This window comes from Fusarium coffeatum (genome assembly GCF_003316985.1).
Source record: "Fusarium coffeatum strain FIESC_28 chromosome Unknown BRIP53273_contig_8, whole genome shotgun sequence".
In the NCBI taxonomy this organism is placed as follows: Eukaryota; Fungi; Ascomycota; class Sordariomycetes; order Hypocreales; family Nectriaceae; genus Fusarium; species Fusarium coffeatum.
Genome location: NW_022157807.1, coordinates 571 through 62,001, shown reverse-complemented (window position 1 = coordinate 62,001; position 61,431 = coordinate 571). Strand labels below are relative to the sequence as shown.

The 61,431-nt window shown below is 49.1% G+C and overlaps 15 protein-coding genes across 15 annotated transcripts in view; 7 read left to right on the top strand and 8 right to left on the bottom strand.

Moving 5' to 3' along the window:
• Positions 1-817: 817 nt before the first annotated feature.
• On the bottom strand, positions 818-1,962 carry FIESC28_00342 (uncharacterized protein; the record flags this gene model as incomplete). The annotated part of the gene is made up of 2 exons (XM_031154493.1): positions 818-1,052; positions 1,106-1,962. 2 exons carry the CDS (start codon positions 1,960-1,962, stop codon positions 818-820), a joined length of 1,092 nt encoding a protein of 363 aa, XP_031021463.1.
• An 8,074-nt stretch (positions 1,963-10,036) lies between these two features.
• On the bottom strand, positions 10,037-11,865 carry FIESC28_00341 (uncharacterized protein; the record flags this gene model as incomplete). Its single annotated transcript, XM_031154492.1, has 3 exons — positions 10,037-10,152; positions 10,217-11,596; positions 11,703-11,865. The coding sequence occupies 3 exons, from the start codon at positions 11,863-11,865 to the stop codon at positions 10,037-10,039; spliced, it is 1,659 nt and encodes a 552-aa protein (XP_031021462.1).
• A 640-nt stretch (positions 11,866-12,505) lies between these two features.
• On the top strand, positions 12,506-13,831 carry FIESC28_00340 (uncharacterized protein; the record flags this gene model as incomplete). The annotated part of the gene is made up of 1 exon (XM_031154491.1): positions 12,506-13,831. The coding sequence occupies one exon, from the start codon at positions 12,506-12,508 to the stop codon at positions 13,829-13,831; it is 1,326 nt and encodes a 441-aa protein (XP_031021461.1).
• A 656-nt stretch (positions 13,832-14,487) lies between these two features.
• On the top strand, positions 14,488-17,628 carry FIESC28_00339 (uncharacterized protein; the record flags this gene model as incomplete). Its single annotated transcript, XM_031154490.1, has 2 exons — positions 14,488-14,821; positions 14,876-17,628. 2 exons carry the CDS (start codon positions 14,488-14,490, stop codon positions 17,626-17,628), a joined length of 3,087 nt encoding a protein of 1,028 aa, XP_031021460.1.
• A 798-nt stretch (positions 17,629-18,426) lies between these two features.
• On the top strand, positions 18,427-19,575 carry FIESC28_00338 (uncharacterized protein; the record flags this gene model as incomplete). The annotated part of the gene is made up of 3 exons (XM_031154489.1): positions 18,427-18,691; positions 18,741-19,326; positions 19,380-19,575. The coding sequence occupies 3 exons, from the start codon at positions 18,427-18,429 to the stop codon at positions 19,573-19,575; spliced, it is 1,047 nt and encodes a 348-aa protein (XP_031021459.1).
• A 753-nt stretch (positions 19,576-20,328) lies between these two features.
• Positions 20,329-21,726, top strand: FIESC28_00337 (uncharacterized protein; the record flags this gene model as incomplete). Its single annotated transcript, XM_031154488.1, has 2 exons — positions 20,329-20,643; positions 20,701-21,726. 2 exons carry the CDS (start codon positions 20,329-20,331, stop codon positions 21,724-21,726), a joined length of 1,341 nt encoding a protein of 446 aa, XP_031021458.1.
• A 638-nt stretch (positions 21,727-22,364) lies between these two features.
• Positions 22,365-24,403, bottom strand: FIESC28_00336 (uncharacterized protein; the record flags this gene model as incomplete). The annotated part of the gene is made up of 4 exons (XM_031154487.1): positions 22,365-22,418; positions 22,471-23,697; positions 23,906-23,933; positions 24,000-24,403. 4 exons carry the CDS (start codon positions 24,401-24,403, stop codon positions 22,365-22,367), a joined length of 1,713 nt encoding a protein of 570 aa, XP_031021457.1.
• Positions 24,404-27,129: 2,726 nt separating this feature from the next.
• On the bottom strand, positions 27,130-29,408 carry FIESC28_00335 (uncharacterized protein; the record flags this gene model as incomplete). Its single annotated transcript, XM_031154486.1, has 2 exons — positions 27,130-29,266; positions 29,317-29,408. The coding sequence occupies 2 exons, from the start codon at positions 29,406-29,408 to the stop codon at positions 27,130-27,132; spliced, it is 2,229 nt and encodes a 742-aa protein (XP_031021456.1).
• A 2,286-nt stretch (positions 29,409-31,694) lies between these two features.
• On the bottom strand, positions 31,695-32,957 carry FIESC28_00334 (uncharacterized protein; the record flags this gene model as incomplete). The annotated part of the gene is made up of 1 exon (XM_031154485.1): positions 31,695-32,957. One exon carries the CDS (start codon positions 32,955-32,957, stop codon positions 31,695-31,697), a length of 1,263 nt encoding a protein of 420 aa, XP_031021455.1.
• Positions 32,958-34,161: 1,204 nt separating this feature from the next.
• FIESC28_00333 (uncharacterized protein) lies at positions 34,162-37,129 on the bottom strand (the record flags this gene model as incomplete). The annotated part of the gene is made up of 4 exons (XM_031154484.1): positions 34,162-35,370; positions 35,423-35,738; positions 35,786-36,087; positions 36,134-37,129. The coding sequence occupies 4 exons, from the start codon at positions 37,127-37,129 to the stop codon at positions 34,162-34,164; spliced, it is 2,823 nt and encodes a 940-aa protein (XP_031021454.1).
• Positions 37,130-39,927: 2,798 nt separating this feature from the next.
• Positions 39,928-41,508, top strand: FIESC28_00332 (uncharacterized protein; the record flags this gene model as incomplete). Its single annotated transcript, XM_031154483.1, has 1 exon — positions 39,928-41,508. The coding sequence occupies one exon, from the start codon at positions 39,928-39,930 to the stop codon at positions 41,506-41,508; it is 1,581 nt and encodes a 526-aa protein (XP_031021453.1).
• Positions 41,509-42,537: 1,029 nt separating this feature from the next.
• On the top strand, positions 42,538-46,061 carry FIESC28_00331 (uncharacterized protein; the record flags this gene model as incomplete). The annotated part of the gene is made up of 6 exons (XM_031154482.1): positions 42,538-42,615; positions 42,693-43,354; positions 43,400-44,563; positions 44,610-44,702; positions 44,754-45,119; positions 45,170-46,061. The coding sequence occupies 6 exons, from the start codon at positions 42,538-42,540 to the stop codon at positions 46,059-46,061; spliced, it is 3,255 nt and encodes a 1,084-aa protein (XP_031021452.1).
• Positions 46,062-46,409: 348 nt separating this feature from the next.
• FIESC28_00330 (uncharacterized protein) lies at positions 46,410-47,471 on the bottom strand (the record flags this gene model as incomplete). The annotated part of the gene is made up of 1 exon (XM_031154481.1): positions 46,410-47,471. One exon carries the CDS (start codon positions 47,469-47,471, stop codon positions 46,410-46,412), a length of 1,062 nt encoding a protein of 353 aa, XP_031021451.1.
• An 8,027-nt stretch (positions 47,472-55,498) lies between these two features.
• Positions 55,499-57,925, top strand: FIESC28_00329 (uncharacterized protein; the record flags this gene model as incomplete). The annotated part of the gene is made up of 1 exon (XM_031154480.1): positions 55,499-57,925. The coding sequence occupies one exon, from the start codon at positions 55,499-55,501 to the stop codon at positions 57,923-57,925; it is 2,427 nt and encodes an 808-aa protein (XP_031021450.1).
• Positions 57,926-58,414: 489 nt separating this feature from the next.
• Positions 58,415-61,431, bottom strand: part of FIESC28_00328 (uncharacterized protein) — a gene marked incomplete at both ends in the record, with an annotated part of 3,163 nt that continues 146 nt past the window's right edge. Inside the window, 7 exons of the mRNA XM_031154479.1 lie at positions 58,415-58,633; positions 58,703-58,878; positions 58,931-59,375; positions 59,481-59,497; positions 59,542-60,103; positions 60,155-60,889; positions 60,936-61,431. The exon at positions 60,936-61,431 is cut by the window's right edge and continues 146 nt beyond it. Of these exons, the coding sequence (XP_031021449.1) occupies positions 58,415-58,633; positions 58,703-58,878; positions 58,931-59,375; positions 59,481-59,497; positions 59,542-60,103; positions 60,155-60,889; positions 60,936-61,431 (2,650 nt within the window). The remainder of the gene's footprint in view (positions 58,634-58,702; positions 58,879-58,930; positions 59,376-59,480; positions 59,498-59,541; positions 60,104-60,154; positions 60,890-60,935) is intronic.

The window sequence follows — 61,431 nt, the reverse complement described above, 5'->3', positions numbered from 1 at the left end:
GGGGGGGGTTTGACGTCTGTTAGTAACCTAAAGCACTCCGTTCTTCAACCACTTACAGAGCATCTGTATGCCTCTCTGATCAAATGACACCATGTAACCTAATCTCAAGGCGCTGTCTTGTTTCTCCACGATATGCATGGAAGTGTCATCCAAGAGCTCACATAGATAATCAAACACCATGTACAAGGGAAGATGAAAGTATTGTTTGTAACGTATTTCATTACTTGGTCTGGGCTATGACATCTCTAGCCATAGCCTGATCCTTAAAAATGTAGAAGATAGTAGAATCGAAAATAACCAGTGAATACAAGAGATAGCCTCAACACCAAAACAAATTTCAATAAGCCTCCAAGTAAACGCCCTAACACCATGGGTAATGCCGTGGTTGTGTGGTAACAACTCAATCATGCAGAAATGTCATCCCAGAAGTCTTTTCCCGCCCTGGCTCTCAATAATCATACAGACCATTACACCATCACACCTTCAGTAAACCTCTTTTTCCTGTATATTTTCCCGAAAAGGATCTCGTGCCTGAGTCCTTGATGCGGCGGCGTCGAGATGACGACTGGGCGCAGCTACTGGCTGCGGTTCCTTTCTTTTTCCCCCCAGCTCCGCTTTTTTGTATCGTAGATGCGAATGTGTGTGGACAGATATGTAAGTGGCTGCTATGTGTATGTCCCAAATGAACAAGAGGAAGCGGGTCGAGCGCCAAATGTCTCAAATGTGTAGCGTCCTCGACTCTTCTCTTTTCTCTCCAGTGGCAACTGGAGGTGTCCTCGAAGCAAGGTACCCGGCCGAGATGGGCCACAATACAAGCTCAATAGTCCGAGCCGTGCTTCTCGGCAGTCTTGGACTTGGAAGGTGCTCGTCGCTTCCTGCTTCGCTCCTCTTGCTCAATAATTGGGACCGCAGCAGGAATGAACTCAACGCCACGGTTGCGGCTGTTGGGTCGTGCGTGTAACTTGCGGTGGTTGTTGAGATTGTCTTGACGGTTGAACTGGTCCTTTCCACAGAACTCGCAGGAGAAACGATTGGGTCCTTCCCCGTGATAACTGCTACAAGTTAGCTACTGTAATAAGATATTGGTGGTTCCAATAAAACTTACGTTTGCTTGTGACGCTTAAGATGCTCATTTCGTCGGAAGGCCTTGTGGCAGCCAGGATAGTCGCACTTGCACATAGCTCTTCGGACAACGTCAACTTGTGAAGGATCAGGCTTGACAGATCGCTTCCTTGATGATCGAATCTGGGCTCGCTGCAGCTCATTGGTCTTTTGCTGAATGTCGTGTACCATCTTTCTCTGAGCTCGTATACGGTTGGGCGAGTTGATCTCATGCAGGGGGTATCCGAGAGGAGACTGGGAGTGTCGGTCAAAGTCAAAGGGCTCAGAGTCACTGAAAAGCTGTCGGCTGGGGAAAGAGAAGATTGGGCTGTCGTTGGCACATGACCAAGACGAGCCGGTCTCAGCAGCCTCGGATCCAGAGAGACTTTGGGTTGGTGTCATCATGAAAGATGTAGCTCCGATAGAGGCCTCGGGCGAGTAGCCATACACGCCAAAAGAGTTTGATGGTGTCAATGATCCCATTGATCCATGGTGAGCCATGTTCATATCAATCATCTGGTCATATTCGAAACCAAGTTGCTCCCGCTTCATGGGAGTGTTGGGGAGGGTGTCAGGGAATGACATGTGCTCAGGTTCAGACTTGATAGGACCAAACATGTACTTTCCCATTGCTGAAGAGGGAGGTGTCAACTCAGCTCGATGAGAGGCTGAGCTGTAAGGGCCGTCAAATTCCATGTTGCCGAATTCATGGGGAGTTGAGCGTCGTGATGTAGGAGTGAAAGGGTCGTAAGCTGATGAGGCGGAAGAGAAGCTTGTTGTGGTCGAGGGGCATGACATGGGCTGGCTGCACAGGCTAAAGCTGTCGTCCATGTCGAACCGAAACTCCGACTCGTACTGCATCTTGGTAACAAGAGGTTGTGGTGAAAAGAGTCAAAGAGGGGAATATTGTTTGAGGATGTATGTGAATATGTCTTGAGTTGAAGAAGGGTGAAGGTGTTCAACGTTCGTTTCAAGGGTTGAAGAGAACAATTAAGAATTCGAGTGAGCTCAATTGTCTGATGAATCTGAACGGGAATGTTTTTTCGAATTCGAGGACGGACGCCCTTGAAGATATAGACATGAGGTGGAAGATGGAATGGGGTACACTGCTTCGACTTACGGACCTGAGACATACAAGACTGCAAGCTCGACCATCCGTAGATCCCTGATCACAGCCGGTGCAGCTAGTAAGGGACCCGCGAGACAGTACTATGATCCAGTACTCCCAGGGCAAGAATGCTAGGCAGGGTCGACAGTCTTGGTTCAACTCCGATCGAGATCTTTGTTTGAACAGGTAGGGCGGGAGAGGCGTGATCCACCGTAGACGAGTGGGTTTATTGCTCGCATAGAGAGAAGCAATGTTTTGGATGAGGTTGTGTCAGTTGTGATAAACCGTCCCTGAGTTTGTTTCGCCGGGACCCTCAACGCCCTCGGCTGGACCAGACTAGCTATCAACTAGTTATACAACAAGAGAACTGGGAAAGGGACCTATGACAGGCTTGGCACTTGGTCCGAGCAAGCTTCTCTAGGCACTTGACCAACGCTCAAGCCAACCCTCGGCGTAGCATAGACTTGGAAAATAGGAACAAAGTACTTTGCAAGAACAAAGGTGTAGAGTGATGGTAGTCGACTTGACTAAGCGTTGAGGTATAGATCAGGGGGGGTGTGCCCAGACCACGTCCCTGACTTCGGGGTGGTTCCTCGCTTGGCTTGGAACCACCCCTCGATAATTAATTACCCCTGCTGCCCTGAAGGCCTGAACCATGCTGCGGATCTTGCCAGTAACAGAAGTAGCCTTTGATGCGTAGACCCCAGCACTGAAGGATAAAAAGACTCGCAGTAAAAAGAGGTGACAGGATCGGTCCCTGCATGAGTGAACGAACATAACCCCAGGGGTGAACGATTGGAACTGACGCCAGCCCTCCATTTCGTACATCCGCGCATCAGCCACTAGGCCTGTCAGGATGTTGAACACGCCCGTCCCATACTTAGAAAACTAAAGAGTCGAGTGTAAAGGACTGTGTGGGCGCCCCAGACTTGCTGTAAGTCTCCTCATTCACTAGCTTACTTGCCTCCAACTGCAATGGATAGGTCTTTGAGGAATGACCAAGGCCTGGAATGGGACGAGTGATATCCCCGCTCAGAAAGACCTCGAAGTGAGACAGGTCTATTCCTGCTGAGGGACTGCAAAGTTACATGTTCCTGAGTGTGCCTGGTTATGTAACTTTATGGGAGAAACATGACCCATCCAATGGTCTTTTGCTGCTCCATATTGGACTCCCTTGGACCGGAGGCAAGAGGCTGCGATAGTGCGGTGTCTCCCAACAGGTGAAGATGTGGAGTTTTGGAAGGTCGACCGGGCCAGAGAGTAATTTGGCTTTGCCCAAGAAAAGCAATACATGGTGCAGGTCTCACTCAAAACGAAAGGGACCTGCGGCTGTTCCTGGCGGCGCATTATCAATGAAGAGATAATGATCTGGTAGGTTCCCATCCGAACACATAAGAACAGTCTCCTGTTCCTCCGCAGATCGGCATGGACCCTGATCCGAAATGGCGTCTGACAGCGTTGGGAGCGAACTGCAGGTGAAAGTCTTTGAAGGGGCCATATCCTGATGTCATTGGATGACGAGCTGGCTACCCGCCCTTTGTCAGCGACGCAACCTTTGCGCTCGAAAACGCACTGGGGCGACCAGGTTCTCGTGCGCCTTGGACAAGGATGCTGTCGGCATTTGTATGTCAGGAAGCCGAAGGTTGAGTAGAGAGCAAGGAGGACAGTACAGTATGACACTAAACAGATACTAAATTCATGGATGTGATAGAAACGAGGTTTTTCCGATCGTGTTGCGGGACCAGATCAATGGGCAAGGTGGATAGAGAAAATAAAGATTAGGTTCACTGACAGTTGAAAGCGCCAGTCGACCCGGTTTAGACCGCTGCAGGCTTCGTCTATCGTAATAGGTTGCCTTGTCATATTGAAGGCCTATTGTAACTGCGCACGGTGCCCATTATGACAGCACAGTACAAAGCATCGGAACGCTTGACACTGGCTCGAGTCCGCATTGTGCTGTGCTGCAAGTACCATAAGAACTCATGAAATTGAACCCGCCCCGTGGGTCCAAACTACCAAAACGCACTATAGCTATTGGCTAGCTTGGGTTTAACACGGCTATAAAGCTTAAAAGTCGGTGTTCAATCTTTGAATCCAAAGGGAGCTGCAGTAGGCTTGTATAAGGTATCCATAGGGCGGGTTCAATTTCGTGAGTTCCTATGGTAGTAATATCAGAGGATGAGGACTCTGGGACCGACCGAAAGACAGATAGCGCTGTAATGGAGCCGCATTGTGTTGAGATCCGCACTCGGTGCTCTATGTTGAAGGAGTTGTGGTCAGGCCAATAGGGTCAATTACCCTCGAATTCATCATTTATTTTGTGCTCATGTTTGCCAATATCTCCAACTTTGTTCAGCATCCATATTGGAAATCCGAAGGAGGGGCTATCGTCTCGGATCTTGGCTCATTAAGCGATGTGCTCCCTGGGAACACGAACGCGGTCGCGTACTGTGATAAGGGTGACTGAAGTCATAACAAAGGGACAGCTGGGCACACTACGTTAGTGGATTGCGTGAGTGCCTGGTATAGACACTAACATGGAAGGGGCTCGGGACGGTAGTGCGGCCGCTAGATAAGAGTTCTGATAATGTCGTACATCTGCGAATGGCAGAACTGCATCATCTGATTTAGTTGTCAGTCTCGAATGACCCTGTACTGTCTTTCGTGTTTAGTGCCGGGCGATCTTCCGGGGAGCGACCCAGCGATCCTCAAGAAATCTAGGAACGGAGACAGGGGACAGGGGTCTAAAGCCAGGGAGAGGCGTTCGTAGATCTAAAGCTGGACGGAGTGCACTGTAGAATGCGCTATCGGACGGTATGGGTTTTCACGCCCCCGTCCTGGCCGCCGGTGATGGCTGGTAAGACAGCTGAAATGGGGCGGGCAGGGTTTTCTTGGTGATGTATCATTTTGCTTTTCGGACAGAGCAATGTGCCAGTACTGTAGCTGAAGCTGGAACAGGACTTGACTAACGTCAGATGGGTCTTGACGCGATACTGTACGTGATGCCTACGACTGGAGTTAGATGCCTGAGGACAACTTGCCTCCACTACTGTATCATGCCTGCCCTCACTTTCAGAGCTGTGGGCAGTCACAGGTGGAGGTTAACCGTAGGCCGCCATTTAATATCTTGGCCTTAGCAGGTAGATACTGAGTTTCATTTGAGACAATGTGTGTTCACCAGTATTATCCATCCACGCAGCTCAGATTATAACATCTTTTGGGGACAATTAGCACATGCAGCCCCTGTCCAAATTTGGCAATATCTCATTTACTTCATGGTATAGAGCCATATCAGCGCAATCCAACTGCATACTCAACATCTGCAGTTCCTCATAGTGGCATAAGCCGTGAACACCTCATCCAGCCCAGGGCTGAAATGGGTTCCTCTCTGCTGGGCCCAGATTGCTTCTCGTCATATCCACTTCCCGTGCCTAGCCTCCATCTCAACTCAGAGCTGTATAGTAAATTGATTACATACTATAACAGTAAATGTAGTAAGTACAGTACAGTACTCATACCAGGTCATGCCCTGCTCCTGCTCCTGCTCCTACTCAGTGACTCAAGGTTCCAGGTCCATGCCTTGCAACAGCTTTGTCCCGACCCAGGTCGGGTGAATGCTTTCTTCTGGCAGGACTGGCTGTGATGCGGCCTGCTTCTACAGCGCCGTTGATGCCGCTCACCTCAGTGCAGTTATTACACGCATACGAGTTACCCGATGGATGGAATAAGTGCACATGCCAAGGGCTTAGTATATGTGATATGCTGATCACACTTCAGCTGCGTAGGCTACTCTCTCCTGTCATTGTGACCCCCGGAACAGATCTCTTGCCGGATATCTCTCTCATATCTTGTGCTCTCATTATGACATCATAGACTTACAACCTCTCTATCTACAGTGTAGCACAGTCTCACCAGAGCTGCGGCCTCTCATTAACGGGGTTACTCGTCCAATCAGAGGCTGGGTCTCAAATCAAGCGCCCTTAATCCACAGCACCTATCTAATTCCTGTGCCGGATTTAGGAGACCCGGAATATGACCCGTCATATTCTGACAGGCCTGCCTACGAATACTGTACTCACAGCACCACTGCTCACTATGCAATGAATACTCGCTCACTCAATTCAACTCCACAGTGCCAAGGATGGTCTAATCAGACAAAAGTGACCTCCCCACAAGCGTTTTTGCTTTTTATTAACCTCCAATCTGCGGCGCACTTCCGTGGATTGACAGCAGGACTGTCTGCTTGGTAATTAATGCCCAGGCTAAATTGGGAGATTTTCCAAGCCCAATTGGTAGAGAACAGCCCCTAGGCTGTCCCCCAACCCAACGCTGTCAAACTGACTTTGGGCTATTATCATGGCTCAAACATACCTATCCCTTTACCCCATTTCGAGCAATCGGTGTCTCGTCTATTGCCAATTCAGTCTTTTCTCCCTCTATACAAAACTCGTACTATGCACTATTTCTCCCTCTCCCTTGGTATTACTCAGTTTATCTGGTTAGGTGTCGTACCATTGCAACAGCTCACCACTCACACTACTGTACCTCAAGCCAGAAGCAGGTTAAAGCTGACGACTTAGTGACAGTCGATAGAAATCACTAGTTGCGATTCCCGCTGTGGCTTCTCTTTGCCCAGCAGTAGACAGGTATGTCAGACAGACAAGATTGCGGCAAATCAATTGAAGTGGTGTCTGCAAGGCAGTCCCAGCGACTATCTTGCCGGAATTGAATTACAGTATGCATAGATCTAATCATCGATACTGTGCTATCTCCGTTGCCGGCGGCAGATTGAAGGATTTGGCAGCGGAACCCTTGTTTGTTTCTCTCCATAATGAAGGCTCTGGGCTCTGGGGCTCAGCCGGGGTCTACGGCTTCTGGCCCAGCTCCAGGGCTGAGATCCAGTGCTCTTAGCTCCCGCCTATATACCTAGATTAATGAATATTTTTGGTCTGCCTTGCTCTTCACACTGAGAACTAGGGATGTCGTTGGAGTCCACTTCAGTTACTGTATTAGTTCGTTCCATCATAACTTGGGTTCTATTCTTGCGGCCCACCTACCTCGGGCACAAGTCCATTCTGTGTCATACCAAGTCAGTTCCAGGCCCGCCGATGCAGACTCTCGACTCTGCTGTCATTGAAGCAACTTGAGATCGCCGATGTGCTCTTCTTTTGGAGATGGAAATGACATCTGGCAGTTTTGGGGTCCCCCAAAGATCGGGGTTACACTGCAGCCGCTGTTACATCCGTCGTGAATCTCCCGTCAGAGAGGATATGATCACCAACTGGGAATAGTCAGGGGTCCATGTCATGGAATTACTGTACTTGCACTTTCCGGAGGCTTGATTATGTGCGTGTTCGATCAAGCAGCCTTCCGAAACCTGGGCTCACGTCATTGTCGTGCAGTAATGTTTCTATCTGCTGCATGGTTAGGGAACACAAGGACTGAGACTGTACACCACGGCTTACGGAGGTTCTCGCCCGTGACACAAAACTTGACCGTTTGGGCAATATATCGCCTGTCATGAATTGTGTACATGCTGTAGTCGAAGTCGTCCGATATCCCACAGGGGTCCAAAGAGCCGCGCATTCTAGGGATACTAGCCACGCTGAGGCTATTCTCTTGGATCGACGATCGGCGATGACGATCGCCTCTCTATATATGTTAGAGTTTTTTTTTGTAAGGGCGCGAAACAACACTGTCACGTTTCCTCATTCGGACGATATAGCCGGACGGTGTGGAAACTGCTATATTGATGAACTTTTGCTTTGCATTGATCAAAGTTGCAGTGACATTTGCAGTTCAATAGCATCGGAATGATGGCTTAAAACGACCGTTTCAACCGTTGGTAGTGGCATTGCTTGACATGCGTCGGGCCGGCAGCTAATGGCTGATATAAACTGTAAAAGAAGGCCCTGACGATCTGCCCGCTACGTAGTAGGTTACCGGGCAATTAACCGCCCGTGAACTAACAGCCTAGGTGAGGGGACGGGTAAAGTATTTCCCACCCGACTTAGTGGCCCTTGAGATGAACATACAGCCCAGTATTCCAGGGTTTCGAAGAGTCAGAACCCATTGACACATCTCGGGCACCATCACTGAGCCCTGTGACCGAACGCTGGGATATTTGCCGCGGCATTACGGAAATCCCTCAGTATGAATTAAGGACAAGAGAAGAGCTATTTGAACTCTATTTCTTGGCATGTAATCTGTATACAATCAGCATTCTAGAACGCCGTGTCTTGCATTCCGTTACAAATACGAGCTTCCTAGCAGTGGCTGTAGGGTAAGTCCGATGAATTCGGTATACACGGATGTTATGATGAACTGTACCTAGGTTCCCCGATGTGAGTGAATATGTACCAGTAGAGAATATTAAACTCCTGTATATTGCAGGTAAAAACTCACGTGACTATTCAATTCTCATTCAAGTCACTATTCCAGTGCGTATATGCTACGTTGTCGTTGAGATGAAAGATGCTGGTGTGATTACCTAGAGTCAATCTAGAGCCGAATAAGTGTATACAAATTTGATGTTAGAGCTCGAACTAGAATAAGAGAACTTAGCCTGAGTATCAAGTCTTGGTATGAACCAACTAGCCACCCGCAAGACGGGCCGTACAACGATCATCTAGTCTTTTGTCAATGCATAATAATGCCCTTATGGGGAATCGCAATGCCGTTTCACGAATCTGCCATGAATTAGTTCCTGCCATCGCTTTTCTCTCTTCTTAGTTTTTGTTCGCGTGTTTCAAGGTTGAAGGCCTCTACCAAGAGTCTAGACCTTACTATCTATTGACTTATCAACTAAAGTAGTCAAATCCCGAAGCCACCATCGAGATGCTGTCAAATATCTCGGCAAAAACTTCAAAGATGGCTTCAGAGGCTGGAATAATGCAAGTCAAATGCCGTAGAGTTATCACAGTGAGAATGCAGCGGTTCGGTTAACGAGTCAGCTGCTGGAAAGCCGTGGTGCAGGGATGGTAAAGTCCATATGGGATTCTCTAGAACTAAGAAAACCACTATATCATCAAAGCGCAAAGACTTGCTATTGAAACGCCCTCTATGGCCTGACCATAGTTACAGTGCATTAGTTCAGTTCAGTTCAGTTCAGTTCAGTGACGCCCTCGTCAAGTATGTTGTTAAACATTAACGTCCAGGAGGGGGTGTTGATGAACTCAAGCATCCTAGAGTTTTAGGTAACAACATTCGAAAAGAATGAATTGTGCAGTTTGAAGTCATGGCTGAATATTGTGGTCGCAAAGGCAAGGGGGGCTGGCTACTAGTTCGACAGGTATTCGTAATGGAGGTTCGGCCCGTAGCTGTTACTATCGTGGGTCTCGCTTCAGCTATTACTCTGAAGCGAGCTTCAACACAGACAGGGATTGGGACTTTTGTACATATTCGGCCTCGCAGTGTCTAATACCTTCTCGGTAGAATAGATCCTGAACCTGCCCCTCGTTATAATATAGAAATTCCGTCACATGTCTCTACATCGAATGTTACCAAGAGAGCTGATCTCAAGAATACTACCCAATGATGGGAGCAAAAGAGGCAATGTTTTAGACCTTTCACTCTCGTGTAGGACTTGGCAGTGGGACTTCCTACTTATCACTATTTCTGACTCATATTGATGCCTTTGGCCTTGATACATTCGAGTCAGAGCTACTGAATCTGGGCGCAGCGTTCCGTATATCCTCAAGGATATCATATTGTTAAGCATGTGATCACAGTTATCATGTCCAAGCTGAATGCAGGGCAAATTGTCTTGAGGCAAGATTCCTTGCTATAAACTCTATTTTACGATTCTTCATTTTTAGTTACACCTCGTTAGTCCATCACTGCTTGTTCGGCTTCAGCGTCCATGTCCTGAAGCACCTCATCCATCTCAGCTTGTGTGGCCTCCAGACCCTCAGAGCTCATGAGCTTATTGTTCTTGTCGTCAGCTGTACAGGGATTACTGGTTAGCGTACTGATAGACATGATGATCGGGGAAGCGGAATAACTTACTCTTCGCTTCAACGAGAAGATTCTCTTGGACTTCGCAATCAGTTAGAACGGATCCATCTCCAATGACGGCCCTCCTTCCAATGATGCAACGCGTCAGCTTGCAGGCTTTGCCGACAACTACACCTTCCATCAGTAGACATTGAGAAAGCTTAGCACCCTCGTTGATCTGCGAACCAGCGCCGATCACAGTCTCCTTGATAGATGTCTTTTCCTCGACTGTCACATTTTCAGCAATGAGACTGTCTTTTTGGGTAATAGTAGTACGAGGCTTGACACCTTCGGGATAAGCAATCTTCTTCGCGTGAACGTAAGGCGACGTAGACTCCCCACCAGTCTCCTCAAGCGATGGGAGCTTAGCTAGTTGGAGAGAAATAGCAAGCAAGAGTTGTGCAGTATCTACACGTCGGATTAAGGGCGCAGATTCCCCACCAGGGTGGACGTAAGCAACAATCGGTGGCACTTCAAACGAGTTCGCCTTTTTGCTAACCGAGCTAGATTTGTCATCGACCGTAATGCTTGGTGTCTGTGTTGCGCTCTCGTCGTGGGAGACTGGGTTTCCTAAGCTGGGCTTGTTGTTTGGACTGGAATCTCTGGGAGACGATGATGAACCTTCATCATCTTCTGGCTCTTCAACCCGACCCTGACTACACGCGCTTTCCAGGTTGAGCTTCTCAGCGAGACCTGTCTGCCAGCCGGCCTTTGCCCACCATCCGATAACATCTTCGCCGATGCTCTCCAAGCGATCGTTGTCCTTGATAAAATCGAGAACCCATCGGGGGAAGATGTAGATGTGGGCATCGCGGTGTGTGGTGAACATTCGTACGCGAGAATGATTGCGCAACAAACCGTGGCGGACTGGAAGCGAGTTCCTCTCTCCTGTCAGATCCTTCAAAGAGTCTGTGGGCATGGAGTAGACGAGCTTGGATAGGTTTGAGAAGAGTGATCCCCTGGGTGGCGTGACTGGAGATGAGGGCAGGGGAGTTGTTGCAATGAAGTCGGTCTCCTCCTTCTTGACGGGAGCAACAGCCTTTGTGTCATACCAGACACCAAGAGCTCCGCTGTGAACAGATCGATAGCCATTGGAGAGCCTGGCAGTTCCCAACATGTCTGTTAGGCTAGCTGACTTGACCATCCATGACTGAAGAAGCTTGTCTCCCCCAAGCTCGCAAACCAAGTCACAAGGCAGGACTACAAAGTCACCGGTGATAATCGACCTGACCTCAGGTAGTCGCAAGATCTCGGCGGTGCCTGTGTTCTGATCAAGGTCTGCCGGTGAGAGGATGTCAGGTCGTGGCAGGGGTAGAGCAGTCAGGTGAGGGTTGGTGTTAAGAGCCGTAGAGATAGTTGCAGAAGCAGTCGGTGGGCAAATGAGATTTATGTCTAATAGTTGTGAGTTTCGAGTTGTCGGTCAGTTGAGAAGAAAGGAGGCTGCTTGTTCCCATCCAGTTTTCAGATGAGTCAAACACCACAATCCTGCTCTACTTACCTGTGATGCCAGTTCGGTAGCAAAAGTCGAGCGCATACCAGACCATAGGTCGGTTAGCAATAGGTAGAAGGGCCTTCGGACTCTCATCAGGGTTTGAGGTGAATGTCGGGAAGGACGAGCCAGGCCCGCAAAGAATGAGGGCTTGAAGCCCAGTTGAAGGCATCGAGACAGCGTGGGGCATATCGCCGAAGAATCCTCTGTTGAGTGATGACAATCAAGCCGATGGTTTTGAAAGAAATCCCGGGATCTTGTAGGCAAGGTGTCGTGAGTATAGTGAGCTTTTCGGTCTGTTTAATCGAACGCGAAAGGCTGTTGTTGGGATGTTCGCAGTCGGTATGAAGTGAAGAGTCACTCAATGCATTGCCAAGACATCAAAAATGTACGTACGTGGGGTGGTGTCCCTCATGTGGCTAGTGAGCTGAGCACCGCCACAGACATCAGCCTTGCTTCACGTGGTCGGCCAGTCCCCGACCTCGGTACGGATTATTGGATAGTCCCCCCGCAATCGAGCCCCTGAAGCTGAGCTCTTTGTCGGCCCTCGGGCTGCCCGCTGACCCGTTGTTGCTGGGGTAGATGGCCTCAGCTTGCAGCTTACTCCACTGTGTTATTGAAGCTGATAGTAACACCAACCACCGCGTATCTCGAATAATCGCCTCGAGCCTCGCTACATTAAACGGTGCATTTTGACGCAATCGGTTCAGGACAGTGCATTGTCATAGCTTTATCAGCACAAAAAGGCCCCTTGCGCCTTCTGCCATTGGCATTATTTCCTCCACCTAGCAATGCGACAGCGCGCTGCTTAAATGTCGCCCGATCATGGATCGTCGCGGTCGCGACGAGGAGTCTGGAGTCACTGGGTTCCTCTCGCAGTTACACTTACAGTTGCGACTGTAGGCGTCGCTGCCTGGGTATGGAGCCAGCGTAAGGACGGAGATGAGGAGGACGACCGCGGTCTTGATTATGGGCATCAACCCCGGGGAGGCGACAATCAACCATACGGTACCCGCGATGTCGGCTCGCGTGATATGCAAGCATCAGAGAAACCACCACGACCTGATGATCAAAGCCACGGAATTGCGCATGCGGACGAAGGAGCAAACAGTGGAGGCTGGGGTTCGCGCGTGTCTGGTGCTCTGCGACGAACACCGAGCCCGCAGCAGTTCTTCGATTCGACAGGTAAGACTGTGGCGGCTGGTGTCGCAGCTGCGAGTGCAGCTATGGGCAAGGCTTTAGCTTCCATTCGCGAGGAGGACAAGAGCCCCTTAGACGATACCAATCCCTGGCAAGAGGAAGAAGATGCTAAGAATGAACGAGCGCCCGCCGATACGTCTTCGCCACTCGCCGGCGGCAGTAGACGACGCAAGACGGTTGCGATTGTGGTATCCGCCGAGACAGGCGCCGTGCCTGAAGAGGAGGATGGCTTTCACGAGCACGCTGTAAGCAGACAAGGCAATGCCTATGTTCCTCCCACTGACGTACAGCAGTCTATACTCTCCCACATCCCCCGACACATCGACCATTCCAAGGTCAAGCTATTTGTTCTGATCTACGCCCCTGGTTTGAAGGAACCCACCTTGGATAGTGCTAATAGTAACCTTCCGCCAACGTCGCTGAGCTCTTCATTTTCTAACATTGGACACGATCAAGTTCAAACTCCCGCCGAAGAATCGAAGAACCAGCTGTATGCTTTTCGTGCTTTGGAATCACAGTATATGCTGACCAGTCTTAGCGAATCCGCAAGCCCTGCCTACAACTCAATCTATTCGCAGGCCCTGGGCTTGGTTGAGAAGGAAACCATGGTTCTCCCTTTTACGACACCTAATGGCCATGTTCATATCTTGCGACACCTTCAACCAGAAGTTATCTATCTCCAGAAGGCTCTTTCTGGTCAAGATGGCAGTATCATCACGACCCTTCAGACCTGGCTTCGTCATGACGTCATCTTGGTTGTTGGCGCAGATGGTGGTTCTGGTGGTTTAGCAGATAGCGAATCCGAGGCTGAGAGATCCAGTAATAAGAAGGAGTGGTGGCAGCGACCCGAAAGAGTTGGAAGAGGACGTGGAGTTGTGGTCGTTGATAGTAACAGGCTAAATGATGATTGGGCGCGTCGAGTCCAGGGACGTGAGTAAGGCCAAACGCGTCTTGCGATATAGCACGAGATACCATGGACGTTTCTTTTTCGATTTAAAGTATATGTGTGAGGATTTTTATAGCACAAATGCACGTATTATTCAATTAAGTTTTAAGTTTACTTTCCATTTAAATCATTTCCCTCTGATATCAACGTTCCCTCGTTTATTTTGCTTTTGTTCTTTGTCCCCTTGTCCCTTGACCTGGAGGCTCTAGTACACGTGACCCAAACTCTTCCGTAATCCAACCGACCTCATCCCAGGGAAACCACCAGTGATACGGCGACCAGGTGTACAACATCATCGGAATAATATCCGACTTTCCATACCACGAAACGGAATTCGATGAATACAGTGGACAATACTACTTTACAAGCTGTCCGTATGATCTGTATTCGCTTTATTTGAATTGCGCTTCTTCGGAAGACTCGCGTTACCTTCCCGCGATCACCACGACCAACTCCGCATCACGCGGACGACGACGTGCGACGACCCCGATTCATTCGAAAACACCTCTCGGACTCGGCATTGTGCCGCTACAAGTGGTTCATTCATGTTTCCGCATTGAAAAACCACCAAATCAACGTTAAACTGATAAAGCGGCCGATATACCGTCATAATCGCTAGCCCCCGCGGCGCAGCGCGACTTCGTCACGATGGCGCCAGTTGGACCCATCGTCCAGCAAAATGTCGCCAACAAAGTGAAGCGCCCCATCCCTCCTGGCATCCAGACGAACGGCGCGACAACACCATCGAAATCATCACCATCACCGTTAATGTCCGCCAAGAAACCGCCGCCAAGTGCGAAGCAGCCGCCACATTCGGCCAGCGACAGGGCCATCACGGCATCATCCGTTCGACCTGTCAACCGAGCTCGACGAGAAACAGCATCGCAACTACAAGGTCGGCATTCTAGGAACAGTGCCGGCCTGCGATCAGCGTCTATGGCGGCGGATCAAATGGCCCACGATACGGAACCTCGACCCTATGGTACGTTTATACCTTGGCATGTTATTTGTGGTTTACGCGCTAACAACTGTGAAGTGGTCACAGACCAATACATCTTGAGCAAGTTCGCTGGCCGACCTCCGTCTTTAATCGTACATCTGCATCCCAACCATTTCCGATTCGATAGCCAAGATGGCATGTTTCCATACAAGTCACCCATGAAGATTTTCGTCGACCACGTCAAAGCCCGCACAGTCCCTCATGATCTTCTTTCCTGGTTTAACGATGCGGGTGTGTCGTTTTACGATGGATGCCTTATCGTTCAACTTCACGATCACAAATCTCTTACCCAAGCTAAAGATGTTACTAAGCCTGCTTCAACCAAGGGTTCCACGGTGGCATCGTCGATTCATAACTATAACCAATGGCTAACTCCCTCCCCGAATGTCCCTTTCCCTCAAGAAGGGTCGCCGAATATAGACGGGAAGCCAAAGCCAGGTAATGCTGCAGAAAAGGAAGAATCTCCAATGCCAGCCCCTGAAGAGCAGAAGGAAAAGGCTAAGAAGCCGCGTGTCTTCACGGTCGTTCTCCATCCTACACCAGAAAGCTTGCAGATGGATTTGATTATCAAGGCGTCTACCCCTCAAGGGGCCAACGATGTATCGGGGCAACCCCCTTCGACTCCCATGTCTCTGGTTCCACCAACACCGACTGCTGCCAGCATGCCGCCTCCTGCAAAGCGTCAAAAGCGTGAAAAAACAGAACTCGACAGTAGCAACATCCATGAGGCAGAGGGTCAAATCCTCCTTGCTACAAATGCACCGTTGGTGCTTGATCCCACTAATACAATAGAAGAAACCATAATCCTGTTGGAGGCGATGAGTCACCCCAAACACTCACATGCTCCTCCAGAACCGAAGACGCGCAAGCGAACTCGCGCCGAGATGGCTGCGGACGAAGCACAAGCTGCAGAGACAGAACGTTTTATGCTCTATGCAGACTCGCGTTTGGCGCCCAGCGCAAATGGTGTGCAAAATGGTGGCACAGCGGACGTCGACGCTTCTAATGGTGCATCGACATTTGAGCCAAGATTTGAGCGCTTCAAGATTCTTGACGAGATCAAAGCACAGCATAATGAGAAGAAGGAGCAAGATAAACTTAAGCAGCAAGAAGCGGACCGAAAGCTACAGCAACAGAGAGCGCAAATGCAACAAGAGGCCGTCCAGAACGCTCAAAAGCAAGCCCAAGAAGAACGAAATCGCCGTGAAGCTGCGGCCAGAGAGAACTCAATGCGACAGGCTGAACAACAACGACAGGCACAAGCACAAGCTCAGGCTCAAGCTCAGGCCCAGGCTCAACAAGCTCGTGCACAAGCTGCAAGCCAGGCTGGCCAGACCAATCAAAATGGTCAGAGACCCAATGGAAACCAACAACAACATGGTCATCCTCAAACGAATGGAGTCAATAATAATGCCGTGGGCACTCCTCAAATGGCCAACACCATGCCGCCACAGGCACAGCCTCGTTTCCAAGCCCAAATTTCACAACCACCAGCATCTTCTCCCGTGGCTCGACAAGGAACTCCTCAACACATGTCGTCTCCCATGGTTGGAAGTGTCCCTATGCAGCAGACCAACTCCGGCATGGCAAACAGTCCTCCACGGCCATCATCTATTGTTCAGAACCCGGCCGCTATGTCTGTTCCTATGACTCACAATATGTCGTCCAGAGGGAGCCAACAAAGTCACCCCTCAGGGACACCGAGGATGCCTCATTCAACCCCCAACATGGCGCAAGGAACGCCCGTCAATCGGCCCGCTATGACCGCCACTCCTCGCATGACCCAGGTCAGCCCGCCACCGGCTATGATGGCACAAAACTCGCAACCTGGCCAAGGCATGATGATGAACAACCCAGGCATGAACCAGCAAAACCAACAATTAGCTGCACAGCTTGCACAGCAGCGTGTTCTTCAGCAGCAGCAGCAATTGTTACATAACATGAATAATGGCAACATGAGTCAGATGAGCCCGCAGCAACAACATTCGATGATGCAGATGATGCAGAGGCAGTTGATTGCTCAGCAACAGCAAGGCAACATGCTGTCCCCTCAACAGCAGCAACAGCAGCAGCAGGTTGCTGCCCAGTATGCCCAGCAAATGCAGAACATGCAGGGCAACCAAATGCGTCAATTCCCACCGCAGATGCAGGCACAGTTGCAGCAAATGATTCGTATGAACCAAATGAATAATGGTCAAATGGGCAACAGTCCTATGCAGCGCCAAGTCAGTGAGCAGATGATGAATGGAAACAACAACATCCAAGCTTTTCAGGCAATGCAGCAGCAGCAGCAGGTGCAACAACAGCAACAGCAGGCGCAACAACAGCAGGCGCAACAACAGCAGCAGCAGCAGCAGCAGCAGCAGCAGCATCCTCAACACCAAATGGGGCAAATGGGTGCTATGGGTCAGCAAGGGGCCCTTCAGCTCCAAGTACAGGCCCAGGCTAGAACCATATATCAACGAATGGTCCAATCCGCAGCCGTCAAGCACGGCGGAACGGATAAAATCCCGCAGGAGCTGTTCAATAAGATGAAGACCGCTAGTATGAGTCAGGCTTCAACAATAGTACAGCAGCATATGCACCAACGCAGGCAACAGCATAACATGCAACAGCAGCATAACATGCAGCAGCAAATCCAGCAGCAACAAATGCAGCAGATGCAACAACAGCAAATGCAGCAGCAGATGCAGCAGCAACAAATGCAACAACAACATTTGCAGCAGCAGCATAATATGCAACAGATGCAAGGGATGAATGGCATGATGGGTGGCCCTCAGGGGATGTAATGTTTTGACCAGGATTTGAAAGGGAGTTGAACGATGGGAAGAGTCTATGTTATGGCAGACAACAGGGACAGGTTTGGTGACCACGGAGTTCAGGAGGATTCAGGATTGTTCTTATTTGTTTTTCTTTTTCATGTTTACGAGTTTGGGCAGACTTATACCCCACGGAAAGCGTTCATATCAGGTCAAGGGATTCTTGTCAACTGCTTATAGTTATGGTCTTTTATTATTGGATAATATAAAGATAGGTATCTCGGCCGTACGTGTGTCATCACAGGCACGTATCAGCGGGGACTGGAGTAGTAAAAGAGTCGTTCAAGATCACCTTCAAAAGTGTACACGTGCTTGATAGCTAACTCGTATTGAGGTAACCTAGAGAAGAATTTGTGTTCTCGCTACATTTGTAAGCTATATCCAAAATACCTACGCTGCAGAGGTTTGATGTTCTGGGTGGCTCGTGCTGGCTGTCACGTGCAGCGCAGTTTGCGACGCGGAATGACACAACCGCCAAGACAGGAGCTTCATTAGTAGGTACCTAGTTTACCTCATCCAATCGTTGACGCTACCTACGTAAATCCGCGATACAGTAGCTCAAGGCAACGTGACCATTTCATCACGCAGCTTCTGCTACAAGACACACGCAAGAGAATACATTCGGCTGAGCCCTTTCGTTCGTTCAAGTATAGCGGCCACGTTTCAACAGTTTCTTTTTCTTTCCATCCGCAACCCCGTCCTTCCGGTATCATCGTATAACGTCTCTCCCTATCTCAACTTCCGTGCTGTTCTGTCAAGGGCTTTACAATGCATCGACCGGATCTGTTGGCATTTCTACTGCCCCTGTTGGCTGCGCCGGCTTTTGCAGCAGAGACCCTCGACTGTGGAAAGATTCGCGCTGATGGACATACATTTGATCTCTCTAAGCTTGGTGGACCGCATTCAGTTGTGACGACGCGATACAGGCCCAACCCACCCGAACACTATAACACAACCTATACATTGGACATTTGCAAGCCGTTGAAGAAGAGCGGAGGCAAGAAGTCGCCAGAATGTCCGAATGGCACTCGGGGTGCGTGAAGACTCTATTACGATTACAAAGCTTTACTGACAAGCTCTAGTTTGCGCCATTACACACCTTCTCAAGACTGACGAAGACAAGAAAGAGACCGATGAGGTTACGAACGTCGTTGCGATCGCAGGAAACCTCGAGAACGCCGGTGGTTCTCGATTCGAGTGGACTCCTACAAGACTTAGCACGGCCGAGTCGAACTCTGATAAGAAGAAGGAGGGTTTGCGCCTTGTTCTCATGGGAGGAAAGGATCCTTTATCCGGCCCTTCCAAGGAGAGGACAGACCAAAAAGCCATTGTTGAATTCCTCTGCGATCCTGAGAAGGAGGGAACAGAAGGCGAGTGGGTATCCGAGGAGAAGTACGAGAAGCGAGCGGACGAAAAGAAAAATGACGATGAGAAGGAAGACGACGACAAGGACGAGGGCGAGTCTACTCTTGAGCATCAGCTCAAGCATGATAATGCCTCGCTTGTCTGGGATGGCTTTGAAAGCGAGAAGAGTGCCAGAATTCTGCGCTTGACATGGTACACCAAATATGCTTGCGAAAAGCGAGAGGAGAACGGCGGTGGTGGCAGCGACGATGATGGGGAGAGCACCAGTTCCCACTGGGGATTCTTCACTTGGTTCACCGTCATGTGAGTACATCCATTTTTTGACTTGTGCAGCGGTTTTTAACGTACTTATCTAGTGCTTTCCTGCTTATTGCTGGTTACCTTATTTTCTCGTCTTGGATCAACTTCACTCGCTACGGCGCACGAGGATGGGATCTTCTTCCCCACAGCGACACTATCCGCGACATCCCTTACCTGCTTAAGGACTGGATTCGCCGAGTCCTGAACACTGTTCAAGGCACAGGTAGCCGGGGTGGATACAGTGCGGTTTAGAGCAGGTTAAGAAGTTGGCTTTGCTTTTGTATCATTCGAAGTGGAATATCAGACTTTACAAGGTCTGTTTGTGCGCGAGGGGCTATGGTATGGCGCTTATGCTAGCAATTCATTTTTAGCTGGTTTGTATACATAGGTTGGGATTTCCGGTCTTCGGGTCTCGTATTATGAATCGAGTGTTTAGAGCAAGATGCGAACATGCAGTGTTAAGGAGTCAGCGTTGGGCAGGTTAATGCAATATTCATATATCTGTGTCGCGACAGTTGCCAAATTTATCATGACTCTATGTTAACGAATAGGTCTGGCCCTTTGTCGTGATCTGACTTTTACTAGTAGTCTGCGCCGAGTAGTTTCTGTGAGTCAGTAGAAAGAATACAGCAGTCAGTCGAAGATCGGGAAGAATTGATGATTGTATTGCACAGGGCGTGCCTTAGAAGACTTGAACTCACTAACAGGGGTCAGAGAAAGACACTGCATCATGATTCCATAGCCTGACTCAATAGTTTCCCCATAATCAAGACCCTTCCTTGTCATGGCCGCTCGAGTGGCTCCATTGTGAGTAACTTGTCCCAAATAAAGTTGCTAGCGTCATAAAATGGTCTGCGATAGCGGAGGCGATTGATAAGATAAAGCCACAAATATTCTCTCGTCTCGTTGAACCCCTCCAGACCAATACAACAATTCCTGCATATCTCGTTTCTTCCTCCTCCCTTTGTCTTTTTTATTTGTCGCATTCGATTATTAATAATCGTAATGGCTATGCGATTTCCCTTCCGAGCTCGATTGGCCAGCTCCTGCGCCGTCGCCCGTCCTCGGATCGTTCGCCGAGGTCTTGCTTCGCTGCCAAATGCCGACGTCGCGGCCGACTCCAAGAGCGCTGCCATTGTGAACGAGCATGCGCCTTATATGGTCGCTACATATGCTCGACCCCCGCCGGTGTTTGTCAAGGGAAAGGGTTCATGGCTCTGGGATGCTGAGGATCGCAAGTTTCTTGATTTCACTGCCGGTATCGCCGTCAATGGTCTGGGCCACTGCGATCCTGAGTTTACTCGTATCATGACTGAGCAGGTAAGCCGATTTGAGAACTATGCTGTCCATGGTTATCACTAACATGAAAACTTACAGGCCGAGACCCTCGTTCACGCTTCTAACCTCTACTACAACCCATGGACCGGCGCCCTGTCTAAGCTCCTCATCGAAAAGACTCTCGAGTCTGGCGCTATGCACAACGCCTCCTCAGTATTCGTCTGCAACTCCGGATCTGAAGCCAACGAAGCCGCTATCAAGTTCGCCCGCAAGGCCGGCAAGATCGTCGACCCCTCCGGCGAAAAGGTCGAGATTGTATCCTTCAACAACGGTTTCCACGGCCGAACCATGGGCAGCTTGTCCGCGACCCCGAACCCCAAGTACCAGAAGCCTTTCTCGCCCATGGTCCCTGGCTTCAAGACTGGTGATTACAACGACGTTGCAGGAATCAATGTGCTGGTCACTGAGAAGACGTGCGGTGTGATCGTCGAGCCTATTCAGGGTGAGGGTGGTGTTACTCCTGCGTCCGAGGAGTTCCTTGTTGCACTCGCTAAGCGATGCCATGAGGTTGGTGCTGTTCTGATCTACGATGAGATTCAGTCCGGTCTCGGACGAACAGGTACATTCTGGGCTCACGGAAACCTGCCCAAGGAGGCTCACCCCGATATTCTCACCACAGCCAAGGCTCTCGGAAACGGCTTCCCCATCGGCGCTGTCCTCGTCACACAGGATGTCGCTGATAAGATGAAGGTCGGCGACCACGGTACCACTTTCGGTGGAAACCCTCTTGCCTGTCGTCTGGCACACTACATTGTCGGTCGTCTTGCCGATAAGCAACTCCAGGCCGACGTTGTCGCCAAGTCAGAAATCTTCAAGCAGCGCTTCGCCAAGCTACAAAGCCAATACCCCGACCTTGTCCAGGAGGTCCGTGGTCGAGGTTTGATTCTCGGTCTGCAACTATCTCAGGATCCTACACCTATTATCAAGGCTGCTCGTGAGCGTGGTCTGCTTATCATCACTGCTGGTGTTAACACATTGCGATTTGTGCCCAGCTTGACTGTGACCGAGGCCGAAATCAATCAAGGACTGGATATTTTGGAGACTGCCATCGCTTCTACTCGATAAAGAGTATGTATACTTACTCGTGGGGTTATATGGTGTTCATGATTACAGGGCTAAAAGTAGATTTATGATGTAGAGAGCGGAGCTAGATAAAAGACTAGATACCATATACTGATTTACGTTTTACATCGGGTTCATCTTCTTATATCCATATACCAGGGCAACGTTACTAAAATAAACTCAACCCTGACTGGTGTGAATGGAAACACAGCCGGGTATCACTCGCTTCACGCGTGCCCTTCGGGGGGCGGCAGTTCCTGGTTCGAGCCCAGGGTTTGGGAGTGCCTTTTCTTTTATTGACCTGATTCCAATTTAAGGTTTATGGCTGATCATGACGCGGAACTGTGGCCTGGTGCCCTATTAAACCTTGGAGACTGTTCACTTTGCTGTCGACAGAATGTATATTTATGCTAAGTCTGGTGGGCAAAACAACAACTGAATAGTCCGCTATATACCAGTCAGTAGGGTGCGATAAGCTTGTACGTGGCCATTCCCAGTACCGCAGTTATCAAAAATGAGGTGAAAGAAAGCTTTCTTATATAGGTAGTCTTGTTCAAAATCATTACATAGCTCTTATACACAATACGCCTCATCATGCGCTCAACGCCAAAGCCATAGCAAATTACCCCTTCTATGGTACCCTAGCAAATAGCATGTGTCTTTCCATGCTTGCCTTGGAGAGAATGTTGTTCGTCCTGGAAACTGTTAGTTACAGAACATACACTATGCAGGGTGTTGGTAACTCACCTTATAAACGGGATGGGCATGCTTTCCACGCCCCATGGCAGAAATGTGGTTTCTGATATACTCTTCACGCTTCTTAATCGACTCCTGATCCGTTTCCTTGAGAAGACCGTGACAGAGCTTGACATCACAGATAAGCTGGTCACATCGACTCTTTGTAAAATCCTCTCGCACGACAACACGCAGCATCTTGACACCAGAGTTGGGAGCCATGGTGTAAGCAGGAACGACCCAACCTCGAGAGCGCAGGTGGTGAGCAAGAGCAAACTCGTCGTAGTAACGATCAGGGTCGCCGCCTTCTTCAATAGTCTTGAAGCGGAAAGCTACGAGAGGGAGACCGGCGCCTGAACGTTCCGACATGATGACGAAGCCGAGGTTTTCGAGAGTTTCTGTCAGGTAGTCTGCTGTACGGGTGAGGTTACTCATGATAGCACGGTAACCGTGCTTGCCGAGACGGATGAGCTGGTAATATTGGCCGATGACTTGCGATGCACCCTTGGAAAAGTTAAGGGTGAATGATGATTGGTCGGCGCCGAGGTAGTTGATGTTGAAGACGAGCTCTTGAGGGAGATACTCTGGAGATCGCCAGATGACCCAGCCAACACCGGGGTAGACAAGACCGTACTTGTGGCCTGAGACGTTGATAGAAACGACTTTTTCACATCGGAAGTCCCACTCCAAGTCAGGAACGACAAAAGGAGCCACGAAACCACCACTGGCAGCATCGACGTGGATGGGGACATCAAGGTTACGCTCAACGAGAAGATCGTTGATGGCCTTGATATCCTCATACTCACCAGTGTAAGTAGTTCCGAGAATAGTGCACATACCAATGGTGTTCTCGTCGCAGAGATCAACAGCCTCATCAGGATCCATTACAAACCTGTCAGGTGTGCAGTAAACAAGCTTCTCGTCAATCTCAAAGTATCGAGTAGCCTTTTCCCAACACACCTGGACAGCAGAGGACATGACGATGTTGGGATGTTCTGTGCTCTTGCCTTCAGCTTGTCTACGGTTCTTCCAGCGCCTCTTCATGGCTAGGACAGCAAGCATGATGGCTTCTGATGAGCCGACGGTGGATGTACCGACTGAAGAACCAGGAGGTGCATGGAACAGATCGCCGATCATGTTAACGCAGCGGTTCTGGATATCAGCTGACTGAGGATACTCCTCGTAATCGATAAAATTCTTGGAAAAGGACTCTGCCATGAGCTTCTCGGCTTCATCTTCCTAAACCGGGTGTTAGTGAAGCTATTCAGAAATGTTATAGTGGGGTAGTTCTGCGCATGGGTTGGTGTTGTAGCGCCTGTCATCCCCAGCAAAGCCAAGAAATGGTTCCGTCTCCGCCGTGAGCGGGGGTAAGATCGATGACATTCTTGGCATGAAATGAACTTGGCCGGAACCAGAAAAGTTCATGATTTAGTTTTAGTTTACGTACCATGTAAGTCGTGACGAAAGAAGCCAGACTGTAAATAGCAATTAGCTGTTGTTTTCGCATCATAGTATGTCTATCAGAGTAAACAAGAACCTACTTGAGCATGGGGTTGTTGTCGAGACTCAGATCATCCTTGATCATGCGATAAGCAACTTCGCGAGGCATTTCACCCTCAGGCATATGATGTCGAGGAAGATCCATCCCCGCAAAGCGAGAGCCATAGACGCTGGTGGTGAACTCATCTGGGTAGCTGGCCAGCTTCATCTGAGGCTTCTTGGATGTCCGAGAGCTCGATGAACGGACGGAGGCAGCGTCAGAGTCATCTCCGCGATGAGCACCGCCGACAACAGAAAGATGAGCCATGTCGTCTACAAGAGAAGAAGAAGGGGCAGTTTTTGAGGGGAAATATCCGTTTGTTGTAGTCGAGTTTCCTTGATCGTCTGTCTCAATGATGGGAACAGGCGAAGCAGCCTCACTTTCAGAATGCTGAACGAGACTCATGATGAATGAGGGGTAGAAGAAGCTCTTATAAAGACAATAATAGCTTGGTAAACGCCAGAAGGTTTAACTTGATGCGATAGGCCAAAAAGGGAATACGGGAGCAGCCGGTTTGGTGTGTATTGTATTGTATTGGATTGGATTGGATTGTTTTTGTGGCGCGTTGAATATGCTAAGATATGGCTTGTCTAGTTGGTTGAGTCTTTTGGTAATGACGGCACGCCGCAGGTAGCTAATGCTTTCAAGAGTTCGGTGGAGGGGTAGAACGGAAAGGTCGGCAATAGACGAGAAAGGACGTGTAATACACAATGTAATGTGAGGGACAGACACAAGATTATGTGTCTTTGAGTATAAGTCAAGAGAAGAGTAGAGTTGAGTAGATAGTAAGATGGATACGAGTGAGATCAAGAGGAAATCAAGACGGATTACAATGCAGAAGCCACCGACTTTTTAAATGATTCTCTCACAAAAAACATGAATAAATAAATGCCTCCAAAATAGGAGCATGGAAATTCGGCACGGGGGTGCATAACAGATCCATTTCATTGAGGCCCCTAAAGAAGCGGTACCATTACCTGAATCTTTCAACTGTAAGAGCTCAACTCAGAGCTTGGGGGGGAAAGCACAGCCCTGTTCTTTACCTATTCCATCCGATAAAACGTATTATACTGTACAATACCGCTGAATACACGCGCAAAAGATACTTGATAGCTACCAGTTAAACAATCCCGTTTACATCCGTCCTCATCATGCGCTATTGGATTATTGTTTGTCTGTGCTTTTGATGACGATCTCTCCCTTGTCTCTTCGGTGATACCAGGGAGCTTTTGCTTGACTTACACCGACAGACCTACCATTCTGTCTTTAGCATTGGTTCTTTTGTATATCCCTCATATGTTTCTGAGGTTATCAAACTTCATTTGTCCAATAGTTTGACAACGGGCGGCCTCACGTTTGACTGGAAAAGGAAATGAGTGGTAATATTCGTGTTCACTGAGTACAGTAACGAAACCCGCAACTTTGGGTTCAGGTCAGGCCAGGTCAGCTCACCTTGCGCGCGTTCAAAATGACCCCCTTTTTACTCAATCGGGCAACTCGGTCAGGTACTGTACATGTCTTGTTTCGGTGACATGAAGCAACACGCGGTTAAGGCTCAACTCAACACTGGGGTTTGGGTCAAAAGCATCTGATGTTTTGTTTTTGTAAAAGGGGTAGAATAGTTAGGCTGCGCTCTTTTCGTGCTTGAGATGAAGCAATCGTATCAGAAGACCCTTGTTACTTTGGGGTGCAGCTACAGGAATGTGATCCTATTTGCTAGAATGTCTGTAACGATGTACGGTACCTTAAACGTTACATGCTTATGATGGCATTTCCCCAGGTAAAGTCGGTGTGTCTGTTTGCCATAGATAGTATCGCCTCAAGTGTCCTTCTATTGTATTCTCTGGATGAAGCATCTTGATCATCTAGACGCCTGAACCCCCAAAGTTTGACCCTGTGGGCGCATTCATGTCTTACGTCCCATGTTGTTTTGTATTATACCCCCATTCTATGGCCATGTCTGGACCTTGACACTTCGTTAATGATCTGTATGCTGCAAATCATTCAGCACCGTCATCAAGCTATCCTTGCTCTCGGGCATCAACGACGTAGTCCCGGGATCATCGGATAAATTCAAGAGACGAATAACTCTAGACTTTCTTTTCAGGTCTTTCCACTGAAACAAATTTGCTATTTACAGGGCTGAGTAGGCAATGTCAGACGGCAGGCCGGACAACATGCGCGGCCCAATCACGGAGGTTGCCGGCCGGGACATCGGCCTCTAGACCCACAGCCCCGGCCGTCTTCCGTATTAATGGCCTATCCCATTAATTATACCAACCTGTACATATACCTGGGATCAACAATTCCCTCCTCAAACACCACGTATATCGTAAATGCCAGCCCTCCAGCCTTGACTATTCCTAACATCCCTGCGGTTTCTCCGTGAGGTGATGACCCGATCCAAGTGGCGTGACATCCTCCCTCAGCCCAGTCAAGGCTCCCCAGACTGAAAGACCTCAAGGATCCAATCGGCCCAACTCCCGCTTATTTTTCCCATTGCGAGTTGCGTGTTTTACTCACCGAGAAACTGACGCAGATACGGTCCGTCCGCCCCCTTTTATGCCCTGTTAGTCTTTATTCCCGGAATCTAGATGCTTCAAAGCCTTTTACTCTCGGTCGCTGTCCGTAACAGCGGCTTGATGGATATCTTGAATTATGCCTTCACCTGTTATGACGAGTTCGTGAGGCTACTGTGAAACGTTGGTCAGCATGATCATGCATGAATAAAGCTGCAACAATATGAATAATGAATGACTATGCATTCATCTTACTAACAGATACTGGTATTCTCAAACTCTACTGTCGAAATCTACAGTATAAACTACCCTGGTTCAAAGCGCGATGATCCGTCGGTTTGGGTCGGGATCCGCTCGATCAAGTCTTGGCTGCTTCGTTTATTCTTAGAAATGTTCTAGAAGCTTGACATTTCGCAGTATTTGTCTCGTACATGTCTGAATTGAAGTTATCAGTTTCTAATAAGGGTGTCCTTGTTATCTACAGACGATCATCATATCTTCGTAAGCCCAACTGTACATATATACTTCCATCAACTTATCACCGACTCACACTATGTATCCATGAAATATCGCTATATCCAAATGACCATGCAGCGCAGTAAAACATATCCATCAGTCCTCATCGTCAACCATACCTGTCAGCCCACTAGCCAGACCTTGCATTCTCCTCCCGAGTAAATCATCCGAACTCTTCAACTTGATCAGACTCTTATTCCTGTTCTTACTCTTGCTCAACCCCACACTCTTCCGTCTCTTCTTATCCCCATCTCCATTAGTATACGCCCGTGGCGTCGTATCTCCGCTTCCACTACCGTCATGGATCTCTGTCAAGACAGTATCTTGCTTCGGCAGAGGTGGTGATGGCTGGTTGGAACTTCGACGCTGGTTCATCTTTGTCATGCTGATCTCGAGAGGTTTATCTTCTTCTCCACTGGATTCGGTACGAGCATGGTGTCTTCCGTCACCGTTGATGCCGAAACCATTAGTCTGAGAAACTGCAGCTCTTGCTTGGCGATCTTTGCGAACGCGCATGACGTGGGCGTGCTCGAAGAGCTGGTCAAACCAGTCCACGCATCGTTCAAAGTGTCTCCAGGCGGGAGGATATACGGTTGGGAACTGCATAAAGCCATGGGATGTGCCGGGAATCAACATGACCTCCGCAGCATCTCTGTCGTTGAAGTCTGCTCCGTCGGCTTCATCTTGTACAAAGGCAGCTTCTTTGGCACGGCGAAGTCTCCCAGCAAAGATGACTGTATCGTCGACTAACGGATCTCGTTCTCCGGTCATAAAGTACGTCTTGGGGAAGTCAACGAGTAAAGCCTCGGGTGCGAGGACGGGACTGAGGAGATAGTCCTGGCTGAAGTCTGGGCGGTTGTGGGCGCCGATGTATAGGATGATCATGGCTCTCATCATCTCTGGGGTAAGAACTCGATCATTGAAATAAGAGATCATTGACGACGTCGCCAGTCGTGTCTTCATCGGTTCAACGTGATGAGATGCGTTCTTTCCATTGGCTTCTGGGGCCTCCTTTGGGAAACTCAGCGATCGAGGTCCGACATGAGAGAACTCGGGGTGTGGGCTTTTAGGTCCTTGAGACGCCACAATCTGAGCTTCTTTTGTTGTCAAACTGTTCAGTTTACCGTTCAACTTGGCATCCGGTGGTGGCGATCCTTCTTCCTCATCATCGGAATGGTGAGGCGTTCCCACAAGCTCATTGTACTGCATGCTCTTTCGTCGCATGATTCTCCGATTGGTCTTTCTCATCTTTCGATCCTTGATCAGAGACATTTGCTCATCAGTCATCCAGTTGCCAATGTTCATATCCAAAGCTGGGTAGAAGCAAACCAGTCCATCAGGAGCTGGTAGATCAGTTTGTCCCGGTCTTCGGAACGCCGGATGTCTTGTTTCCATGATCATCAAGGTCGCCGCGACCACGAGGTTTCCTCCAGCGCTATCACCTGTGATGATAATCCGAGGAACCTCAGTGCCTGGTAGACCCATGCATCGACCCTTCGTGTTGACGATGGTCCTGTAGACATCGAAGCACTCATTCAGTGCGTATGGGTACGGAAACTCGGGTGCCTTCTTGTAGTCGAGACTCAGAATAGGTAGTCCTGACTTGGCCGCCCATGAGAATAACTTGTCGTCATTGCAACGAGGATCCATAGCAACGAAACCACCACCCGGAATATCCAGAATAATCCTATCATGGCGCTCAAGATCTGACAAAGGCCCATCGTAGTACAGCCATGCAAGAACAGGCTCCTTATAGTCGCTATCCGAAGGTCTCGGGATTCGAATCTGTCTCGGCGGCCATCTCATAAACCGCGGTCTCATAAGTCCCTGGAAGAAACTCAAATACGGCGAAGTACCCTTATTCCAAGAAACCCGAAGATGCTCAACCGTGATCATCCCCCTAACCTTCCGAACTTTCTCGTCCGCTTTTTCAGCAGCAACGAGATAGAAGAGTGAGAAAACGATGCTCGCCATGTCGCGCAGCCACTTGGTCTTGATCTTCATGGCTGTCCAGAATCCAGCGTCCAGCGCGGTCAGGACCCATGTCGCTCGGTAGTAGGTGGCGTCGTACATGTTGGCTAAAGGTTCTGGACTGGCCAGACCGACGAGGGTGCTGAAGTTGCGGGCGGCGTATAGGTAAATCATTGTTATCACGACGGTTTGCCAGGCTGTTAGACGCTTGGAGAAGAGTCTTGAGAAGAATTGGGCGCCTGGAGGGCCATGTTGATGACCCCTATGCCTGTTAGCACAATGTGAAGAACAAAGATGGTTTCAAACACTCACTTAACTAAGTAGGCAGACCAAAAAGTCAAGACTGCCAGGACTTGGAGCCTTCGAGACTTGACTGAAGGCCGTCCTAAGACGTGATCTATCATGATGACTCGATCAAGCCTAAATGTATATAATATTCAAAGACTCCGAATATGGAAATGAGATCAAAAAAGAGACAAAGGAAAGCTAGTTGGAAATCAAGCACATGGTGTCGTTGGTCGTTTCCGGGTAAATTGACAGCCGTTCGTTCACATGAAAGAAGAGCGCAACACGACTCAAACACCCTCGGTGATAGGACAAGGATATCAAGCAGGGTTATAAGATCTTATCGTGAGTTTGAGCACAAACGTTACAACGGTCGCTTTTATGAATGGGTCAATAACAGTTTGAGGCTGGCCAAGACAATCAAATGCGAATGGAATAAAAGAAGAAAGTAGGGGAAAGTTAGATGTTATTGATTGTGGTTTGTATGTATAGTATACAAGAGGCAAGGCTCATGTTGAGCTCAGTTCGGTTCAAGAGCCGATTAGGATGACGACTCGTGACTCGTGACAAGTTTTGGTATTGGATACCTGGGTCTAGACTAGAGCATGAAATGAATCTCTTTTACCCAGACAAGAAGAAGAGCAGGAGACTGACATGTGAAAGTGCCTTTCTCGACTTGGCCAGATTCTGGGGGAAACGCGGGGGACGAAGTGGTAATTCTGTGGGGGACATGACGTCGATACGGCAGTCTCGGGAATAATCATTAATTACTACGTATCAAGTCATTAGGTAGTCTAACATCTTCATCGTTTACGTATTCCAAGACCTGACAAGGTCCAAATCAACTGCCACGTTTCTCCCATTGCTCACGAGAGACGCTGTACTGCATCAAACCTCTTCCGTCGCAACCTCTTTTCACCTGGAAGAAATGCCCCGAGAGCTAAACCTAGAACCAAAAAAGAACTCGATCGAGGAATGCAGCCCAAGCTTTGTTCACTGCGTGACACATGATTCATGCAGCACGTGTCAAATTCCCCTGGCAGGAATATCACATGCCGCGCCTTGGCTGGCTTGAAAGAACAATTGATTTCATGCTGATTGGGTGTTGAAGTTGATGCGGTTGTTTTCGGTTACTTATGGTTGAAGGAAATCTGTCTTTCTCTGGACAATAATCTGAGTAAGATCGAGAACATGAACAGTAACAAAAGACAATGGTTTCTATAAGAGTGATGAAGGTCTGATTCAAGTACCGAGGTAATTACTTTAGCAACGCTAAAAAGAGAGATCCACTGACCAAAAAAAAAAAGAGAAAACTTGCTTTGAACAGCAAAAGCTCTGGAGACAGAGGGATTTGAACCCCCGGCCTTTCGCAAGCATTTGAAACAATGCAAAGCGAACGTGATACCCCTACACCATATCCCCCAGTTATTGTTGAAGATGATGCATTTATTCTTCTATATATCCAGCAACGCTTTGACTCCTACAGAACTTTACTCACAGACATCAATCCATCTCCTCGCTTTTGGTAGAACGGTATTACTTGCGACATTCTTAATTTTCATTGGAACCATTGTTAGCTTAGTGAGAGAACGCAGGATCCAAAATCAAGCACCATGGTCCTCTGTCAAAGTAAAATAACACCAGTCCACAAGGTATTAACGGGAAGTTGTGTTAGTAGCTTCCTATTACTCTACTAAATACAGATGTGCAATCGTTAAACAGAATCTACAGTACAGTAACATCTTTGCATCAAGAGATTTGATGTTCCTCAGTTCCCAGTGTGACAGATAGCCTTGAAGGACTCTCATTTGGGTAGTTCTATCCTGCGGGGGGATAGCTTCATTACCATGGGTTCATCATAGGCGCGACTAGCTTGTGTACAAAGGGTAGGTAAAAGTGACCAGATCTCCCGCCCGGTCTGGCCACAGGGTAGCTTGTGAGGTAAATTGAAAAAGCCCTATCTCCTCCCACTCCCACCTCTCTCTATTTATATGCTGAGATGAAAGTTTACTTGTATGAAAAGTTAGTTACAACTCAAACACACAACACACAATTCAGTAGGTAACTGCTCTACGAGTATAGTAAAGTTTCCCACATATACTGCAGTTACTCATTCAGGATATGGAAATTACGAAGACCACCTCCTCAGAATCGTCGTCAAATAGTTGCTTGGGTTTTGGAACCAGAGCATTAGTTCACAAGACAAGGCTCAACTCCACATCACTTGAGAGGCAACCCAAATTCAACAAAGCAACCATATATATAATGTAAGTACTCCGTAGTACATAAGAAATAAGTATAGACCAGTCATAAGAAAAATTCATCCCTGAACATTGGGAAACCTGTTCCCACTGATACTTTCATAATATCATCCTAATTCGCCCTTTAGATATCCCATTCATCGCTTACTGACACTTGCTGGCAACAAACTCAGCAGCGGCACCAGCATCCTTGCTGTAGGTGAGGTGGTCGGGGGTGATGGCAGCAGTACCGGCGCAGACACCATCACCAGTGTGGCAGATGATCTTGACACGGTCAGCATCGACGCCGTTGATGGCCTGCTTCTGGAAGGGGTCGCCGAAGTTGACAACAGCAGCAATCTTGGAAGAAGTCTCAGCAGGAAGAGCTCGGGCAGCACCGTGGACGAGCATAGCACCCTGTGAGTATCCGGACATGACAATCTTGGTCTTGGGGCACTTCTCAGCAGCCTGCTTAACAAGGGCAGCCATCTTCTCAGTGCCGGCCTTGTCACCCATCTGCATAATACCAGCAATGTCGGCCTTGTAGTCAACACCCTGAACAGCGAGCTTGTCGCTGCCGAGCTTCTCGCCAAGGGCCTTGAAGAAAGGAGGTCCAGCGGCCATTCCGACGTTACCGGGCTCAGTGGTACCGCGGGCGAAGATGACAGTTACGTCCTTGCACTCGCCCTCAAGGTCGTTCATGGTAGAGCGACCGGAACCGGCGCCAGAAGCTCCGAGGAGGCCACCGAGGCCGGAGCCGGAGCCCGAACCACCACCGAGGCCGGGGAGCTTACCGAGGCCAGATCCACCTCCGAGACCAGAGCCGAGACCAGATCCAAGGCTAGGGAGCGAGGGAAGACCACCGGTGCCAGATCCAGATCCGGAGCCGGAGCCAGAGTCGGATCCAGAGTCGGAGTCGGAGGTAACGGGGGAGGCAACGGCAGTGCCTGTGGGCACAGGGGCCGCAATGTTAGAGGGAGCGGGAGTGGGAGTAGTTCCAGATCCAGATCCAGATCCACTGCCAGATCCAGAATCGCATCCTGTGGTACATCCTCCAGTCGAGCCGCCGGAGCCAGAACCTGAACCACCTCCGAGGCCAGGAAGAGAAGGAAGGCCGGATCCCGAGCCAGAGTCAGAACCTCCTCCCAGACCGGGGAGCGAGCCGAGACCGCCGCCAGAGCCGCCTCCAAGACCAGGAAGCTTTCCTAGGCCAGAGCCAGAGCCTCCTCCGAGGCCGGATCCAAGACCGGATCCAAGACTGGGAAGCGAAGGAAGACCACCAGTGCTGGAACCAGAGCCACCTCCAAGGCCAGGAAGCGAACCAAGGCCACTGCCAGAATCACCTCCAATGCCGGGGATGGTTCGGCGAGCAATGGGACCAGCCACTGCGAAGGGAACAAGAGTAAGGAGAACAGACTTGGGAAGCATGATGATGGATGTTGTTGTTCAAGTCGTTGAAATAAAGAGTGAGTTTGTTATAGAAGCGAAGGTAAAGGGCCAGAAAGAAAGAATGTAATGGTTGCTGAGTTGGTTTGAGATGAATCTGATTTCGAATCTTGGAGACGACTTTCGTCGAGATTATATATCAATTCGTCGACACTAGGATATCAACGCTCAAACCTCTTTTCATCTTCACGATAGCCCCCCATGCAATTGTGATAGATCTCTTGGACATCATGAACCGCAAGATTTTCCCAATATGGAAAGGCTACCGAAGTCCTTTCATCAATCTCGCACGCTGAGTTTCGAGTTCCCAGTTCCCAGCCCTGCATCAGATCATTTACTAGTCAGCATCCCAGCCGAGAATCGAGCTCCGGCCGATCATCAAGCAAGCATGTGTACTGTACTGTAGATCCCGAAAGCCTCAATGAGGATATTTAGTGGACAGCTGAGGCCCCCGGCTGTTATGAAACGGTAAGGGCCTCTCACTATAGGGGGAGAAACTGGATGAAACGATCGTCGATGGCCGTGCGCTCGAAACAGACTGGAAAAGAGATGACATGGTAGAAGCTTTTTTAAGAATGCAGTCTAGTCTAGCAGTGCACCTTGCGCTCGGGCTGATACGAGTGCTTTGTTTCAAGAAGAAAACGGTTGATAACGTGGCTTAATATATTCAGATATATTAAGTTTCTCTTACAAGGCTGGGCTGGAGAGGATTGCGATAGGTTGATTGATACTCGGAAACTGAGCCGAGGCTATCGATAATCAATCAATCAAGATAAAACCCGAGTATAGCTGTTTCACTAAACAAAACAAATAACAATCAACTAAAAGCAGTTCGTGTTGAAATTAAATTGGATCTCGGGAAATAATCCTTAGTTGAGTATGGACTGAGCAGAAACGTTAGAGATGGGATACCCACTTGGTTCGTAAAAGAAGAAACAATAGTACCATTCTTTATGACATGTAACTTGACTAAATAAAAAATGATCATCATCTATCAGGAAATAACTGAGAAGAGATTCGCAAGAATTACCGATTGTCCTTTGCAATTACGGATACAATATGCTTGTTCTTTGCGCCTTGACCTGTTCATGTGCCCATGTTTACCATCCAATTGCATCAACTTCTTCAACTACCGTCTCCATAACAGAGTCTCTAAGCGTGTATCAAAGTATCAAAGCTGTCGAGTTTATTCAGTCGGAGCAGCCGCGCTACTTCCTTCGGGTGCCACGAGCTCAGTAGCCTCGTTACGTTTCTGATCAGCAAGACGGACCTTGATGCCTTCATGCTGAGCGTAGACGCGGAGGCCGATCACGCACACAGCATTCCACGGCTGCTTCTTGCGCTGACCGAGACGGAAACGCCTTATCGTAGGGAACCCTATGTCATCGCTGTCGGAGCTTGACGAGTTGTCGTCAGATACTGTATCTGAGCCTGAGCCTGACCCGGATGAGGAGTTGTCTTGGTCAGATTCGGAGGTGGGTTCTGTGGGTGGTGTGAATACGGGGTAATGGTCCATGCTGTAATCCGTCATGGTCATCCGTCTATTGTTTCGAAATGGAGGTCGATAGTCTGGGTATTGCACCTGATCTTGGTAGTGGGTCGGTAACCCCGATGGTGGTGATGGAGGACCTCCGCGCCGAGGACCGGAGGGAGATGGTCTTCTCTTGTCTTTGTCTTCTGTAGATGCCTCCTTCCTTGGCTCGACCGATGTTTCACAACGTTTCGGTGCATCAACGTTGTTCTTTCCAGATTCTTCTGGCCAACATCCTGGAAGAACCTTGTCTGACTTTGTCTCAACGTCAGATGATCCCTTGACATCAGAGTCGTCATCACTCTTTGGTTCCGGGGTCGACTCCTTCTTGTCTTTGCCCTTGTCTTTTCCCTTCTCCTTCTCGTTCTCTTTCTCTTTCTCTTTCTCTTTCTCCTTGAGGGTCTGATTGTACTCGTGCCTCATTGCTACCATGGCTTGCTCCATCTGAGCCATGGCCTCTGCCATCTGCTTATTCTTCTCTTCTTGTTTCTTACCCTTGATCTTCTTCTTTTTCTTGGCATCTCTCTTCTTTCGAAGGGCCTCGTCTTCGTCGACTATTCCACCCTTGGCATGAGCCAGATCGTACTGCAGACCTATCTGACGCAGCTTCTTCGGGTTCTGGTCTGCTGCTCTCTTGACCATCTTCTCGACTCTAGGCCTCCACATACTTCGCTCCGCCATAATCTTGGGGATGATTTCATATGTGCCTGGTTCGAGTTCGACTTCACAATTTACACTACGTCGGTCCCACTGGTGCACTGGACGTACCGCGCAGATGGTTTTCTTGGTTTCGGACGACTTAACGAGAAAGTTTAGTGTGAATTCGTACTGACCCTTGAGATCAGTGAAATAGCGATCGTCGAGCTGGGACATGTCAGTGTCAGTGCTGAATGCATCTTCAAGGGGTGACCCATACCTGTGAAAGGACAATAACCACCATGCCTTCTTCCTTGACCTCAACAACAAACTTCTTCTTAAGGTAACCAGTGAGCCAGGAGATACTAACACTTAGCCACTGCTGAGCAACAGTCCATCGCTCATCGAAGAGTCGGGTTCGGTACATCCACTTGAAGTTGTCGAGCATGTCGTTGAAAGACATCCAGAAGATTCCATCGTCGCCAAATTGATGGCCCAACTTCTTGATCATGTATGGAGTCCATTCCTTGGACCCGTCTGACCATGGACCATGCCACTCGCCTTGGCCGTTTTCAGATCTCTGGCCCCAGGGATTTCTGAACATGTTAGAAGGAGAATGCAGTGCCTTCAAACAAACACTTACCGAATCTTGACCAAGCGAACCTTGACGCCGTCTTCATTTTCCACCTCGGCAACTTTGAGGACGGAATAAGCATGCTGTAGCACGATTCCATTCTTATGTTCATCGCCAGGTCCACCTGCGGATAGACCAAAGACGAACTCTCCTGCTTCGTCGTCCGATCCAAGCATTTCTCGCCATAGTCGCTCCTTGCGAAGGACTCTGTTTCCTGCGACTACAGTGGCTACGCCGCCAGTAAGATCTTCGACGGCGGTTCCAGACCATCCGCCTTCCATGGCTTGGTAATCACCATGAACTTTGGCAAACTGACAATATTAGCTTCCAATTTGCATAATCATACTTCTAACTTACCGCCTTCTCTAGCAACGGCAACCAGGTCTCGTTGGGATCCTCGCACTTGGCAAAGTACAAGGCCTCGGAACCTGTTTGCTTCTGCCTCTTGTATTTGCGTGCTTTCTTGAGGGTTGCATCGTAAACTTGACTGTCCTCTCCAAAGTCGTTGTGCTTCAAATAGAGGTTATCGTCCACAACAGTCGAGGTCCACTCTCCATCACGATAGACAACAAAGCCGTAGACACCGCATTCCTCATCTTTTGCAACGCAGATCTTTTTCATCAGGTCTTTGCGATGAGCGATGGTTGCAAGAGCAGCCAGCCACCAGCAGTTGCCAGTGGCTCCCTGCTTGATATCTGAGCTGGAGAACCCGTCGACGGTAAACTGTGGGTTCTCGAAGATCCAAGGGATGCGGTGGACTGAACCAGGCCTTTTGCTACGACAGATGAGGTCTCTGTGGTTAGCGTCCTCGTTCTTGGAAGCGCTCTTATCGACATCACGCTTCTTCTTTTGTGGCAGCTTGTTGGACTTGCGATCACGAGATTTCTTGATCCATCGAGCCTGAGTCTCTGGGGGAGAGTCATATTCAGGTCCTTCTGGTTCATCATCCTCGCTATCGCTGTCGCAGATAGGACAGTAGTTTCTCTCAATGCCATAAAGACAATTATCTTGATGCGATGCAAAATCGGACTCTATGTCAAAGTCCGGATCGCTGAACTTTGCGTTGGTGCGTTCACACTCTTTAACAACGGCACGAACTCGAGCACGGCAGTCTTTAGCAGCCGCCTCGTAGCTCTGTGCCGCGTTACGAGATTTGGGGTAGGAAGAGTCCGCATCTGTAAGAAGAGACTCGTAGAGACTCTGCGGGAAGATAGAAGTAACTTTGCCTGGAGTCTTGGAGTGATACTTTCTCCAGAACTTGGATACGAGAGCTTGAGGGCCGAGCTTCTTGTGCTTCGACTTGGAGGGAGTGTTTGGGGCCGACGGGCCAGGGGCAGGCTGAGGAGGCTTCATAGTTAAGCGTTAAATAGGGGATGATTTTCGAGATTATGGGATGAACGTTGAGTATCGGGTTATGGAACTTCCAAGATCTAGTCTTGGAGGAGGACAGGCATCCGAAGTCTATATACCCAGCCATAGCCACCTCTTATTAACACCCATTGGTTACATCTGTTACTCAGATAGACAGTGATATGTTTGTCGGCTGATCAAGGTAACAGCGCTTCATCTCCGTGTTGCACATGCGATTGCGCAAAGTACATCTTGGCCCTCTTGTAAGCCGCCGCTTTTACCAGACCATCACGGCACACATGCGGTGCACAAGGCTGTGCTAGTATCATTCTTGCTGAAAGGGGGAGGGTGCATTGCAGTAACAAATATTGCAGATAATTAGGCAACAAAGAAGTTTTGCCTGGGGATGGATGTTGTAAGATTATGCCTTTCTTAGTCTTGTGGGCCGCTTGATTGGAGATTTTGATGGTTGAAAGAGCCTCTTTCTTAAGTGGCTGTGTTGAAGAGGCCTTGTTTCTGCATTGATTCGTCCGAATGCCACCCTCTAAGAGTTCATCATTGGGTTTTTTGAATATCATCACAAAGACCGTCCGTGACTAAATATGACTGTTCGGCCGAAACCGACAACCGTGAAATAAGGCTGAACCCCCCTGTACGTTCGTCTAAAGCAGCGATTGGGGGCCAAAAGCCTAGTCAGAACTAAAGCACATATTGCATACCCAGAGGGGCAATAGTGAGTGAATAACCTGGTTTTTTTAAGCCGCAAGTTAACAATGAAGCTGCTTTAATCATTATGTTTGTTCAATTTGAGGCCATATGCTGGTTCATTCATCCTCTGCAGCGGCATCTTGGCTGATCGTCTGACGTTGTATTGCAGCTACAAGAGACGAATCAGACTTGAGTCAATTTTCTGCCACGTCAGCTGGCTAGATGCCTCGTGGGAGCCTAGCTGGTGAAGAGAAGAAAGTGAGGCTCAACCGGAGGCAGAATTGGAGGCTGAGCAGAGTGTTGGATAGTATGAACTATGAACTGACCCTTGTTCAATGTGGGTTGCAGAAGTTCGTACCCTATAGCAAGACCTTGATCATGATGGGCTGCATTCAGTACGTAAGATTTAGTTTACTCAGCAAGGAATACGAACAGAATTTCCGGGTATTTGTTTCCCTTAACATTTATGTCGGTGATCAAGAGCCGAGGTGTTGTTCAGAAAGTTCTTTTGATTCCTTCGGCTCGAGTGCATTCCAATCACGCAACATCAGGATAAGGATATCCCACGAGAGTGATTAGTCTTTGTCACAAGGTTAATCGTTATTAGAAATGGTTTATCCACACTTTTAAGCTACCCTTGACTCACTGTCTGTTACTCTTCGTAAGAAAAGGAAATATCTTGCAAAGTGATTTGGAATCTCTTGCTGCCCTTTCCGTTGCAACATTCGTCCCCCTAGTCATAACCCTATGACTCAGAAAGAGCCTCTGCTTTCATATGAGGTTATTTAATTCTATCGTCATTTAATTCGTAATCAGCAACTTTCCATTCATGGGTTCGACGAGACCATCTGCCATGATTTTACAAACTCTAAACTCCATTGCGGAGCCGTAGATCCCGGGCCTTTTTCCACTGCCGTCGTTACGGAACCGCATAGTTGGCTACTATGGAGTACCTGCCGGTACTAAGTCAAGGCAGGGTAGACAAACAAACAGAAAGTACGGGCCTCAGGGTAACTCAAACAGACGGAAGCATCGGAGCGACAGGAGCACAGGGACACATCGAGAGCTGTCAAACGTGTCACTGCAGCCCTGCCTAGCGTACTGACCAGCGCCTGTTGGTTAGGTAGGTTCGCATTGGTACAGTCCATAGTTCAATTGAATGCAATGCCGGTAGAGAAAATTAAAAAAGCAGGGCCCAGCCATTCAAGCCCTGGCAACCTGTGTCTAACAACAACAGCATCCATCCGCCGTAGTTGACTAGCTGACTACCTAGTAACGGCTCAAAAGTGGATTGGAGCTTGTTTCTTTTGGAGGAATGCCCCTGTTTTAAAACTGTCAAACGGTGAGCCCAAGCCTAAGCAGGAAGCCCAGGGTTCACTACAGCGCTGCCTTGGGTTACTGTAGGTGCTTCAGGCGGGGACATGGTTGGCTGTGGGATAAAAAGTAAGGCGACATGAGAGAGAAATGATGTAATCGACAAAAAAAGTCTAGGCAAGGACCCTGACAGGCACTTATTTTGATACCAATAAGGTCAGAGGTTGTCATGATAGAGATGAACATCACAAGGAACAGGAGGATTGTCTAAACAATAAAAAAAAACACTCAGAATAGGAAGCACATACAGCATTTACCAATAAACAACCCCATTACTTCCCCAGTGATCCTCCTCGGACCCTCAATTGATGATTACCTCATACCATAGTATCCTTCCAGAATACGACCCCTGTTTTGTCTGCTCCGCTTCTTTTGTCGACCCCGCTAAAATGCAACATCCTGGACTCGCTCGCTAAAATTGTTAGTGCAAACCCATTCAAACCTACGACCTACGTATCACATCACATCATGGGCGTGGCCTTGCCTCCTCGGCTCTACCTCCGCCCAATACGGTCCTGATGTGCACATCGAGATCTTTCCTTTTTTCCCCCATTTCCATCAAGACAGCAACCCCCCGCTTATTGAGCGTCATCACGACGTCGCACACTAAATACGAATACATGTCTCGACCTCGAGCTCTTCAATTTCTGCCTCCGTTCCTAAGTTAGGAAGTCGAAGTCTAGCCTAGTCGCTTCGATCCCCCGACCGCCCGACCGACCATGGCGACAACTCCTCCCACTCTCCGAGATTCTCAGCAACCGACTCCTACCGCAGCATCAACTACAGCTTCAGCTGCTCCTACTCCTCCTGCCCTCTTAACTTCGGCCTCCGAGTCGAGCGATGATGGAATCCATCTGAGCCCGGCCGCAGCTCGTCGGTTCGCTCGTCGGAATTTGCGCCGACAATCTCCAACTCCCGACCTCGTTACAAGCCTTGTTCGACCGCCTTCGCCAGATACTTTCTATGTTGGGGCCCAAGTCTCTCAACACGCCAGACAAGATGCCAGAGCCCGATCCGATCCTTCATATTCTTCAGGTCTCTTGATACCGAATGTTGACTCGGACCGACGGACGGGACCGATGGTTTCTCCACATCCATCTTCTCTCGGCATCCCTAAACGCTATGGAGGAAATTGCATCTTCGACATGTATTCTCTGACATATGTTGCTGAGCCCGACCCCAACCTACTTTGTCCCATCTGTCACGACCCTCTCGTGGACCCAGTTACAACGCCTTGCGACCACACATTCTGTTACCGATGTTTGCGGCAAAGCATTGACTCCAGCCCATCTGGAACCGCTTGTCCTATTGATCGCGAACCTCTAGCATGGCCCAACTGCTTTAGCGCACCACGGCTCATCCGTACGCAGCTTAATAACCTCAAGGTTAAGTGCCCTTATCATGCTCGAGGATGCAAGTCGGAAGTTCGAAGGGAGGTCGTCGAGGTGCATGCTACGACAGAATGTCGTTTCAAGGACTTTACCTGTCCCGGCACTGATTGTGATAAGAGATTACGATCCAAGCCGACAGATGATGCCTGCCCACACACAGAAGACATGTGTCAGCATTGCAAATCGTCTTTCGAAGCTCCCGACCGCGAGCTTCATCTCTTATCCTGTCCCATGAGCAAGACCCGCTGCGAGACATGCTGGAAGCTTGTCTATCGCAGCCAACTCAAAGCCCACGGCGAACTGGAATGCGAAGGGACTATCGTCAACTGTCTATACAGCGAGTTTGGTTGTCCAGCTCGTATCATGCGTGGGCAGATGGATGCTCATACCATGGGCTGTGCATTTCACCCAGAAACACCATCGGGTATGATCATCAGATCACAAAGAGAAATCATACAGTCCTATACCGACTTGGGTCAGCAAGTTCAACAACTACAAAACCGCCAGGACGAGACGAACCAACGTATCACCGAATTCAACTCAACTTTAAGTCGCCGAGGTACGGGTGATTCTGTCGTGGGAGACAATCGTACCATACAAGATCTCGACGCTGGTTTTGAAGAAGTTCATCAGAACCTAACGCACCTCGAGGCGCGACAGAGCATGTGGACTATCAATCAGATCATGCCTATCCGCGAAGAGGTGACCGAACTGCGAAACAACATCAACATGATCCGCATGCATGTCAACTGGCTCCTGAACCGAAGCCGCGAAGAAGGTCGCATAAGAGCGGCCGCGAGCTCCGGGTCAACGGCGACTCTCCAAAGGGACAGGTCGGTAGAAGGCCCTCGTCTCTCGGAACGTCGTCGCTCAGCTAGTGTCGAGGGAGCAGATCTGCCTCGTCTGTGACGGGATTACCGTGTATTACTATTCTTCTCGATATGATCTTTAGTTCTAATTCTTCCTTTTTGGCGCATTCACGGTTCATGGGATACCCCGGCATCAACATATAGGCTTGGTCGGAAAAACGTTGGCACCTGGTTCGGTTAAGCGTTGCGTTGATAGTCTACTTTTGCTATAGATTTATTTAATCAGACGAATTTAAGTTTGATGTTCTCGATTGAGGTGTCCAATCTCTTGTGATACGTTCCTCCAAGATATCTAACTGTTTGAAACTTTCTGGCCTTCACATCAGTTCCTGAAGGAGGGTGTATTTCCTTTAGCCAGCGAAATTCAATTCAATCCAAAGCGAGACAAGTTTTACATAAAGCAATGTAATTAACCCTTCTTGCCGTTAATGTTTAACCTGTCTAGAACCTAATGGTTGTTATATATGTCAATGTTATATGGGTCAAAACAGCAAGACGCTATGTTGCCGCAGTGAGCGGAGTTTACAATGAAAAGACTGCGGAGTTTGGGCACGGCTGATTATACAACAATCTGAGAGCTATCTCCGTTTGGGTTCTCTTTATCAATTACCAACACTCTGACAAGAATTTCCAATCTTCCAGGTTCTTCTATCATACCTCGGCAGCCTCTATCTCAATAACAGTGATAGAAGCCCGAGACTTTCATTCAGTGCCACAGCTACAGGGAGCCACTAAAGTCTAGCAGGCAGCCTCACCGCCCCCCACTTCGCCCGCCAAACGTCCATTAAAGCCAGGGCTTTGCTTAGGCGGCCCAGGATTCCCCCACCCTCAGGTCTCCCAAGCTCATCATCATCCATCCAGCTCTTTGTGTACCTACAGTACTACCACTACGTAGACTATTCGTGAGGCTTGGGTCCACACTTCATAGATCTCCCATCTTGGTCTCAGCCTTGTCATCCATCTCACACTTTCTACTTTTGACATCACTTTATCGATCCCACTCCCCGCCTCATCCTCTTTTCGATCTCGACCCGTGCACCTCAATAATGGATCCTAACGAGCAACCATCATGGACGGGCGGCGATGCTCCGGACAAGGAGAAGATGGAGCAGGCAAGTCGATTTCAGACGAACTCATGATGGGAAGAGTATACTAAGCTATGTTCTTTAGATTCGCGCAAGGCGTCTTGCCAAATTAGGGACATCAACGCCTGTGTCTTCCAAGTCCGACGAGAACAAGGCTCCCGATTCTGAATCGTCCAATCCCTCGCGATCGTCAACGCCGAAGCCGAAGCCGCAGCCGCAGCCCGCTGCCGATTCACGGCCCAAGATTAATATCACCCCTTCCGCCCCGGCGGCATCATCTAGCCAGAATCCCTTCAACAAGCTAGGGGTTAAGTCAGAGACCCCGAAACCAACAGGTAGACCCCCTGTGAATCGCAAGAGACCTGCATCTGAGATTGACGACGCTGCTTCAGCGGATCGAGCCTCCCCGAAGCCCTCCAACATTCAACCCGAGTCCGACGCCGATTATGCCGATCGAGCACTCTCGCAGATATTCCGCATCACTGTAGACCCTCACAACATGATTAACCCCCATGGTCAACGATTGACGTTCCTTCCGAACCTGAACGAAGAGCTGAACGAGTCTGGAGAGGCACTGAAACTTTCTGTCAACACATTGGATCAAGCTCTTATGGAGGCGGCAAGCAGTTATCCACAGGATAAACCCCTGATGAACTACTTCTTGCCGTGCTGGAAGCGTGCTGTAAAAGCATTCCTTCAGATCAAGGCCACTGAGGGACCCAGGTTTGAGGTGCATGATGAGGCGAAGCGTTTGTGTATGAGCGGCTGTCTTTTCGCTCTGACTATGCCAGATCTCTATGGGTAAGTAATTCTGCTGCGTTGGTCTACAAATCTAATGCTGTGCAGCCGACAACACAACCCCAAGCATGACACCCTCATGCCATATCTCCTGAAAGGTGTGCAGGATGAAGGTGGTCTTTGCTTCAGCTTCATTCAGGAGGCTATCAAACGATTTGACGACGACGAGGCTTTCCCTGCCCTTTTTAATGATGCTATGGTCCAAATCAGCAGCAGACTGGGTAATATGACTATGGACCAGGATTACAAGCCATATATCCAGGCTATGTTAACATACACGAGGTTCCCACCTCTAATCGTCAATCTGGCGAAGCACCCGTGCTTCAACATGGCGCAGTCTCCTGCTGGCATTGAGAAGCACACACTCCTCGGACCCTTCTTCCGCATTTCGCCACTTCAGGGCGAGGTTATCATGAGTTACTTCCCTGGAGCTCGTACTCTTGACAAGAGTAGGATAGTAACCGCCCAAGACGCCCTTCGAATGGTCTTGAGAACACACCAAGACGACCTTTTTGCAATCACAAACGCATTTATCCGGGCCGGCCAGGATACAAGGTCACGAACATTGGATTGGTTTGCCTACATTATGAACACGAACCACAAGAGGAGGGCTATTCAGGTGGATCCGCGGGAAGTTGCTTCTAATGGATTTATGATCAACGTGACCACGATTCTCGACCGATTTTGCGAACCTTTCATGGATATGGACTTTAGCAAGGTCAACAAGATCGATGACAACTACTTCAGGAAGCAACCACGAATAGACATCACGGATGAGACAAAGCTGAACGCCGACCAATCCTATTCAGAGTCGTTCTACGCCAACAAAATACCTGGCGAAACCAACTTCATTTCTGAAGCTTTCTTCTTGACTTTGGCAGCCCATCACTATGGAAGCGAAGCTTGCAACTCCCAGCTGAAAAACTTGGACAGGGACATTAAATATTTGGAGAAGCGAGTTCAGGCAATGGAGGCGGAGCGTGCAAAATTTCTTAATCATCCCGTTCAGCTTGAACAATACGACAGGGCGGTCAAGAGACACGTCGATGCCCTTGAAAAGAGTATCGGGCTCAAGTTATCTATTGAGGGTGTGTTGCTCGATGAGCGAATGCAGAGCACATCGTTGCGCTTTATGCGAATTGTCGCTGTTTGGCTGCTTCGTTTGGTGACTCGATCAGAGTACAAGCCCGGCCAAGAGTCGAAGGAGATACAGTATGTAACCTGACTCAGATCGCCATCCACATACTGACAATTGCAGATTGCCTCTCCCCACAGAGAAGTCTGACGTCTTCTCGTGTCTTCCCGAGTATACACTACAGAACATCGTTGATAACTTCAAGTTTATCTTCAGGTAGATTTCCACGCCCTAGCATAAGAGTGTAAATGACTAACAATTGAGCAGATGGTTACCTAAAATCCTTCCCAGTGCCGTTGGCGATGAAATGATTGCGCTTTGTGTGACATTCCTTCGCTCAACGGAGTATATCAAGAATCCCTATCTCAAGTCCTCACTGGTCTCGCTGCTTTTCTCGGCTACCTGGCCGTTGATGCACCTTAAGCGTGGAGTCTTGGGCGACCAGCTTGTTGGCAGTCAGTTTGCCAATGACCACCTTCTGAAGGGCTTGATGAAATTCTACATCGAGTGTGAGTCCACAGGTGCGGACTCTGCGTTTTATGACAAATTCAACATTCGATATGAGATCTTTCAGGTCATTAAATGCGTCTGGGTCAACGACCATTACAAGCGACAGCTAACCAAAGAGAGCCGGTACGTTATGCTTTTTTGATGCACACGAAGACTTACTAATATATATGCAGAGTCAACAAGCAATTCTTTGTGCAGTTTGTCAATATGTTGCTGAATGACGCCACATATGTCTTGGACGAGGCTCTTTCCAAGTTCCCCAAGATCAGAAACATCGAAAGAGAACTCGAAGACCAGTCGTTATCCACCGAGGACCGCCAAAAGAAGGACGAAGAGCTGCAACAATTGGCCAATCAGGCCACCTCTTTTATGCAACTGGCTAATGAGACACTTGAAATGATGAAGCTATTCACTGAGGCCATGGGCGAAGCTTTCACCATGCCTGAAATTGTGTCTCGTCTTGCGAGCATGCTTAACTACAACTTGGAGACACTCGCAGGCAAGAAGGCGGCAGCTGAGCTCAGCGTCAGCAACAGAGACAAGTACCACTTCCGCCCTATTCAGATCATCTCTGATATTGTCGACATCTACCTCAACCTCGGCACTTCTTCCGTCTTTGTTGACGCCGTTGCTGCAGACGGTCGTTCATACAAGCCTGAGGTGCTCGAGCGCGTCTCACGCATCCTTACATCTAAGCACCAGAAGGACCCAGCTATCATTGCTCGTTGGGATCAGTTGAGGACTAAGTTTGTGGAGGCCAAGACAATTCTTGACCAGGCAGAATTAGACCTTGGCGATATCCCAGCCGAGTTTGAGGACCCTATTATGGGCGATCTCATGAAGGACCCTGTACTGTTGCCCAGCAAGCACATTGTTGACCGATCCACTATCGTTCAGCATCTACTAAGCGATCCTAAGGACCCCTTTACCAGACAGGCTATGACTATCGACGATGCTATTCCACAAACAGAGCTCAAGGAGAAAATTGAGCAGTGGCGAGAGGAGCGGGTACAAGCCGCAAAGGACAAGCTTAAGAGCGAAGCTATGGACACCACGGAAGGTTAAGGGTTGATATAGATACATTCTGACTTTTTTAATTTGAAAAGGGAAACGTCTGATTAGAGGTGGTCGGTGGCTATGTCAGCTATGCAGAGATGGTGCACTTGGACTCTGGTTTGCTTATGGCAGGTTTACGGAGGACTGCTTAGATGGGCGAGTCGAAAGGGACAGCATCTAATGACAAGCCAGGCGTAACAAGCTGCGATTCAAGAGCGCAGCATATTCTTAGATAATCAATATGTCGTGAAATAAGAGTAAAACCCATTCCTTACCGTCGTTTTGTTATGTAAATCAGGGTATCTCTATCACCTCCTATATCCCCGACCCCCAGCGCCTTGATCTATGTATATTGACTCACGCCTCCAAATCCTTGTACTCCTCAAGAATTTGGTCGAGTTCCCTCAGGATCTCTTTCTTACGCTCTTCAGAGCACCAACTTTCCTCGACTGCACCGCGAACAATCCACGCCCAGTCCTTAACAGAAAGGTTAAAGGTATCCTGGACACGACAGTACACCTCCTGAATGTAGGCACCAAAGTAAGCAGGATCGTCGCTGTTCACACTGAAAAGAACCCCGGCATCAAGGAATTTGCGAACAGGGGCGTCGGCTAACTCCGGAAGGTTGCAGAGAGCGACATTGGACCAGGGGCAGAAAGTCAAAAGTGTGCGGTTGGCAGCCAGTCTCTTGAGAAGTTCAGGGTCCTGAGCAGCTGCAAGGCCATGGTCAATACGCGAGACTTTGAGATGCTCAAGTGAGGCGGTGATAAACGAAGGGGGCGCTTCCTCGCCGGCGTGGGTGGTGAGACGTGTACCAGTCTTTGCTACACGGGCGTAGACCTCGGTGAAGAGCTCAGGAGGGAAAGCCTTTTCGCTAGATACCATGCCGAAGCCTGTTAGGGTGCCATCATTGAAATGTCCTCGATCGAGGAGAGTGTCGACAAGAGCATGGGACTCGGGAACAGGGAGATGACGAAGGATGCAGACAATGAGCTCGACGGTGATACCCAGATCCTTCTGGGCACGTTGCTTGGCAGCAGTGAGACCGGCAACGACGGTATCGTAGCTGACACCTCGGACAATATGGGCTTGGGGATCAAAGAAGATCTCAGCATGACGAACATTCTCGCTAGCAGCTCTTTGGAAGTACTGGTATGCGAGAGTTTCGAAGTCGCTCTCGGTAATGAGCACGCTCATTCCGAGGTAGTAATAGTGCAGGAAATCATCCAGACATGTGAATCGTCCATAGCGCTCTCTCAGCTTGTTGGCAGATTCATAGACAGGGTCTTCTGGAAGCTTAATGCCGTTCTTCTCAGCAAGAGCGAAGAGAAGCTCGGGCTCAAGCGTTCCTTCGATGTGGAGGTGCTGCTCAACCTTGGGTAGAGCTTTGAGGAAACTGTGAACTCGAGATTTGCACATACTGATTCTTTGGCTAACAACGGTCTTTGGTCTATTATACTGAGAAAAGAAGTTTATGCTGTACGGACTTGATCACCTGTGACGTTATATCGCTGCTTGTACTTGGCGTATTTCGTATTTTCTTTCGGTTCAGATCCGCGATAGTAACCTGTTAGATGTTGGTTTACCCGTACTTCCGGGTAAGAATTTGCACCGCTTGATCAAATTTTGACAATGGAACTCGATAGGCCCGAAGCCGAATCTTTGAACTTCTTGTCCAATAGAAGCATAGCACAGTTGCGGGAGCGCCCGGCCCCGTTATAGTCATGGTTTTGAAGCTTTGTTCAAGGTTACTGCTATAACATAGGTATCCGTACTGTAAGTAGATTGTATGCCCATCCCGTTGTACATATTAGAGTTTCGTAAATACTGGTGATCGTGAATCTGACGTATGATGTATATTGATTCGGCGACAGGAATAGCCAGGTATGTTGCTTGGCAGGCAAGCTTCAATGCCAACCAACGTCAAGCTAACGTAGACCGGTCCTGTCAGCAGGCTTGTCATTGTGGTCTAGATTGGCATGACTAACATAATACTGTACTGTAGTGTAGGTACAGTAGTCTACTGTGCTGAGGATCAGCTGAAATGAGTGCCGAACACCTTTGTCTCCTTTCTCTTGACTCTTTGTTTTCGTAGACGCCCACTGATCATCGCATCGAGCGCTGACCACGGGTACTAGACCCGTCCTAGCCTTCAATTAGCACATGTTCTAACTGGAGGACGGGGCACATACAATAGGAGCTAATTAGCTGGGATCACTGAGTAGATCTACTGTGTAGTCCAAGACCTGAGAGGCTGAGATCCTTTCAGAGTCTCCCTCATTTCTTTCTCTGACCAGCCTCTTGGTGCCGTGGACGCCTGAAATGAGTACATTGCTGACAGCAAACTTATTGTGTCACACCGGGGCCTTGGGATCAGGAACAAGGAACATAACCCCCGTTCCGATTCCCACGCCAAAAGCAAAGGAATCTCAACATTAAACAGGAAGCGACTGGTATGTCATGTCGTAAAGATAGCATGTCTCTGCACTTTCAAGGCGACAAGAAAGAGTGCTGATTTTGTTCTTTCAAGGTAGTCAAAAAGTTCTTTGTCTTTCTCTGGTCTCACTCCGTAATGCTGTGTATCACAAAGACGGCATTTGCTCCTTTAAGGGCTTGGGGCACTAAAATAATGTAGCCTAGATACCAGCTCAAGATGGTATGAAGTGTCCAAGTTATTTCGTCTCTTAGGCTCACGGTGGCCAACTTCTTTGCTACCCGACGAGTGATCATGCTCGTTACTCGTATAGCAGGAGAGATCCATGTATGTAGGTGCATTGCATTTGATCTTAACCCACATGCCGACGGTGTAACGACGCGAATCGGAACCGTTCCCATGATCTTTAACAGCTGCGCATGGGGATCACGACATCTGTAACGTACTGGGTGACATTGAAATTTAGCTTCTGATACTTTCCGCGAAGGGACTTGATGAGTCCCTATCGCTCGACACTGAATATTCGGATTGGCGGTGAAATATTGACTGCTGCCAGTCAAAGGTCAGAATTGAGGATGCAGCATGGCTCAGTTTCAGACATTGCGGGGGGTCTGATTGTATTGATGCCCCTACAGTGAATGTAAAGAACCAAATATGTGCCATTGCTGGGCCTATTCCGACAAGCAGATCCTGGAATGTCTCCCTGGCTCTGCGCCGTCAAGTATTGTAGTATTGTCGGCTGCAGCTAACCAGGCTTACTGATTCGAAGACGCTGATCGGTAACTCCCAGCATGCAAAGTACAGCCAACCAACACCCGTTCACCTTTTGAGCGTACTGAAAGAGGCATTTGTGCAAGATGCAGCACGGCATCTCTCATCCGTCAGAAGCGATATGACGAGAACATAGTTGTCCAAAACTGATAGTCGAGAATCCCACTTTGTTAACTAGCCGTGAAACTGTTGGTGGCGCCATTCCATTCGGCAACTAATACCATTGGCAGATGAGCATCGGAGCATGGACAGCCCGCTACTAGCTATAATGCTAGTTTTTAATATCTTTCTAATGCTAGTTTTTAATATCTTTCTTAGGCGCTCCGTCCCTCATGAGCAAATCGCAACAACAGGCTCGACTTCGGTTCAAACTGAATCATAAGTTGCTTGTCGATGAACATGAACAGAAGCGCGCTATCAATCTAGTGGTTAGTGCTGTCCATTCGCTTGGCCAAAGCTAAGTGATTGCCGCTCTGATTACCTTATATAGCTCTAGTAAAGCACGATGGAGCTGATCCTGAAGCGCCTGGGCCATGTGGAACAAGGTACGTAAGCTTCCGGAGCCATGCGGGAAGAGGGCGTTGAGTTGATAATAAGCCTGTTCGCCGACAAAGTGGAGTGAAGGGGGAGAGCATCCCAGTCACGGACGGCTAGAATGTCTCAAGAACCGACTAGTGAGCAAACATCCAGCGGAGTAGTCACGAGTTAATTGGACCAACTGTCGCCCGGCACTTGAACCAGGCAGATGGGTGAGATATTAGGTGCTGTGACCCTCTCGTTGATGAGTTGCGGAAAATTGTTCGATACAATGCGAGGAATGCGGATTGGTCTCCCCTCATAGCTTTGCGACAAGTGAGTGACCAAAACAGCTAGCTTTTGTCTCGTTAGTGGCGTGCGTATCAAGCTTAGTTGGGATTGAGATTGCGGCTGATGCGCCCCGTACCTGTCTGTCTGAACGCTGCACAGTACTTGTCAAAGGACCAACCACGATAGAAGCTCGTTCTAGAAGCTTATCCATGGGGTTATCGTTACTCTCATGGTACTCAGTTTTCAAGCACTTGGACGATCCGATTTCGAGGATGATTCTGCTCACGATTGATGTATTTGCCCCGAAGACCAGGTTGCTGGATAACTCCCATCGTCATGAAGACTTGTGGCTGTACCGGTATATGGAAGGCTGCGGGTCTTACTTGAATAATAACGCGACCAATGGAGTTGGCCAGGTTCTCCATACTGCAAGGTGCAACAGATCCGCTTCCTGCCATTGGTTGACTCAGTCATGATTGTCGCTTTGTCTTGAACGGCTCGTCCCGAATAGGAAAGGTAGGTATGTGCTGAGACCAGCAGAAGCCTTTCGAGAATAATGAAGACACAGTGATGGGATTGCATATGTATTCTATCCTCTCTCTTTCCGCAATAAGCAGCGTAGAATCGCTGATCTATGCAAGAGTCAAGAAGGGCGGATGACTGCAACCGAAGCTGACCTTGTGTCATTCCAATCAGAGCCCTAGTAAAATGGCTCAGCCAAGCAAGTGCCCACGAGACCCATCATCGGAGCCAGCGCCGAAATGACCTTTTCCATTGTTCTCGAAGACGAATAGACTTTCGTCATCAACGATTACAGTAGGATGGATCGACATCCGAATCCCCCATAGAAATTTAGGTGAATCTGATCAGACCCGATAGCGCTGAATTTGTGTATATCGTTAATACTGTGTTAGGTACAACTTGGGTGACGTGCGTCGGGTCGATACTCGAAAGCGAGTCGCGAGGTCCCATACGTAAGATGCCCCGTAAACGAGTGACGGGCCGATGAAACGGAGGCTTGACTTTGAGCCGTATCCTTGGGCGTGTTTGATCGCCAGATCCGTCTGTATGCTCTCAGGTGGCTGTTATGAACAGGGCACTCGACTAAGAAATGGCGCCCCAGACCGACAGATCGCAGACGAGCTCAGGGCAGGCAAAGACCTAGCCCGGGATCCAAACGACGGAGAAAAGGGTCAGCGAGACCAAAGTCGCAGAGTGGTGGAGTTGCTAGGTAATCGGATCTGACATGTAGCTAGGAACCATGACTTTGAGCGCTTCTGCTGATGTGGAATTAATGGTTGTTTGTGTAGATACCTACCTACACTAGGTACTAAGTAGGCACTGAAGGAAGTACCAAGGGAAAAACTGCGGTAGGTACCTACCTACCTACCTATGGACGTTAGGCAGGTACTCCCTTGCACCAAACCGTCCAATGGTTGATACTGTATTATGGGCCATTCGAAAGGAAGGAGTTTATCTCGAACTCTATCTATTATTGGGCTCTTGACTGGGTAGGTACCTACCTAATTCTATGAACGGATTTGATCACGGAGGAAGGAGCTATTCAGAGAGGTTAGTAGCTGTTTCCCATTCTGCCAAGACTCATCCTCCTAGGTTCTAGCCCGTAGCTACTGCAGTAACTGCGCAGCCATGTACGTACTCCGTACAGCAGAGGAACATTGAATGGAAGGTGCTGTTGGAAGACCCCTGCAAGCGAGTAATTTAGACCAGCAAACTTAACCTTGTCTACCCACGCAGACAGCCTGCCATGTCAAGCTTGTCTACGCTAACCTGAGGCTCGCCTAACTTGAATCGTGGCATGCATTCACCCCGCCAATCAATCTTTGGTCTTTTCTGTTCGACTCCTATTTGTGACTTCGTACCTTGGAGGGACGCTACGCTACAGTAACAGTAACAGTAACAGTACTACGTACAACACAACACGCTTCCCACTCTGTGCTTCAGCTTCAGCTTTGTCTCCGCCTTCTGTTTGCGTGTACGTTGTATAGAACCCACTCGATACATACCTACTTACTGTACGGGTTGCGCAGTACTACAGTGCGTTTTTATTTATTTATTCTAGATATGGTACTGATCTTCTGTACCTCCTGAGCACTAACACCGTCTCCAAGATCGTGGCTTCCTTGCTCTGCTCCAACAGATGACTTGACATGGCAACCCCTTCAACGGTAGTCAGCATCCGAAACCTCAACCCGCCAGCTCGAATCTCAGCCCACACGGCCCCCATGGACCCCCGCCCCCTCGATCTTGACAAGGGCCACACATCCACGGCCATGTAGCGAATGGAAATTGCGAAAACCTCCCCTCTATCTCTAAACCCCTAATTCGCGATGATACGACCATACCAAGCACTGGATGGCATGCCAAAACATACAGTTCATACAACCACAAGAAAGGCCTAGCTGCCTCGTAGTCTGTGCCAAATCTCTTTGCCAGACAAGCAAGGCACACATCATACTGGGCATATTCCACCGATTCGGCCCCGCTGCCTCCGCTGACGGACTCTCTGTTCCCACTTGTCTACCGGCCGTTGGCAACGCCGTAACGGAGCGTACCAGCTCCTTCAAACGAAGCGCCCCTGCCGCCCTGAAAAAACAGAATCCGTCTTATGGTCCATGACCATGTCGCTGGTTCTATGAGCCACCAGGATTGACTCGCATTTGAATCAGGCGTATGCGTGGTTGGCACCTTCATCTCGTCTCAACTCTATTCCGGTGTTTTCGCCTTTGGCACTCTGCAATGTGCCCGATGTTGCAGGCCCGCATACCTCACTTGACTTGATAGAGCCTTCCAAGGTGAAAACAAGCCACGCGAACCTGCTGCACCAGTTGCTCTACGACCTGCACTTTCGCTGTATGCCCCTGCCTTCCGTTACATACAAGGCGGGTCGTGGTATGTGCATGCTCAATTGTGCAGTCTCGTGAGAATTCTCTTCACTTTTCAGATTACCTGATGGCACATGCATTCTGTACGAAAGGCTGTATATAGCGGCCTAGGAATTTTATACGGTTATCTTGTACGGATGCTTTTAATCTTCTTCGTGCTGACCAAATGTCGATATCCTGCCTGCCCGTACCTAAGGTCCGGGCGAGCCGTCCCCCCAACCCTTCCCTTCCCGGCGGTTCACTCGGCTCTAGCCCGAATCCCCACTGTGACCCTGACTGGGGATTCGTCATCCGCTTCCCACCCACGGCGGCGGATATAACCGTCCCATTGGCGAACACCTGGACAAGGTGGCACCCTCGGAAACCATGATGGCCGAATCCATGTTCTCCGGCGGCAGGCCGTGTGCCCAACGGCAGCTTGCAGTTTTCTAAATCGGCCATCTGGCTATCCGTACAGTCCACCAGCTCGGCGGAAAGCCTCAAACTGGCCAAGGCCCATTGCAATCAGCATTTTAGAACTGCAACGTGAGGGCAGCTAGTTCCCGTCTGCATCACTATTGCTATCCCTGGCCTCTGAGCTATCGGCTGCTGACGCCACATATCTGGCATGACAACCATGAATCAGGAGTCAGTGAGCTTCGCGCTGTCCAGTCGTCGTTGAGCTCCACAACTCAAGCAGTCAGATAGTAGCGTCGGATACTACATGCTGAACCATGTTGACCGCACAGACAATGCGTTTCAGTTCTGAGACTACACCCTGATGTGTATTATCGGATGCAAACATGTCACCACGGATATCGTATTAATTATTCCGGTCGTCAACCTACAAGCTCAAACTGTCGTATTGGCAGGTAGTTGGACTCCAATGTTGATTACTGTTGATACGGACCCTCAATGATCTTTCATACCCAAAACGCAATCAACACAGTACACGAGACTGACGTTTTAAATTCGGCGAATTTCCTAGGTCCTAGGATAAATCCCTACCTAACTGCGACAAGGCACGCCGATCTAGGCGCGGGGGTAACACATGGCATCGCGGATAACAAAACACACAAAGATGTCCGAGCATCGTCCGGTTCGTTGTGCATAGCATTTTCGGAAGTACCAAGCTTTTTCTGGCGGTCCAGCTGCCGAGGAAATCTGGATCTGTAGCAATATGTCGGTCAGCAGTAGCGTTTGGAAATGGCTCATTGACTGGCTAGCACGGGGTCTGTGTTGACTTGATATTCCAACCATAAGGCAACGGCTTGATGATATTCGAGAGAACTGTGAACAATTAACATGATGAACCATCTGGTTGATAAATAGGATCAGATCGCACCACGGGTCCGACTTCTGGCATCCGATGGTGGCATACCATAGGCTTGGAAACAAGCACTCGCCTTGTTGGACTGATGAATTTGTCCAGGATCTAGGATTATGACTGGCAACATACAATTCCAGGATGCCAGTCTCCGCTCGAAACACATTAGCGGCCATGGCTGATCTCTCAACAGCCCTGCTCAGCCAAGTTGTCAAGGGTCCGCCCACCCCTCCCCCCAATTCACTATCGCCTGGCCCAGATAATATTTCCGAATCTGCGTTAACGCGCGGAGAGCCCCGGATCACGGACCAGCGCCACTAACACGGTGCTGCTGTTGTGCCCAGGGCTGGTAACGAACAACGATATACCTACTTGCAGACGCCTCTCCTTCCATACGGTACATTTCCTCTCTTCTCAGCCTAGTCGTCGTGAGCCAAACTTAACGACGTCAGCTCCGGCCTCGTGGCCTCGCCTTTCTTTTCTTCTTCGCAGGCCCTTCCAGAACACTAACTTTCCCGGGCGTTTAAGGCTGCGACTTTTAACACAGTCACTCGTTCTAACTACTCAAAGGTTTTGAGCCTTAGTACGCTCGCCTCGACGGGATTCTACGCTCGAAACCACGCCCGTGGAGGAGGTGTTATTAGGTACCACGCTTTGGGGTTTTGCTTAGCTATTCCTGGTCTAAGCATCGTGGTTCGGGAAACTTGCGATCTGTTCTCAGCGTTGAACAAGGTGATGAGCCGGAAAACCACATCGGAGAAGAACGGTCTCGGGTTACACGACCTCGCAACATTCGAGATATCCATTTTGCAAGGACGGATTCACACTGTTTATCACGGATTAGGAGACCGGCGGCAGAGGTTGGAGGTTCCATTGCAGGGTTGATTGACAAACAACAGTACATCCTAGCTTCTTCTTTCCGAGCAAAGCGAGAAAACGGGAGTTTGCCCGCCCTGTACTTGACGACCTGCAGCTTTTGTTCAACAGAGTCATATTTATGCTCGTTGACCGACGTGCCCCCAGTGTCCTTTCCGTTGGGGGACCCTTTGAGGCTTCCTCGACCAATCCCGGTAGAGGTGGGACACCGAGAGGGTTAACAGCTATGTCAACTTCACAGAACGTCTATACTCGCTCGCCCAATCCCTCAAACAGGTCCTACGACTCTTCGTCAGTCTCATCTGCAACATCGCCCAAATCTTTGTCCCAATTCACACCAGGGGCCATGAATACCAACCCACGTTTAAATCTACCGGCCACGCCCCAACCCATCGGCATCCCCCCTTTACCTCCAGTCAGCCAGGGCTTCCAATCATATGGCCCAATGACCACATCGTCGTCCCTTGGTCATGAATCTCTCGCCTCCAATGAGTCGGTGGCCAGTACACCAGGCCCGTCGACCTCCCAGTTAGCGGGCCCGCCTGGTTCTCAGGGGCAAAAGAGAGCCTATCGCCAGCGAAGGAAGGACCCCAGTTGCGATGCTTGCCGCGAGAGAAAGGTGAAGTGTGACGCAACTGAGACAGCAAGTTGTTCTGAGTGTTCTAGCCGCAATGTCAAGTGCCAATTCACAAAGGAGACGAACCGGCGTATGTCATCTATCAAACAGGTTCAGGATCTGGAAAAGCAAATGGAAAGGGTGAAGAGGGAGAACAGCGGGTTGCGGCGTATGCTTCAGGATCGCGAAGGACCAATGGAACTTGACGCCGAAGGAGGCAATGAAAATGCTTTCAATTTACCAGCCATCGGATCCGAACCGAAACGAAGAAAACGATCAGCTCCCGGGCAAGTACCGGATCTTTACAGAGCAAGGTCTAACGTACGAGACTTCTCGAGAGGTATCTGGAAGCTCCCAGCCCAATTTCGCGAACGCGCACCCGTCTTTTTCGACCCCCCAAGACCAGAGCTACCCGCCAGGCACCTGGTTGATCAGTTACTGCATGCCTACTACACATCGTCTCATTCCATGTTCCCGATCATACACTTTCCTACGTTTCGAGCATCCGTGAACGATTTATACAATAGTAATGGCGCCAGCAGAACATCTCCAGCTTGGCTGTCGTTATTTTTTGCGGTCCTTGCAACAGGCAGTCTATTTAGCCAAACGTCTAACTCGCAGCCGAACTCGTTTTATGAACCGGCCGAATTCCTCGAGACAGCCAACAAAATGCTCGATCCGTGGGCCAACGACTTCACTTTGGACTATGTGAGGGCACTGGCATTAGTATCTCTCTGTCTGAACGAGATGAATCTGAAGTCGGCGGCCTGGACGTGGCTAGGAAGAGCTGTCCGTGTCTCTCAGGACCTCGGGTTGCACATCGAGTCTGGACCATGGCCAGTCATTGATGGAGAAATGCGACGCAGAACCTGGTGGATGATCTACATACTAGACAGGACTATGGCGACGGAGCTTGGTCGGCCGGTCTCGATCAGCGACAACGATTGCGATGTTCCATTGCCAGCGGGGGTTGACGATCAGTTCATCCACGAGGGGGGAATGATGGTGCCTACAGGGGCTGAGCCTTTAACTCATTCTTTGCTCGCTGTCATTCATGTCGTACGATCGTATTCATCACTTATAGACGCTCTCTCGCCTGGTGCACTGGCTACGGCCCACCTTTCAAGTCTTGACACCCACTTCAAGAAGTGCTTGAGTACATTTCCTCCAGCTTGCGATCCGTCAAGCACTGTACCACTTGCGCCTCACTTTCTCGCACCCCTAGCGTACCTCTTTCATGCTCGACTTCTGCTACACCGACATCATCTTCACCCCGAGTACCCTGTCGAGGCCCGTATGGCATCCCTCGAAAGTTGTACACATATCTCTCTTGAAACAACGTCGCTTCTCCATCGGTCGAACTCAGCCCTTTTGGCAGACGGTGCGACTTCTTTGTTGACCACACACATCTTCCGCTGTGCGCTTTTCCTTCTCCTCACCGGTTATCTGGATCATGCATTGGCGGCAGTGCGAGCTTTGGCCTCAATCGATCGACGAAGAGATATCACCGTGGCCTGTGGGAGATATCTTTCATTTTTTGTGGCAACATTAACAGCGAAGCGAGTTGAGTACACCAACTACTTGGCAAGGACCGCCGCACCACCATTCGGTTCTTCGAGGTCATCAATCGATCAGACGGCCCTGCTCCAGATGCTTTCCCGAGACGAAGACCTGTTAGCGTATGCCTCTGCCGATCTTCAAGCCTCGCCTGATGCTTCATGGCTTTGGGCTGGCGCAGAGCGAGAAGTTCCGCTGTCCCAAACATCTTCTCCATTCCAGCATTCGACTGCCACATCAAGCAGCGAGCTATTCAGCCCCGAGGCCCGTACAGGCCTAAAAGAAGTAGAGGGCAAAGAATGGGGTGGGTGGGTAAGGCTTGAGGCTGCGGTACGTGGGTTAGAGGGTGTACCAGCCACAACTCCAAATCCCTCAAGCGCGACCTGGACACTACCTCCTCCTATAAAGAGCGAAACACCTGGCCCGTCGGTGGAACTCCCAAGGTTAGGTGATGTACCCCGATTCGGGTCCGAAATGCCAAAGCTAGGAGAGGGCAGCACAGCAGTTAGCCCTGCTACAGGCGGCAACAGGACACCAAGCGGAAGCGCACCCAATCCAGCGACGAGCAAAGAACGATTGAGCATTGCGAACATCATCTAGAGAGCTTGACAGAAGGGGCCATGAAGCGAATTATTAATGTTTATTTATGAGACGTGTCTTCCTTGTTTAGTGCTGGAAGCTGGCTCTTTCGGAAGAAAAAAGTTGAAGGAGCAAGGCGTATACATATATAATTTGCTTTTGTTTTAGGGTGCATTTTGTTTTGTCGTGCGTATCGACATATTGTCGTGTACCGCTGTTTTCAGGCAGCACCGCTCGGGGAGCATCTATACAAAGATACCACGCGCTGCATGAGACGGGTATAGGATTTTGCATAGCACTTAGGCGTAACGGGCGTTCTTGGGCAGAGACCCATAGATTTTTATACCGTCCTGTGACGGTTGTAATAGGAATAAAGCTTCATCGTTTAGGTGAAGCATGCATGCGCTAGACGGCCACCAGTTTGGGGACTTCAACTAAAAGGATGCTAATGTCTCGTGAGTGATTGAGAAATATCGAGCACTTCTTGTTTTCACAATGCTATACACAGCTTCAAGCGACAGGTCCTTGATTCAACCCCATTTCAACTGCTCTTTCACACAGCGTGTGTTTCATGTCACCTCCGTCGTTCACGTACTCGGCAAGCTCAAGGGCTTTCAACGCCCATTTATGACACAACTTTTGATCGTCTCTCCCCGACATATCAATGGCATGGTTGAAAGTAGCTGCAATGATATAATCCAAGTCATCTGCAGGGAAAGGGCTTTGCATCTGTATACCTATGTTAGCACTAGGAAACATCTAACGATAGGGGTGCCAGTTCTATAGGGGCTGACTTACTTGGCTACCTTCACGTGCGATCGTGACTGCTTGTTCGACAACTTGCAGAGCCAAAAGGTCATCTAATGGAAGTATGGCCTTGAATAGACAGCGTATGTATTTGGCCAGTCGCTTGTTGTCGAATCTTTCTAGCGAATGTATCTGGTTGATGATGAGACACATGGTTCCGTACACAACTGGAATCATTAGCTCTTCTGTCTGGCTTGTCAAACATGAATAATCGCTTACCATTACCCGGAGCTTCACTCCTTAACAGGCAGTCTCCCATAGCTTTGTACATTGTTTCATCCTTGCAGACCTCGGCTTTTCGGACGATTTGGTTTAAATCGTCCCAGTTCTTGAGATGGATAGCGCCTTCAAAATCAAAAACGAAAAGCGTCGTCGCTTTAGACAATAGATCAGGGCAGATTTCGGTCTCTGGGCCGTCATTGACCTGCTCGCTAAAGAATATGTCGAATTCTGAAATGTGATGCCTTGCTTCAAGATATCTTTGGAGTTGCTCATCTATCTTGTCATCAATACGTGCTTGCGAGATAAGGGCCGCTGCGATGACAAAATTGCAGCGGGCTATCATTAGTCTCCTATCAGCCTCATCATCGGAAGAAATGTCCGAAGGATAGCAGGTTGCAAAGGCGAGACACGCGCGAAAGACACGGATGACATGCCACAGCCCCTAAACGTGGCATTTCGTTACACCGATGTTGTAAGCATTTTTCCTGAACCAGTGCAGCTCCAGGACTGTGAATATCCTGGCGTCGCTCTCATCCTTTAGGTTCACCTTTGCGTACTCGACAGCTATTCGTGTTAGCAGATACTTGAAACTCGATGACAAAACGCACCCCTTTCGAATAATACACAGGTTTCCTCCTCAAGCTCAGGAACTCGGTCTATGTTTTCATCTGGCAAAGTCTCAATCATGTGGATCAGCCGTATAGCACATCTGATGATCGAAGGCAGATTTATAGTCGACGGATCTGCCGTATCGAACCCTTCGACTGCTGCTTTCAGGGTCTCCAGAGTCATGAGCTTGTCGCCGGCGTTCTGTGCATCTCTTGCACAGGCATATATGATGTCCCGACATTGGCTTTTGTCCGGCATCTTGCCCAGATATTCGATGCATTGGCGCCCCAATTGGTGGTTCCAGCTTTTCAAAGCCACCTTAAACATGAGATATCTAGTAAGAGGTTCGTCCTGTATACTTTTAGGCATAGCATGGAAAGCAGCATGCGCAGCATCTATATCTTCGCATGCAATCGCACAACGCATCAACCTTCGGCTGAACTTTCCTTGACTTGTCTCGCCACTGTTGGAAAAGATCGGATGAAGTGCAGCTTGGCACCAGAGTTCGCATCCTTTGTACCACTTATTGGAATAGCTAATATCGAGTTTCTTCCAAATGAGCTTCCGGATGTCAGGTATAATGAATTGCGGAAGTAGCATGATAAAACTTACCGAAACCGCAGCAGCTGAGGCCTCGACATTGCACTGGCCAATTTCTTGAGCGAGTTGATTCAGAAGTCGAACCAAGTCCTTTGTTGCTACAAGCGTTTCTGTATCCATCGTGGCCATCCAAACACGCCGAACAACAGCTTTCCCTATCCAACCCACGTTACCATGCGGTAACAACTTCTTGGTGATCAACTCTTCCATCAAGCTCTTTGCCAACCGAGGACCCCTGGGATGTAGTTCGCCAATACGATGTAGGAGAAGTCCGAGTCCCGCATCCGTGAGGGTGTATGATCGAATCATACGTCGTAGAATACTTGCGCATGAATCGATATCGAAAATCTCGTCAGGATACCGGTGGATAATTTCAAGTTTCCAATGAAGCACAATTGGCTTGTCTCCAATCTCGGCTTCCATTTGTAACGTAATCCCATCGGCTTCCTCTAAATTTTCTTGTGAACCCGTAGCGAGCAGTGTCTGTATTAGCTCGTGATAGATAGACATGCGAAGTTCCAGCCCTTCCTTCGAGAGCCTCTCCAGACCTTGACTGTTGACAAGGTCGAGTGCTCGTCGTAACCATTTCAAAGCCATGCCATGGTCGTCCCTGGACAAAAGTTCGCTTCCGATACACTGAAATGTATCAGCCAACCTTTCAGCAGATGATGGGTCGATAAGGTGTAAGAGATCATCCGCCTTTGTGTACATGTGCTCGGCAACATCCAGACAACCTTGCTTCCATGACTTAATAAGTTAGCGGGGCGTTGACAGCATACCACCCTGGACTTACCAAAGCGCATCGCATCGCAAAGTATTCCGCTTCAATCTTTTGGATCTGTGCCGTATCTTCTGTTGTTGTATGCTTTGACTTCTTTAGTCGGCCAATATAATCGGCAGCCTTGGTCATGCTCAAAAGTGCGCCATCGAGATCGGAAGATTCCACGCAAACTCTAGCCAGTGTAAGTGACATCCCCATCATGCCTAACAGTATTTCCACGAGGTCTTGTTCTTCGTCATTACGTGTGTCACGCGCCAAGGCGTGGATAAGGAAAGCCAGAACACGGGCGCGGACTTGCAGCAGCATCCTCGACGACGACGACAAGATTTCATCTCTCTTCCTCCTACCTTTGATACACTCGTTCCATAATTCCCTCGCAACTTCCCTCAATGATCTCGAAATCTCACGCGTTGGTAACGTTCGCTGCTCGACCAAAGCATTGACTGAAGATATGTGGTGATTTACATCGGAGAGAAGAACATCATTGGAGCTGGAATCGTGGGAGTTT